The sequence below is a fragment of the Triturus cristatus genome, chromosome 11, assembly GCF_964204655.1.
Source record: "Triturus cristatus chromosome 11, aTriCri1.1, whole genome shotgun sequence".
In the NCBI taxonomy this organism is placed as follows: domain Eukaryota; kingdom Metazoa; phylum Chordata; class Amphibia; order Caudata; family Salamandridae; genus Triturus; species Triturus cristatus.
Window position 1 is genome coordinate 532,831,204 of NC_140594.1, and position 72,089 is coordinate 532,903,292.

A 72,089-nucleotide genomic window follows, 5' to 3' on the forward strand; every position below is an offset into this window, starting at 1 on the left:
TGTGGCCATCCTCTACCAGGGCGAAAGCAGAACCCCGTTTATTGTCCACATCACTTCCCCTTCCAAGGGGAGTGAAAAATTCTGCTGCTCAAAAGCAGCATCTCCTGTGGCGGGACCTCACCATCATACATACCCCCAAGGCCAGGCGGAGCACACACACCACATGTGTGTTTGCTGGAGCTGGCCCATTGCCATTCTATATATGTCAATGGTCCGCGATAATCACTGGCCGAATGCCCGCCTTCCCACTGTGACCCTGGAGCGGACTAAGAAGACTGAACGCGTAGAGTACTGGAGGAAAGAGGGGTCAGGCGGAACCCCACTAGGCAGTCTTAATACTTGCCATCCTAACCATTTGGCAGAGGGCTCCTAGAAAAACACTGAGCCCCTCGCACTTTTCATATATTCTTTTTTCTTACAAATTATGTTATACAAAAATGACTAGGCCCACCCTATCTTGTACATCCTAGAGAGAAACAGCTACTGTAAGTTATGCCAAATGCAACTGCTGTCGCTAAGAATCAAGCTATCCTGGCTGAAGAGGGGTGAAACTCCGAAACTGGTCCTAGGATGCTTGTTTCCAGTCCAGGGAGGACCTGGCTTGGCAGTTCGGGCTGGACTGTTCCCATGAGGCACAGGGTCAAGACTGATTTGCATATGGCTGGGTTCAAACTGGAATGGCATGGTGAGCAAAAAAACGATGGATTTAGGCCCAGATCTCTGTACTGGGGTGAATGTATGACATTGTTCTGCATTCTGTCCATCAATTGTTGTTTTTGCATTTGTCACCCCGAGTGGGACGGGTATGCTCAGACGTGAGTCCCGTGCTCTCCATGCCACTGGAATCAAGCTATCCTGGCTGAAGAGGGGTGAAACTCCGAAACTGGTCCTAGGATGCTTGTTTCCAGTCCAGGGAGGACCTGGCTTGGCAGTTCGGGCTGGACTGTTCCCATGAGGCACAGGGTCAAGACTGATTTGCATATGGCTGGGTTCAAACTGGAATGGCATGGTGAGCAAAAAAACGATGGATTTAGGCCCAGATCTCTGTACTGGGGTGAATGTATGACATTGTTCTGCATTCTGTCCATCAATTGTTGTTTTTGCATTTGTCGCTAAGACTGGGCACAGCAGCTGGCAGCCACAGACATGACATGCACTTGCTATCACTAGGAGTTACATGAGGAACACACGACAGGCTGCCAGTTACCACAGCTGTTCAAACACGGCAACTTTCCCTATTCTGTTGGAGGTTCCCTCTATTAAACCAACGTTTGGTATTTCGACACCGTCTCTCTCTCTCTCTTTGCCCGTCCAAAGGAGGGTCACGCCAATGTAAGTTAATAGCGGCACAGCAACTTTCTGTTGCAAATCTTCCTGTTGGGCGTTCCCAAATGTCGAGCCGCAAGGATATCTTGAGCGACCTGCCACGACTACTTTCTGTAAGAGAAACAGCAGTCACACGAAGTAAAGCTGCTATCATTCAAATTACGGGACAAGCAAAGATGCTACTGGGAGCGACACAGTGAGATACGGCAGCTGCGAGCGGCGTATGGGCCAGCCCTTATCAGGGAGTTGCATAACCCTCGCACTGCGCCTACCCGGTGTGACCTCTACCCCTGCTCCCCCCCCCGGCGATCCCCAAAAAACTTAGCCAACAAGAATGGTACAGTTGTGGTCGTTGTTGGCCGCAGTTTTATTCTGGTTACATACATCTGGCATGACATCGGTCATATTGGGTTATTTGCGAACTGCCATCTCTTTGGACACAAAGCCGTGCCCCCATTCGTAGTTCGTTGTCCCTCCAGTTCGTAAAGGACCCGACCCACCAACCAGGTCTGTTGTTGTTCGTTAGTATTTCTCCTCTGGTCCAATTACCACTGGGACCACCATTTGGTTGGTCACCCAAGCTTTTCTGCGTGTAGGGAGGGGTAGCTTCCTCTCCCCCCGGAGTTAGGCCCCAACTCGCTACCTTTTGTGCCCTGCCGATAGGCCGGGTCTGGGCCGCGAGCGCCGTCTCCGTTTGCTACCCCTCTTCCGTTGGCCAGGCCACATCACCCTGCCGTGCGGCATCCCAAGGTGAGCGGCCCTCCTCCTACACACCGCCCTGTCGGTGTGTCTCGTTAGCCAACCCTCGTACCGTTATTCCGCTACGCTCGTGTTGCTGTCCAGCACTGCGACATTGCTGTATCATAGGTGTGGGTGGGTGGGATTTGCAGAAAAAACGTTGGTGCGCCGCTCTCCCTGCTCCCCGAAGTTAGGAGCTCCTCGGGAGAGCGGCCCCTTATATCTCCCATCTCCTTTTTCCCGCCGAACAGGCCTGCCCCCCCATTGGGGGGTTTGCCTCATGTCTTGCCCCCCCATTGGCTGCGGGGGGGGGTGGTAGCCGCGAGGCCAGCGCGTGGGCAGGAGGGGCTACTACCCGCCGCCTTTGGTCGCCAAGGGCGCCCAAAACCGGTTCCTTCCTGTCACCCTTCGGCGCGGCGCGGGTTATGGCGCCGGCCCCTGAGCCTCTCCCCCCCTCCGGGGAGGAACGGCGGGCCTCTGCAATAACCCTCGCACTGCGCCTACCCGGTGTGACCTCTACCCCTGCTCCCCCCGCTGCCCCCCCGGCGATCCCCAAAAAACTTAGCCAACAAGAATGGTACAGTTGTGGTCATTGTTGGCCGCAGTTTTATTCTGGTTACATACATCTGGCATGACATCGGTCATATTGGGTTATTTGCGAACTGCCATCTCTTTGGACACAAAGCCGTGCCCCCATTCGTAGTTCGTTGTCCCTCCAGTTCGTAAAGGACCCGACCCACCAACCAGGTCTGTTGTTGTTCGTTAGTATTTCTCCTCTGGTCCAATTACCACTGGGACCACCATTTGGTTGGTCACCCAAGCTTTTCTGCGTGTAGGGAGGGGTAGCTTCCTCTCCCCCCGGAGTTAGGCCCCAACTCGCTACCTTTTGTGCCCTGCCGATAGGCCGGGTCTGGGCCGCGAGCGCCGTCTCCGTTTGCTACCCCTCTTCCGTTGGCCAGGCCACATCACCCTGCCGTGCGGCATCCCAAGGTGAGCGGCCCTCCTCCTACACACCGCCCTGTCGGTGTGTCTCGTTAGCCAACCCTCGTACCGTTATTCCGCCACGCCGCAGGGAGGCTCCCGTCTTCTTGCGGCTCCCCCCCCCCCCACGCTTGTTTTTTTTATTTTTTTTTTTATCTGCAACCTGCCAAGGCCATCGCGCCCCAAAGGTTGCCCCAGAAAATCTTCATCCCTTCCTCTGATAGATGCACCCCATCTTTGCCATACAGCTCCTGGCGCCCCAAGTGGATCAAGCCGTGTCTGACTGATTCCATGCTGTTGGCACAGCAAAATGTGTGCATAGCAATGTTCAGTTTCCTCCTGCTGTTCTCTACTGCTTTATGGGACTCTGCGTCCCTCCAGTGACCCCTGCTTACTATTTCTGACCAGATGATGGTCGTTCCCCCGAACGCCGCCGCTGCCCTTACGAGGTCGCCCTGCATCGTGTGGCTTAAAACTCTCCTGCCCATGCATGTCAAGTCATTTCCCCCGAGATGGATGATCAGTATGTCCGGGTGCCACGCTGCGTCCGCCAGGAGATGCTCGAGCGTCGTTGTCAGCTTGCTCCAGCTCATCCCTGGTTGTCCCAGCCACCGGATACACGTGTCTCTGGGCCTTTCTGCCAGCCTGTGGCCCGTCTGCCGCCACCAAGTACCCATCCTGGCGACGAACGAGTGGCCCACAACCCACACTAGCCGGGGGCGTTTTCGTTTTCCTGTTGAACAATGGGGGGCATATCAGATCATCATACAGACCCCTTTCTCATTTTTCTTTTTTGTGTTTTTTTTTTTTTGTGTTTTTTTTTTTTTTTTGCTTGGCCTTCCTGTTGCGTGCCACCCTGCCGTGCGGCATCCCAAGGTGGCATGCCGCGCGCCACTGACCCTGCCGTGCGGCATCCCAAGGTGAGTGGCGCGACCCCATCTGCAGCTCAAAGCAGCTGCGGCCTGATATATGTTTTGTAGGCCCTGGACCGCCATCGGCCCATTTCCTGGATTCTTGCCTCCGGCATGCCGTGTTGTGATGCCGCCGTTGCCGCGCCGATCCTGAATGAGTGGGGAGCGAATGCTCGCGAGGGCAGCCCTGCCTTATCCAGGGCTTGGCGCATTAATGTAGTAAATTGAAACCTGCTCAGGTTACTACCGTCCTGATGCTTGAACAATGCTCCCCCGCCAGTGGGGCGCGCCACCATATATTTCTGCAGGCAGCATACTGCGCATGATCTGTTGTTCTGGATGCACCTCAGCTGCACTACCGCGCCCTTTCCCTCTTGGTCGGTTTTTGACCTTCGCAGCTTTATTTGCACTGAGGCTAGCCCGGGCGTGACGTCCTCCGCTTGGATGCAGCGCCCAGCCGGCCCCTGCCTCCTGGGGGCCACTAGCTCGCCAATGCGAAAGGCACCAAAGAACGCCACCGAGAATGCTGCTTGGAAAAGGAGTAGCTCAAAGTCATTCTTCGTGCACCCCGCTAATGCCTCCAACAAACTGCCCAATTTTTCAAAATCTATGGGCCTCCTGCCGTCCACCCTTTTTCCTTCGAGGGCAGGCTATCTTGCTGGCCTACAGGTCCCAAGGGTCTGAGCTCCCAGCCAGGGTTCAGGGTCGTTTCACCCGGGTCCTCTCTAGTTCTTGGGCCTCGTTTAAGGGGGTTTCTACGTAAGATATTTGCAGAGCTGCGACCTGGGCCTCCCCACACATGTTCATGGAGCACTACCAGGTGGTTTTGGGTGGTTCTTCTTCTGGGGATTTTGCGCAGGTGGTTCTCGGTGCTGGGTCCTCTGTCCCTTGATGATGGCCTTCTGTGTTGGGCCTGTGTGGTTTGTCCTGTGTATTTTTATACTCTCGGTTAAATCCTGTTTTGCTGTCATGTACACCTTGTTGTTGATTACTTGTTCACTATGAAGCCTCTTGGCTTAGGTATGTGCTCACTTTGTTTAGCATGTGGTGAAGAAGACTTACGAGGAGGTAATGCCCCAGTTACTTACCAGTAATCTTCATTACTCTGAGTATTGTCTTCCTCTCCACATGAGTTTCCATCCCTACCTGGGGTGCGATCGGCTTCATATTTGGGCTTGGTAGTTCTTCAGGCTGGGGGTTGGGCCGACCCTCCTCTTAAAGAGGTCAGGGGTGATATTGGGCGGCCATGTAGGGAAAGGATGGGAAGCATGGGAGGCTAACTCTTGCTTTGGAGGGTTTTGGTGTGGCCTGAAGCTCACTTCGTTTAGCATGTGGCAAGGAAGACAATACTCGGAGTAAGGAAGATTACTGATAAGTAACTGGGGCAACTCTTTCTGTGGGCCGTTCTTAGGCTAAGGTATTTTAAAAGCTGCTCCCCAGTGGCAGTACGGCTCTGGAAAATTACTGCCAAGGGCCTCTGCTGACAAAGCCTCTCAATCAAGGATGCCTGGCTTGGCCACTATGAATGGGAGTGTGGCCATCCACTACCAGGGCGAAAGCAGAACCCCGTTTATTGTCCACATCACTTCCCCTTCCAAGGGGAGTGAAAAATTCTGCTGCTCAAAAGCAGCATCTCCTGTGGCGGGACCTCACCATCATACATACCCCCAAGGCCAGGCGGAGCACACACACCACATGTGTGTTTGCTGGAGCTGGCCCATTGCCATTCTATATATGTCAATGGTCCGCGATAATCACTGGCCGAATGCCCGCCTTCCCACTGTGACCCTGGAGCGGACTAAGAAGACTGAACGCGTAGAGTACTGGAGGAAAGAGGGGTCAGGCGGAACCCCACTAGGCAGTCTTAATATTTGCCATCCTAACCATTTGGCAGAGGGCTCCTAGAAAAACACTGAGCTCCTCGCACTTTTCATATATTCTTTTTTCTTACAAATTATGTTATACAAAAATGACTAGGCCCACCCTATCTTGTACATCCTAGAGAGAAACAGCTACTGTAAGTTATGCCAAATGCAACTGCTGTCGCTAAGACTGGGCACAGCAGCTGGCAGCCACATACGTGACATGCACTTGCTATCACTAGGAGTTACATGAGGAACACACGACAGGCTGCCAGTTACCACAGCTGTTCAAACACGGCAACTTTCCCTATTCTGTTGGAGGTTCCCTCTATTAAACCAACGTTTGGTATTTCGACACCGTCTCTCTCTCTCTCTTTGCCCGTCCAAAGGAGGGTCACGCCAATGTAAGTTAATAGCGGCACAGCAACTTTCTGTTGCAAATCTTCCTGTTGGGCGTTCCCAAATGTCGAGCCGCAAGGATATCTTGAGCGACCTGCCACGACTACTTTCTGTAAGAGAAACAGCAGTCACACGAAGTAAAGCTGCTATCATTCAAATTACGGGACAAGCAAAGATGCTACTGGGAGCGACACAGTGAGATACGGCAGCTGCGAGCGGCGTATGGGCCAGCCCTTATCAGGGAGTTGCATAAGGTACGGCTGCAGCTGAAGGCGTCCCCAAACCTTCGAGAGGGCGTACCTTTCCAAATTCTGGGGCTTCCATGACACCCTATGGGCGTGTCTTTGACGTCACGTACAAAGTTATAAGAGGCCTGCCTGCTGCAACTCCTCCCAGTCAGATCGTAGGATCGTCTGAGCAGGTTTCGTCTCTGTGCCTTCATCAACATCACTATGGCAACTTTGAAGACCATGGGAGCCCTGCGGAGCATCCTGAGGGTCGCGAGCGCTCAGACGTGCCGGCTTCACGTCAGCGCTGTCAGGTATTTAAGATCTAGTCCTAGAGCAGGCAGGAGCGCGAGCTCTTCCGGGGATCCGCGAGGGCAAGATCATGCTGCCGGGAGAGCGGAGGGTAAAGGCACGTTGATCACGAGGGAACGATGGGTGACCGTGACACTAGGCAAAGGGTGCTGCTGGTTGTTTCGAGGATCTGGACACCAAGTCAGTTGTGCACGGTGCACTTTATATGGACGAGAAGAGACTTGCATTGGATATATGGGAGTGTGTGGCATGCATAATTGCAGACACCAAGAGCAATGCTGCGCTGTCGCCTGAGACCCGTTATTAAACACCCTGGCTGTGGGGTTGCCTTAATGGTAATGCCCCGCTGGCTGTGGACCATAATGTTAATACCCCGCTAAATCCCGGTTCTTGTAGTGTCCATTCTCGCACACCCCTCTTCTCTCTGTTGAGAGGCCCCCTGCCGGTCGCCGAGAGAAGTGCGGCTGATGAAATCGCTCTGCCTGCTTGCGTTGGGTCTCGCCCCGCCCCCCTTGCCGTCAGCTGTGAGCCTGTCAATACTGCTCCCGGCTTGAGTGCAGAGCAAAGCTCCCAGCCAGCATCGCCCTGCTTAAGCAGGTACTTGCCAACTATCGCAGGTCTCGAGAAGGAATACACGACGAACAAGCGATAAATCGATTCATCTTTCAAGTTATATACCATTTTCAGAGCGTTGAATAATAGCGCTAGGTTTGTCAGCGCGTTAAAGTAATGAATGATACATCCCTTCGACACTGCGTCTTAAATGTGCCCTACTGCTAAGCCTGGCTTTCAGATAAGATTCAGTGGAGGCAAAATCTAGCACAATGATTATTCCCCGCAGAGTCAGATTTTGCAACAGATAATATAGCTTTTTTAATTTATAGTTTTTTAAATGTATAGTTTCTGCGGTGTCATTCCGTTTAAGATTTGTATGATTTGGACATCTGCCCCACGTTTATGTTCCCCTGGTGACTGCTGTTTCATTTCCCTGCCTGACCACTTCCACATTGTGGACAAGTGGGTTAAGTGAGCAGCAAATCCAGCTTTAGGAAAAGAAGTCGCACTGGAAACCTACTGCAGCATCCGATCTGTGAGGAAACCAGCATCAGCTGCAGATTTGTTACATAAGCTCAGACTTCTAATGCTATAATTATTTAAATTAATCTAATGCCCCCAAGTTTTCCAAAGAGCTCAATGCAAGTACCAGGGTTGCCCATGCCAAGGATCCCCAAGTTCGATGCCAACTCATACCTCATTCGCCACTATGAACTTCCTGTTACTTTATCCAAATCTTGCAGGTCCTGTTTTTTACCCCGCTTTCCCATTTGTCTGTTTTTTTTCTCTTTATTTTTCCTCCTTCTCTGCCTTTCTCTTTGTCGGTCAAAAATAATTCCATATTTCCAAATTAAGTCCTGGAAGAATTGTGTAAATGTGGCCTGCTGTGACGCGTGTGACCCTCGGCTTGTTGTTATTTTCTTTGACTGAACTGAGCATGCTGTGACTTGTAGTTCCTCATAAGCCTCTCGCAGGTATGTGCGTACGTGTAAAGGCATGCTGGGTGGAAGCCACACTCGAGACATAGGGCCGACTGGCTAGTGCTTCCATGGGTGATGTATGGGATTCATTGTTAGTAAGCATGGCCACTTGTGGACTCTTAAGAAACACACTAAACAGCTGTTGCCCTCCATATCCAAGCAGATGCTCTATAGAAGCTATGCCTAGAGTGAACCTGCTAATGTAGATGAACTCAACCGCTCACACAAACCCCATGAACCACTAAAAGTCGGAGCACGCCCATACACTATCTTAACATATACAGGGGCGGTCGCCACCAGTCTAAAGTGATGAGGCGGCCAGGGGTGGGTTAGAGGAATGCAAGTAAATAAAACAAAAAAAGATTTACCTGTACTAACACTGCCTTGCCGCTCCACTCCAGTTCTCCTCCGACCTCCCCTCAGTCTATGGACCTCAGCACAGGCTCCCCACCCAATCATGGCGGTGTTCTCATGCTAGCATAAGAGAAGTGCCTGGATTGGCCTGAGCGGACTAGCCTGACACTTGCTCAGGCGCTGGGAGACTGTGGCTATTCTCCAACCTGGCTGTGCAACACAGCTGGGTTGGAGAAATAAAAGTGCGCATGTCTGTTTGGCCGGCCTAAGACGGCTGGCCAAACTGACATGCACACTTTGGAGCGCCCAGTCAGTCACTGCTCCAACCCTCTGCTGTCAATTGGCAGCAGGGGACCTGCCCCCTTTTTTCCTTGCTTAGACAGGTTGGCTGCTACGGAGCTCCAAAGTGAAAAATAAAAACTCAATGAAATCATTTCATTGCCATTTTATTTTTCACGTTTAGCGCGGCACAGCGGGTTGGTGCCATGCCCCCCCCCCCCTAATGAAGAAACCGCCGCTGAGTATATATTTTCACTGGCTGCAAACACAAAATCACAGCTCAACTCACCAGTGTCTCCACTAGATGGGTCTTTAGCTGACAACCAGGTAACATATTCTTCACAGCATGTGCGCAGTCACAAGTGCTATACTAAGCACGTCTTTGTGCAAATCCAAACGGCAGGGTGAGCTTGAAAGTGTAGATACTATTTCCAAACCCATGCCAGCTTACTCATGAAGCACACTACAGACAAGCTGCATGTGCCAGCAGAGCCTGACGAGTTGAATTTTCTTCTGAGGCTGGGCACAGTAGTTGTTTTCTCATTACTTCAGAGCTAAGTGATGGCACAATGAGTTATGCATGTAAATAAGACTGAGGTTATAGGCTTACCACCCGCTATCGTGCATAAGTAATTTAATTTTTGAACACCTTTGTGTGTCTTGCTGACTCGCTACAGAGATGACCTATGAGTTCCTAAAAGTGTGCATTTAATTGAGTTCCTAAAAGTGTGCATTTAATTTTAATTAGCGACTGACCAGTTTTTCTGCTTGCCAACTGTCAGCAGGCATGTCCACTTGTCCTTGTTAAATGACTCTGCTCATTGCTTGCTGTACAGTATGTAATTTTAATTGGTGCTGGTTTTGGCATTTACGGAAACAGTATATATTGCAGCAAACTTTTCCTAATTATCCATACAAACCTATTTTTCCTGCTAATTTTGTGCTCATCCATATTTCTGTTATGTGAAAGAGAAGCTGATAAATGTGCACATATGGACATTAACAGGATCCCTTGATATGAACTGGTTCCAGATTTCACACTTCTCACTTACAGCCAGCTAGATCGCCCGGGTCTAGTCCATATGGTGCAGACTCATCTGCTAGTTACTGTATTGGAACAGTCACGCGGGAGAGTAAGATTTGGTGGCATGTAGGTTACTGAAGGTGCACTTTTCCCGTCAAAGGAATAGTTGTAGAATGTCCTACCCATGGTTCCCCACTGCAACATCTTGATTCGTGCCCTATAGAACATCTTGTTCAGTGCCTGTGACTTACTAGGGACAGCACTCCCCTGATCTGCAGATGGTTCTGGCCACCCAAGGGCTCATCTGCCATCTGTTAAGAATTGCCTGATATCCACTTGCTTAAATCTCTAAAGCTCGTTCGCCTTTCCTATTGCATCCTATGCAGTGGGCTTTTCCTTGCTAAGGCATGCCGTATGAGCGCATTCTAACCTCTGCTAAGCACCTGATTGTATAAACATAACCTCTCATTCGTCACCCTGTCACGGACTGAAGTTTTTAGAACATTCTGGCTGAGGCAGACACCATCTGACCAGTCAGGTGCACCAGGTACACTGGCAGGGGGTTATTGCCGCCACAGACTAGCCCGATCACCCTCTAGCAGTAATTGTAGTCCAGTTTAGTCGTGAATAGCCTAATGGACTGTCAGGAGTATGTATTCAATTTAGAATCTCCTCATAGCCCACATGCCAGGGCCCTAGTCCTTGCAGACACTGCTCTCCAGGAGAAACCGACACTGCTTTATTGCAGTCAGTTATGTTTTTTTAAGTTTGAATTTTCTCATGTGTCATCAGTAACACATTGTTGGTTATTCTTAATCAAATCTCCCTGCGAGATTAGCAAATTGTGTAAAAGTTAATCGGATTCAATTTTTGTACTTTACGTTTGACATATTTTTTTTTACTAAAGAAGGCCCCCCCGAGTCATTTCTGCTATACCATATTCCAAGATCAGCCATTCAACCAATTTTGGGACAGATCAATTCCAATTTGAGAAATGACTATTGTTTTAGATGCCAGTCTGTTTCAGATCCTCCTGGTATTTCCTTGCGATTGTAAAATTCTGGAGGATGTACATATAGTTCACAATATGTACATTTCCCACACAACACGAATTTACCTTGTAATTTCAAGATACATTTTTCTTGGAAACCTTGTAATGTTTTCCTCCAGCGGGTGAAGGTGCTAGGGTGGTAGGAATTGAGCTGGTATCGGCGTTGTCTTTTAATGCACCCTTCTATGTAGTAGGAGCAAAAACTTGTCGTTTAGAAATAATTTCAGCCAATTCCCACAATTTGAGATTTTGAAGATTGAAAAATAGAAGAAAAGAGTGATGCTAAAGAATTGTATTTATAGACGTTTGACCTCATCCTTTTGTTGTTGTGTGTTGATGAAGTTTTTTTTTTTTCCTGAAGTGTACCACTGAACTCAAATCATTTTAGACATCAAAGTATTTGGTGCCTGCCTTTTTTTATCCCCCTCAAATTTGATACGTTATTAGAACATTGGAATGTTGGGAGCTCCATTGAAAACAATGGCGTTCTCTGGGCTTCTAATGGCTGGTAGAAGCCCGGAGCTCCAGCATTCCAATATGTGACTTTGTTCACAGCTGTTGCTGTGAATAAAGGCCTCTCTGAGTCCAAGGGGACTTAAACCCCTCCGGGCTCCAAGAGGCGTATGTTTTTACTTATTAGCACATTCTGCCCTCTGTAGCGGGCTCTACTGGCCATTAAAGACGCGCTCCCTTGTTAAAGGCCTTTGGCTCAGGCCCTTAACGCTGGAGCAGGCCTTTAATAGGCGGTAGAGCCCGCCACAGCTATATTAGAACATTGTACTATTGAGAGCTCCATTGAAGACAATGGAGTCGCCTACTGGCTTATAATGGCTGGCATAAGCACAGAGCTCCAACATTCCCATGTTTGCCTTTCTGTTTATCCCTTTTAAATTTAGTTCATTCTACCCTTACTGTATGGAATGTTCTAATGGCCTTCTAGCCCTTCTGCCTCGGACTAAACATGTTGTTAAAGGCCGTTAGCCTTGTTAAACTCTGGTTCAGGGCCTATAACAACCGGTTATAGTCCTCAGCAGTGCACTATATTAGAATGATTGGAATGTTGCTAGCTCCATTGAAGACAATTAAGTGGCTCGGGCTTTTGATGGCTGCTGTAAGCCTTCTGCTCCAAAGTTTTTTTCTGTTTCTCTATTTTTAATTTAGAACATTCTTTCTGTAGTGGGAGATGTTCAAATAGCCTTACAGCCTGAGGTCCTAATTACCGGTTTTGGTGTCATTTATTGCACCTGGTACATGATACCACTGGGTACGCTATTTATCAGGTGTGATAAATAACACCTATTATGCATTTGTGAAAATAAGTATATTTTGTTTAATGCACCAAAATCCCCATGGCTACTGTAAATACGGTTTTGTTTTCCCTGTTAAATTTCAGTAGGTTTGACCTACCAAAATTCAGCAACAGTTGAGATATTTAACGCATTCGATAATTACAGGATGCATTAAATACCTTCAAACTCGTATTTCTGAGCCATGTGTAAACAGGAGGTTACACATGGGTCGGAATATAACGAGCAACTCTTAATCAGACCCGAAGTCTACTGACAAAGAAGTTTTTTCCCTGAAAACTCCAAGCACTTTAGACAGCAAAGTATTTTGCGGCCACCATTTTTTTTTTTTTACCCCCAAAGAAAAACGATAGGCAGCTCTGCCAAGTATCACGCTTCAATATGTTCTAGAAGTGGTTGTGGTAGTATTTTTTACAAAACACATGTAATGTAAAAAGCATTTACCGATTGGAGCCTCAATATGATTTAAAAGACAGGAATTTAATTCCATGAAATATGCATGCATTAAATGCAATATAACGTCAAAGCTTTAATGGTTGGCAACACAGTTGCTCCAATCAACGGTAGTGCATTCAATATTTACAGTGTTCTCATTGTGAAGAAGAGGAAGGGTAGGGTCAATGGTAGTGAATCAGTGGGTGAGGGACAGGGTAAAGGTATAGTGACATATATACATTTGTTGTTACATAGAACAGGACCTTTCCGCCCTAACATAGGTCAATTGTTCCCATGTCTAAACATAGCTCTAAAGTACATATTGTTTCAGTTATTCAGTGCTTTGAGCTTGCGGACAGGTGGTAGATTGTCTACGTTTCGACCCCTAGTATATGAAGGTGATTTGTTCCTCACGTTGGGGTCTTCATCAGGACCAGCCTGGGAAGAGCACCTAGGGATAATCGAAATGAGTGGGGTCAGTGTAGTGACGGTGTGTGAATAAGGGGTGAATGCTAATAGAGGTGAAGAGACTGTCACCTACTTGTAGGGGGAAGGACGGTCAACGTTCGTTCCCTTGTGGGCTCTCAAGTAGCTCCTAAAATCTAAAAAGATACAGAGTGTCACTGTGGGACAGTGGTGTTGGAACATCACACTGTATCTGTGTTATTGAGATTAAGGGAGTGGAAAACTCACTCAGAAGCAATGGTAGCTGATGGGGTAATGATTCTCCCACAGCAAAGGCTAAGTCAATATCAGGATCTGTTGGGAAAAGGAGAAAAAGAGAAGGGGGTCCGTAGGTGGGAACACTCACCAATCAACATAGACATAATCAGGCGGAACAGCGTAACTAGGCTGAGCTGTCCCTACTAAGACACAGATATAACATGGGCAGTGGTTGGTGCAATGGCACTGAGGTCATGTTATTTATAAAGATAAACACAAAATGGGCGCTTGATCGCTGCTAAGTGTACAGGAAGGTATTAACTCTAATCCTTGTTATGAAAAACAGGAGACATAAGAATACCGCGGTAACGTTGGCGGGTCGGGGATTGGAAAAATGATATGCTCATTCAGACAGTGAAAAGTGAAATCAGTAAACTTGTATATAGCAAGGATCGCGTTGAAAACGGGCCGACGGGGACAGTGAATAGGCAAAAATGTACACTTTAAAAGGCCGTTCGGGCTGGAATGCTGGTTGCGATCTAATTGCTTGTGTGCTGCGGCTTACCTCCTTCGGCTGGCTGTTCGGCTCTCGAATGAGCCTGAGGGGCAAGACAGGGGAGCTCCCCTTGTAGAACATTTCTGTTATCAAATGCACACCCCCGAATCAATCAGATGGATTGTACTGGATAAGGTCTCTCTCGGACAATGAGGTGGAGACATATACTCGATCCTTAACATCAGAGAATGTAAGTGGATGCACCTACTGGACACAGTTACCAATGGACTTAATGAGCAAGATGGCACAAATGCCCAGCTGGCGAGACTACAAACAGAGTAATTCTAGTAATTTGGTCACCGACATCACTGCACCAGTGACAAGCTCAACACACATTCTTGAGTATCCATATCTGAATAAGGGTTTACTGTACAAAATATGTGATTAAATATCTTTTTGCTAACACCTGTGCGTAGGAATAAATTTGCCAAGTACCCCACCAACAGGGGTGTTTTTCTGTTTAGGGTTATAATGTATGTTGTAATGCCTTGATTACAAGGAATTAAGCGTTTTTGGCGTTATGTACAAATTTACAGTTTTAAATCATGTATCACATGACGTGTCTTTGGTCGTTTGAACCAACATGCAGTTACAGTTCAAAATCACTAATCACTAAACACATAAATGACATTTGGGCAAGGCTAAAATTCTGCATTATTTAACGTTTCGATTTAGTATGTTTGTATATTGCTATATTGTAAGCTCTATTCTTGCAAAAAGAAGCTAGGCAAAGTTCACGCAAGCTCCACACAAAGGGTTAATTGGGCCAAAGCGAGATGTACTGTATGCAGGGCCCCGCCCCTCCCTTTCTCCCATAGGCCGCCCTCACGACGAGCTCCCAGGGAATCATCCAGCAGCTGCACCACGTGATGCACGCGCGCCGGTCACCTGACTACATTTAGCGTAAGCCTCGGCCCCTCAGGCTCATTCGAGAGCCGAACAGCCAGCCGAAGGAGGTAAGCCGCAGCACACAAGCGATTAGATCGCAACCAGCATTCCAGCCCGCATGGCCTTTTAAAGCGTACATTTTTGCCTATTCACTGTCCCCGTCGGCCCGTTTTTAACGCGATCCTTGTTACATACAAGTTTACTGATTTCACTTTTCACTGTCTGAATGAGCATATCATATTTTTTTCAATCCCCGACCTGCCAACGTTACCGTGGTATTCTTATGTCTCGTGTTTTTCATAACAAGGATTTGAGTTAATACCTTCCTGTACACGTAGCAGCGATCCAGCGCCCATTTTGTGTTTCTTTATAAATAACATGACCTCAACAGTGCCATTGCACCAACCACTGCCCATGTTATATCTGTGTCTGAGTAGGGACAGCTCAGTCTAGTTACGCTGTTCCACCTGATTATGTCTATATTGATTGGTGAGTGTTCCCACCTATGGACCGCTTCTCTTTTTCTCCTTTTCCCAACAGATCCTGATATTGACTTAGCCTTTGCTGTGGGAGAATCATTACCCCATCAGCTATCATTGCTTCTGAGTCAGTTTTCACCTCCCTTAATCTCAATAACGCCGCGAGTGTGATGTCCCAACACCACTGTCCCACAGTGACACATACCACAGAGACACTCTGTATCTTTTTAGATTTTAGGAGCTACTTGAGAGCCCACAAGGGAACTAACTTTGACCGTCCTTCCCCCTACAAGTAGGTGACAGTCTCTTCACCTCTATTAGAATTCATCCCTTATTCACACACCGTCACTACACTGACCCCACTCATCTCTTTTTTAAGTGCGTAGGCTAGCGTGAGATAATCAGCGCCTGCCAGTCGGTGTAATTCTGCCCCAGTTACTGAGGCTTTCGGCAGGCAGCCGGGCCGGAAATCTTAAGTGTGTGCCTCAGATGTCTGTCAGGTTGTCCTGGCCAAATTCAGTGCTGTGTATGTGCTGTCTGCAGCCTTTAAGTTGCATCATGGACGATCAGGAGTTCGCACTGAGTGTATTGCTGCCCTTTCACCTCAAGGTAAACTCATGTCCATCATATTAATTTCGGATTTTATTTCTACTAGCAGGAGGTGAAATTATTATTTTTTTTTAAATCTGTTTATTTAACATAAAGAACTTTGGTCATGTTACACAATCTCGTTCAGTTATTTCACAAGGTATACGTGCATCAATTTACACTAGCGTCAGTACGTACTGTTCAAAGTGTAAGGCAGAGTTATATTACATACATTGTAGGTCACACTGTACAGTGGTCTTCTGGGGAAGAAACAACTGGTGGTTCACATATCCCCACCCGGTATGCATTCCACTTTGTCCAAATCGATAACCATTTTTTGGGGCACCCCCGTGCAACATATACAGTTTTCTCACGGACCATGCACCAGTCCATATCTTCCTTCCATTTCTTTAAGGTGGGAGGTGCAACGGGGAGGTGAAATTTTAAAACGGAAATAGTAGTTTGCGAGTTCCGACCTAAAATTACCTTTTAACAAAAAAAGTGCAAAATATCGATATGTGAAATATCTACCACAGATCTATCCTGTCACTGGAAACGGCCACAAAACCGCCGTAGTTTGCCAGCCAGCCCCCTTTTTCTCATTCCCCCGCCCCATGCATGCTGTCAGGGGTTACAAGAATCCAAGGCTTTCCACCACACTCTTTACTTCCCTCCCCACGCCATGGATGTTCTGCGAGCTCTGGGTTCTGCTAAATCAGAATGACAGCACTCTTATAATTCCTATAACTCTGCTCTCCCCTTCTTAGACTCTGGTCTTTCTTTTGTCTGCTTAGTTTCTCGTTGGGTGTAATTTCTTATACTCATGTTTCCCCTTATTCATTGCATGATTTTGCTCACAAGAAAATGTCACTCAGTCATTCAAATGTCACTCATAATTACACTGAAAATATGAATGTCGCACATTGCAATTTAAAACCATGGCAGCTATGCATAGGTTATTAGAACATTGGAATGTTGAGAGCTCCAGACAGTGGAGTGGCTCTGGGCTTATGATGGCTGGTATAAGCCTTCTGCTTCAAGATGGCCATGTTTGTCTTTATGTTCCTACATTTTGAATTTAGAATACTTTCCCCTTAGTGGGTGGAATGTTAAAATATCAGCCGTGTATAAGACAACCCTGGAATTTTAATATAGCCTAACAGCCTGCTACCTCGGGCTATACCGGCTGTTAAATACCATCACCCTCGTTAAAGGCCCTAGTCTGCCGCTCACCCCCATAACTGTGGTCCAGAGTCTTTAACAGCCAGTATACCCCTTGCAGCGGGCTGCAATGTATATCAAACTTCCGGGGTTGCACGGGGTTGCACGGCAGGCATTTTGACCAACCTTGCCATTAACACGCCTAATGCTGTGGTTGCCGTGATATACCTGGCACTCGAATGCAGGGCACATCACCCTGACCTCTCATGGAATTCAATGTCCTCACACCCCGTTTTTGTAAATGAATTGTTGGTATCAGTAATATATCTGTCTTTGAACTGCAAATCACCCTGCTTTCTTGGAATTGTGATGGAACATCATGGTGGGATCTGGTACTTATTTTTGGGTTTTCATTAGTCTTTTTAAATGCTGATAAAGTTGCTGGCTTTGGGCCTGAGTGGTGCATGTCATTCCTCTCACCCTTTTGAGAGTAGGAACGAGTGGCACAGCGGGTTACCGCAAGATCAGACAACAAAACTCTGCCAACAACCGACTGAAGAAGGAGGCTGGGTCTTAGGTTCTCCCACTGGGTTGAGGTTGTTTGCTTTGGGTGGCCCTTGATAAGCAGAAGTACGGGAATCGAGTGTGTCCTTCAGTTTCATTTTTTGTTGGCCATGGTCGAGTCTGCTCTGAAACACAACCTCATGGAATTTCCCCATTCTCACAGTGACTACAGTCAGAGCTAGGGTGGTGACACGGAGGAAGTGACTATATTCTGATTTAATTTGAGGAGGCCATATATGTAGGGTGACCAGAATTTTAAAGCCAAAAACGGGGACATTTCATAAATAGAAGAAGGACTACAATTTTACTTTAAGGGATGAGAGTGCTCCTCAGCAGAGAATTACAGAACAGGCAGTAATAACATACATAAATTCAAATTTTTAAACCCAGTAGCTTGCCTGTTAATTAAATTGCTTTCTTGAAACAACTGCTAACTATCCCTGCTTTGTAAAACATAAACACCTTCCACCGTTTTCAGTCGACCCTCTCTAAAAACCGGGACATGAGCTAAATTTCTTGAAATCTGCTGGGACAGCAGGTGAAAAACTGGGACCGTCCTGGCAAAACGGGGACGCCTGGTCACCCTACATATATGCTGGGCTGTTTGTTTCTCTTTAGTTTCTTTTTACAAGCAGTACTCATTTTTTTTTATAACTTTTTATTTGCAAACATAAACTTGTTGGTCATTGCACACAGGGATTCACAGTTTTTAGTTTTGCATCCACATATTCTTATACAAATATACCACTTCTGATGTCATAGTACATAAGATGGTAGCAATACTTAAAACACTAAGGCGTTAATGGTTGGTCCAGGGAAGGGATCAAGGGAGGTTCACACAGGCTGCCATGGTACTCATTCCATTTCGACCAGATTGCCACCCATTTCCCCGTACTCATTTTTAGCATTGATACCGTGTTCTACTTTATCAATGGGTATTCTTGAGGGTACGATGACGAGCTATTTGCAAACTTCCCTGTTAATGTGCTTAGAGCTTAAGACGCTTAAGGGCAGTTGTCTCTGGCAGACCGATTCCTGAATCTCTCATGGTGAGCAGCTAGTCTTCGAGGCGCATAGACATGAAGAGCAGACTAATACCACAGTTCCTTCATTGGCATTAAGAGGGTGACGCACAGAGCAAGTCATCACTTATTGCTGTCGGTGTACTGAAGCAGTTTGGGTTGCTTTTGTAAAATATAAAATGATACTCATTTCTTTAAGTAAGGGTTTTAGTATAAACATGCTTTGCAGAGTTAAGAACTGCATTCTGTAGAAGCGAGGGTTTTTGAAGCTGTTGTCTGCATACCTCAGCTAAAAAGGGACTTAGAGAGTACTTTAAATGTGCAGGTTTTGTTTACCTTTAAGGAGGGTGCAGTTTAAATAAAAGGCAGCGTACAGCTCAGCATTATGCTTCGGTGCTCTCGTTAATTAAATGCACTGTCATGCTTACATGAATAAACTGGGCGGGAGTAACTAGGATTGACACAAGGCCTCCCAGTGGATGAAATCCATAATTAATTGGGGTGTCCAGACTGAGCTGGGGAAACTAATTCACAATAGTGACATGCCGAAGATACATGGAGTTTTCAACCCATTGTTTTTTGTGCTGTAGACCCAGGTAACACTAGTGTGTTTGGACACTAGACTTACTGACAATGCAAGAGGAATGCCGTTCAAGTTTTGAGTATTTGCCACATTCGGTGTGCTCCTATTTTGGCCTAGAAAGCAATGCCATATTAAGTCACTGCACGGTGATGTCACCTACGGTGCTGCTGAGTTGGTATTAAACAGCAGAACAAGAATAGAAGAGGTGACATCACGCAGTGAGATTCATCTCACTGCATGAACGCGTGGGCATGTAACAGTAGGCCTTCTGTAGAGGGGTGGACGTATGAACTTTCATTCAGACATGAAAAAGACAACAGCAGGGAACGTGCATGTTTGTTTTGGATGTTTGCATGGCCTGGTGAGAAAGGTGGGCCATTGGCTGCCAGGCCTGTGGCTAAGGCCAGCTGGTGGACCACTATTTGATAGACTAGGGAGCCCAAACTGCCTGGGCTGTCTCTCTCGTGTGCTCAACCTGAAAGGCTGTTGCAGCCTTATGACCTTGGAAGCCTGTGTCTGATTTAACAAGCAAAGGCACTTGCCATCAGTGAACACCACGTGGACCCTATTTCCACCCCCTTCAACATCATCGGAGTTGATGAGCCCACACCGGTCTCCTGGAGAGACCATGCCCTCATCGGGCCCGCTTCACAGAACTAACTTAAGATAAAATCCTAAACTTACTATCATTTTGGTATTCACAGAAGGCACATACTCATTTCGGTATTCACAGAAATTAGGAGTCCTAACTTTAGGACTCCTAAATGCCTTCTGTGAATACCGAAAGTCTCAAAATTAGGATTTTTCTCAGTTTAGTAGTAGTATAGTTAGGACTACTAACTTTAGGAATCCTAAATGCCTTCTGTGAATACCAAAAGTCTTAAAATTAGTATTTTTCTCAATTTATTAGTAGTAAATTTGGACTCCTAACTTTAAGACTCCTAAATGCCTTCTGTGAATACCGAAAGCCTTAACATTAGGATTTTTCTCAGTTTAGTAGTAGTAAAGTTAGGAGTCCTAACTTTAGGACTCCTAAATGCCTTCTGTGAATACCGAAAGCCTTAAAATTAGGATTTTTCTCAGTTTAGTAGTAGTAAAGTTAGGAGTCCTAACTTTAGGACTCCTAAACTGAGAAAAATCCTAATTTTAAGACTTTCGGTATTCACAGAAGGCATTTAGGAGTCCTAAAGTTAGGACTCCTAACTTCTGTGAATACCGAAGTGAGTAAGTGTCTTCTGTGAATACCAAAATGAGTAAGTGCCTTCTGTGAATACGAAAATGGTAGTAAGTTTAAGATTTTGTCTTAAGTTAGTTCTGTGAATCGGGCCCATCATGTTTAACATCCCTGTCTCAGTCCAGCTCGCATGCATCACCACCAGACTAGCCCGCTGCGACAAGAACAGCAACACTGATTAGCACTGGAACTCTGCTCTCAACACCCACTGACTCGAACGCAGCAACTGCTCCCCCTTTAAAAAAAGACAGCAGTCCAGTATTTCAACAATTGAATCACCTCCGTTAACTCCCTGGCCCCCCGCAAACACATCAATGCAGCAAGATCTAACCCCAGGCAGGCTAATTGGTATATGGAGGAACTCAGTCTGATGAAACGCCACTGTAAACCACTGTAGCGCATATGGAGAATGAGCCAGGGCTACGCATAGCAGAACATGTTTCAATCTGTCCTGAAACACTACCACCAAATGATCCAGACAGCCATATTGCTGCTCTGGCGGACCAGTACATCTTGTGTATCCGCTCTACCAGTGCACCTCTCTTAATCTGCAGGTACACTGCACACACAGGTCTATCAATAAACCTCAACCTATTACACAGGTCTACCAGTGCTATTCAGTCTTCAACACACAGCTCTGCTCTTGTTTGAGTAAGAGTCATGGAAACCTGTGTGTGCAGGAACCACCGGAAACTGAGAGTCAGCAGTAGAGTTAGGAACTCCGTTTGAGCAGCAGCCTTGAGGACTTGAAGTGAGCATGGGCCTTGCAGGGGACCAGATACCGGGTAAGGAGCCCAATGGACTTAGGGGTGAGCTGGAGCTCTGAAGTTCTGCTTGTGTGTGGGAGCTTCAGGCTTCGGCGTGATCAGAGCACCAGTGGAGCGGAGTGTTAACAGCAGGCTCAGAACCACACGGTGAACATAATTCTTAAAGACCTGGGGATGAGCAGGAGCTCTCAGTCGGGATAAGCAAGATGTACAAGGCCTAAGGTTGAATAGGGTTACCAGGTGACCTGAGGATGAGAAGGGATTTCAAAGGCACCTGAGAGAACAGTAACCTCTGGGGCTCACACAGCAAATAGGAGATTTAGGGCCATATGTATGAACACATTTTCCCATAGACACAGAATAGGGTAAAACCCATTGATACATCTGTCCCTCAGTGATTGGAGGCAGAGCATGGGCTAATGGACCTAAGGTTGAAAAAGATTTATAGACTTTAATCTACGTGTTAGGAAACCTGTCCATCAGCTGCAGTGAAAGTCTTTCCTATCTTGACTATAGTTACTGGCCCTACAAGCTTTAAAATACTTTTATTCTCTCAGATATTTGTCAACATTATCTGAATGGTGCTGACCAATTGTGTTTGGTGAAAGGATGCAATATGCAAATGTGACCAACTTAGTGGTTATCCAGGCCTAATTGGTGTCCCAGTCTAACCCTGGAGAATTATAGCTTGAAATCACATGCCACATGTTGGCCTCTCATTGGGCGTCAAAGACCAATAGAGGTGTAAAACAGGTGTCCTTTAGTTTGAGTGACAACGTGACATTTGAAACGTCCTCTAAATTTAGGCCTTCCCTGCTTGTCTTAGCTGTTTTGACTTCTTAGAATAAACTGAAACTGAAGTGTATTTAAGAGCAAATTTAGTCCGTGGTGTGGGTGTTTAGATACAGTAGTCTCCTCCTGGTTGTGAACTGTAACTTTAAAATGAACATAATTCTGATAGAATTAGCATGCCCATTTTTTTGCCCGTGGACATTAGGGATTTAGAGCACTTTTGGCACACTGCTGGAATTTTTTTTTTAGTAACTTGAAGAATGCACAAACACTATTTTGATTACACTATTCTGAGCAATTTGTCTAGTTCTAGCCATTGGTGTTCGCTGTTACAAAGCACCTTGGTTGTTGACTTTGTTTATATCAAAGTTTTACAGGGCAGTTGTCTTGATGTGGCTATGTTTCTTCCAAGCCATCGCTCAAGCAATCTGCTTTTGGATGTAATTGGTGGGGCACGCGTTTACACGCTGAACCTTGGTTGGACGATGCACAAAGGGCTCTCTTCCCGGTTGGTAAAATAGCTTCACACCACATTTTGTTTCTATACTTGTGTGGGAAGTTACTGTTGCAGATGTTTCACCCACTGTTGACACTTTGACCTTCTGCCTATACTCAGCAGCTTGTTTCAGGAAGGCCTTCACTTTTTTTTATATTTGTCTTTTGTTCCTACATTTGTTTCTTTGTTCCTACATTTTTGTTTAATTGGGCTACTTAAGTTGTCAATTTTCTAGACACTAGCAGGCGTTGTACTAAAGGAACACCATTGTGAGAGGCTTCTACTTATTGTATTCTCCACATCATGAAGATTTAGAGTTTCGCAAAGTATTTTCACGTGTCAAAAGCGCATAGTTGATTTTATGACATTATTCTGTAATGTGTACTTGTGTTAAAGTTGAGTGGGGTAAATCTGGACTGTACAATAACGAAGTGCGCTTTTTTGTTTTATTTTAGTCTTGCGTTGTTTCTAGGCTATTATTACTTTTAATTGCATTCATCCGTTCACTATTTCTTTTTGATGCGTTTGTTAATGGCTTCAGGGCATAGTCATGTTCTGACATTTGGTGGTTTTCATTTATTATTAACATATTTGCTTTCAAATAATTTTTGCCATTTTCGGCCTTTTTTTCTTTGTATTAATGCTTTATTGACATAACGGCGATATCACTTGTTAATCTGTATTTATGTTTTTACAGGAATGAGGCAGTTATCATTTCTGGACGAAAACTGGCCCGGCAGATCAGACTTGAAGCACGACATGACGTAGAGCAATGGGTTGGCGCTGGCAATAAGCGGCCTCACCTGAGCGTTCTACTGGTTGGAGACAATCCTGCAAGTCACTCCTACGTACTCAACAAGACCAAAGCAGCTGCTGATGTTGGTATGTGCATAGAAGGCTGCAACTGCAGATCAGCCAAACAGCCAGTAAACTGTAGTTTTCGAACATCCAGGATATAATGGCTAGATCATTAATCACTGTTTAAACAAATATTTTGGTATTAGTTTGAATCTCACTTGTCAAGGTGACTCCTCATGAACTTATTTGCATCTAGTCTTTATGCTGCTACATTCTTATTGATTCACCCTAAAACCCACAAAGATACCTACCTTGATTTATTTTTCTGACAATTTTTGTCTGCATGAAATCAGCAAACATTAGACTTTTCTATCATTGCCATCTGTTATCATGCAACTTCACGTATGTTATGCAAACCCTTCCTTTATGTTAAACATGAAAACAAGTGAGTCACTGGAGCCAAATACCGACTAGAAGCTATGTTTCTTTATCATATTTGTTTCAGTTCGATTTCCACTACATCAGTTAAGCTGTTCAAGTTGCATATTTTCTCGACAATACTAAATTGACATGGCAAGATCAGCTGATCAAATTCACAATTTGCAGCTATGTTTTTTCGCTCTCCACTAAATACCATATGTGGTTTTCAAAAGTTTGGTATAACTGCAGATCAGACCACCTTGTGAGTTATACCAAAAGTGCCCCTGGAGGCTTTCTAGAATGTATTATGAAGTAAAATTCCATTGCATGGGGATCAGGATAAACCCAAGTTTGCATTCTGTATGCTAGTGTGAGTGATTTAGAACAGTTGCAAATTTCATTTTATGTGTAAAGCGATTGTTGCATTCTCAATCATGGTTCCTTAGGGTTCATATGAACTGAATTTCTTATTGTGACACATCTTCAAACTTGTCTTCTAACATAATGTTAATGTGCTACTTTGGAAGCAAGTGTTCCATAAAAGACAGATCTCTTGACTGGGGGGTGAGTGTTTGAAAAGTTTCAGCACTTCATCCCTCATCTTGTTGTGTTTGCTATGTTTGCCCTAAGTGGTAGGCTATGTCTAGATGTGGGCCCTCTGCAACTGGATTCAAGCTAACCTGGCTGATATGATTTTTAAGCTTGTAAAGCGCGCGAATGCCCGAAGGCGTCTTGGCGCTACGGTTAGATACACTGCAGGGATGCAATACTAGCTTAACAGGGGTACAACCATGTTTTGACTGCCCTTCTGAAAGCCAGAAGCGGCGGGCTACTTTCTATATTGATAGGTAGAAGGTTCCACAGCTTGGCTGTCCTCAGCAGGAAGCTTCTTCCTCCCCACCTAACCTGTTTGAACTTGGGTACTTGAACGCGTTTTGCGTTAGTGGATCTCAGACTCTAGCTGGGACATACCATTTGAAGTGAGTTCTAAGTGCCTTATATGCCAGACACAGGGTCTTTAATTTTATCCCTTTGTCCACTGGCAGCCAGTGCAGGTCCTTCAGTCTATGGGAGATTGATTCGGATCTAGGAATGTTTAGCACTAGTCTTGCTGCTGCGTTCTGGAGATGTTGCAGTTTAGTTAAATATTGGGTTTGAATCCCTGTATATAAAGCGTTGCCATGGTCCAATCTAGACAGGGCGAGCGCCGTGACCACTGTTGTCCATGAGTCAAGGGGGATAAACGGGCATATTCTTCTAATCATTTTTAGTATGTACCAAATGGAAGAAGACAGATTATTGGTCTGGGCCTTAAAGGTCAGTTTGTCATCGAATATAAATCTGAGATTTTTGACTTTACATACTGGAATTGGGCAATTGCCCAGACTGTCAGGCCACCATTTGGGGGATGATGATGAGGGGTGATATCCCAAAACCGATCACAGGATGCTTGGTCCTGGTCAAGGGAGGACATTGCATGTGGCTGGATTCAACCCAGATCTCTTGACGGGGGGGGGGGGGGGGGGGTGGGGGTGCGAGTGTTCGAAAAGTTTCAGCACTCCATCCATCTTGTTGTGTTTGTCATAAGACTGGCAGCTTGTATTGTGTGTATTATCGGGATTAGTTCTTGCCCCCCACCCAAGTGGTACTCCTATGTCAATGCAAATTTAAAAAAAATTTTTTTAACAATACTTGCAGAATTTTTTTAATTTATTTAATTTTCCTAAAATATTCCAGTTAGAAAAGTAAATAAGCCTCCTGGAATATTTAGCTGGAAGATGAACTTATCCCTAAATATTCAAAGACTGGCGTTCGAATAGGAGATTGGCCTTCTCAATGTCCATAAAACGCTTTGTCCTGAAAAAATAAATGAAGGCAAGAAACTTAATTTTGACCGATTTGCAAAGAAATATTCCATAGGACCTTGAAGAATAAAGTGCTATGCAAGGTGTCTTGTAGACCCTCTTCCTGTACCCCGTTCCTGTTGCAGGACACAACTTTACAATATGAACCAGAGGCTTCACCGACTGCTGTCCTCCAACATTGGACCTCACTGGGGCCCGACCTTACTATTGAAGATTCATAAAGCATAATTCGACAGCCGTCTAGCACTTCCTCGAAACTGGCTACACTAGAGGCTTTGATGTTCAGTTTTTCTCATTTTATCATGTCACTTTAGAGAATTATTTTGATGTAAATGGTTTCTCAGTGTGGTGATTGAAGCCTCTCGTTGACTCTGAACAACCTCTGAGTGCACACTTCTCACAACATGGCACTCCTGCTGGTGGGGTATTCGTTCCGTTCCCAGTCAGCCTTTAGATGCCCTTAAGGATTTACTGTAGGAGGCAACTTCATTCCAAGCAAGCACAAATAAGGCCTTCCTTAATGAGTTACGCACATTGAGTTTTTGAGGGAGACGGTCAATCTGTCTTAGTCGGACTAGAACAGATGTTTTCATTCAAAGTATCCATTCCTTCTAGGACTTCACTAGTAGATGGAACAAAAATTAGTATAATAAGTACTTCTGCTTCAAGATTCACATCCTTTTCACTACCTAGTCTGAAGCTGTAAGTGATATTTGAAACATTGCTCCCTGTAAAACAGATGGCGCATTCATTTTATTTGTAATAGATATTAAGACTTTTAAAGTGGCTATCAGGTTTTTTTCCTATTTTCAGAGGGCTTGCCACAGTCTTGCAGTGTGTAATTCTGCAGTCTGTTAATGTGTCAGTGGTCCCCATAAAGGAGGTTTGAATTGAGACCTAATTCCACCTTTATTCAATGCATCCTCCATCAGTCGGGTTTTCTCCCTTCGTCAGTCTAGTTGAATAACCGTTAGTAACGCTTTAGGACCATGATTCTCAATTATGTCAATGCTAGTGCTACGAAATGGCTGTAAGAAGATGTGTAGGACAATGAAAAAGAATTTTTTACTAATTAAAAATGCAATATTTTTACTTGTGAATGTTCTTTAATATAGTAATGATAACTTTGCTGTCTTGTGTTTACTACGTTGCCTTTTCTATGGATTGTCTGGGCACTGGGCTTTTAAGAAACTTTGTTCTATATAGTACAGGAATGCACATTTGTGGTAATGATAAACCTTAAGCGTGCATTATTTTTTACCACGTAGGAATCAGCAGTGAAACCATCTTAAAACCTGCCTCCATCACAGAAGAGGAACTGTTGGATTTAATAAACGAGTTGAACAACGACAGCAAAGTAGATGGTCTACTGGTGCAACTCCCACTTCCAGGTAAGATTGTTTATAAGATCTTTGTGTTCTGTCGAAAAAATGTCATTGTGAAGCATTCATCATCTAAATCCTCATTTTATTTTAATCTTTCCATCTAGGTAGGCATACAGTCCCTTGTTAATGTTTTCTGACATTTCCAGTATGATCGTTTTTTTTTAACAATCCCATGTCTTTCCAAATTTGGTTTTGTGAGAATTTTACATTTTGTGTAAACTGTATTTGCTAGTTCATCACTCCAAGTATGGGGTCGTTTATGAATCAATAGTGTAAATAACTAGGATTATCCCTGTGCTTAGAACACCACCTCTCTTCTTCAGCCACTGTATTGATCAATGTGGTAGAGTACAGATTGTCAGCTTGGATTTTTGTACTCCTGTTACATAGGTTGAGCGGCTGTAACCTATCCTGCTTTAAAGGAAGTTGGAGGCAAAAAATAACCTTTTGCCACTTGTTGCTTGTATGAGGCAGAACCTCACTAGGGAGGGTATCTTGGTGCTTCGAGACATGGTAGGCATTAATGTGTGATATCGATGGCACTTGGCTAGTATGTAAATAGTGAGTGTCCATGCTTTTCAGAATTTTGGAGCTGCCATCTTACTATGAGGAAGAATCCCAGAGGCAGCGGCCTAGACACCAATCTAAGCGACGTCCAACTGTCATCTTTAATTTAGCACAGAAGGTCAGATGATCCAGAAAGCTTTGTCGACCAGGCATAATGATTTGCATTGCTTGTCTTCAGGCAAGGAAATGTAGTAGTTAAGCAGTTCGAGCATGCATGGTTTTGTGTTCAGATTACATAAGCAATGGAAAGTCACTGTATGTGCTTCACATACTTGATGTGTTGAGCTAGCAGTATTAGGTGATGGCGGTATTTACATAATCTAATTGAGGCGAGTGGAGATGACCGCATACATGAAACAGTGTGGGAAAGACAGGAACTGAAGTTGAGTCAGCAGTCAGGTTGTGATGCAAGAGATCAAGCAAAAAAGTGCTCCAGTTTTTGCCTATAACCGCTGAGGTGTAGAGGACCATGGTTGTTGGCCATCATGGTGCTCAAGTCGAGAATTGGTAGATAGTATTTCATAGTTAATTGAATTCAGTTACAGGGGATTGAGGCGAAGGGGTAAAAAAGCAGATGGTATACTGAGCTGTTGACCTGTCCATCTGTGCAATGATCGACATGACATTCAGAATCTTTGCATTATTGTGCCGCCCAGCCTCCGGGATGTGGGCTACATGGCTGTGTATAGTGCTGAGACGAGGGGTGGGCTCTGAGGTATCATGTGTACTTAGGTTGACGTCACGGAGTTCTCATTCTTAATTCTGCAATAAAAACACGTTTAAAAAAAAAAATAGTTAATTGAATTCAGTATGAGAAATGGTTGCTTGGCATACAAATGAACAGCAGTAAGACTGTGTGTACTTCACTGTTGACTGCATCATGATGTCATCTTAAACACTTGTCTAAGCACGTGAACATGTAGCTTTATGTAGAGAAAGTGACCTTCCTAGCAGTTGAATGTATTGTAATGGAGGGGGCCTCCATCACACTTGTTTGACTTAACTCTGAAGATAAAAGAGCATATTTCTCTTGAAATGGAAGCAAAGTGATCGGTTCTAGAGTTTTCACCTAGATACCATCCTCCATCTTTGAATAGTTGTGATTGGTAGATGGTTTCAAATGCAGCAGAAGGTTGGTATGCAGAGTTTACCACCAAACAATCAGGGATTTGTAGAGCACACTACTCACCCGTGAGGGTCTCAAGGTGCTGGGGGAGTGGGGTTTTGGCCAGCTCCGGGCATCCAAAGAGCCAGGTTTTGAGGCTTGTTCTGAATGCTTGTAGTGGTGGGGCTTCGTCTGATGCTGAGGGGGCTGCGATGTAGGAGAAGGATCTGCCTGCCCTTCTGGCTCTGTGGATGCAGGGGAGTTCGGCCAGGACTAGGTCAGTGGAGCGGAGGTTTCTCTTAGGGGCGTATTAACTGCTAAAAGTTGGTTTGTAAAGGACAATGCGGTTTGCTGTGTGCTCTATTAGCTGGTTATGAAGGGAAGTTGTGAAATTTTGTGGAAGTTGAAGGATCTGAACCATCTGTGGTGTTATGAGGAGTCATCATAGCCAAAAGTAAACGTAAGGATGGTTAAAGGCGAAAAGCCGAAGCTCGTTAAACCCAACATTCTTTTCTCACCTACAGTTCCTGAAAAGTGGTGCATATTCAAAGTCTCTGAAATACCTATATTGCTTCAATAACCTTACCTTTTTGAGCAGTAGAAATAGAGGTTTTCATAGTGTTTAATGACCAGAAAATCTAAATTCACTATTATAGTCCTTCATCTGCATTTACTTTAGTGGCTACTGCAGATACAATTGGAATATGGGTGTGCTGTCAAGTCGGTTGGACCAAATATCACCTTTGGAACATTGCTACTATTTTATTGGTTAAGCCCCAGTCGAGTTTAGGGTTTGGGAATCTTTTTCTATTTCTTCTTTATGAGGAAGTTGTTGCTGAATGATCGAACAGCTAATCGGCGAGCACAGTAGTCCTACAAGAGATTGCCTCCGTGATCGCTCAGAAGTTCTGCTCTTCTGGAAAAATGGATGGGGGATCGTATTTCCTTTTTCTTACTAGTTTTTTTTCTCATGGAGGTGTAAGTGCCGCCACACATCGCTCAATCTATTGCTAATTTTAAAGCCGCAAACATTGTGGAGGACTGTGGGACTTCCTCTGTCCCTGTCCATCAGAGCCAGCTTGGCTAAAGGAGCTGTATAGCCGCAACACCAGGCTGAAGAAGAGGCAGTCTTGAGTAGCCAAAGGAAGAACCCTATTCCGGCCACCTATTTGTGCACCTGAGGATTGTGGCAAAGACCCCTCCGCTTCCAGGAAGCGGTTGATTCTAGGGCAAGACAAGAAGTTGGAGAATGAATAGTAAAGTGAGCATAGAAAATGGTGTTGCTTAGTAAAATCAAGGCCAAAACAGAAAGTAGATAAAAGTCCTAAAAAGCCGCTAAATTATGTTATCCACATAAACCGCAAACCATTCAGGGAATGAAGAACATGTTAATAAAAACAAGCTAGTTGGTAATGACAGCAGACAATAAGAGGGAGTGCAAGTCAGTTGGGAGGGCTATTATCCGCAGCAAGAAAAGAATGGATCGTTGCCTGGTGCTGTTATTCTTTAGCCAAACAAGTTGCCTAGCAAGGTCTATTTTTGCATGCTGCTTTTGAAGCGTGGAATTGAAAGGTAAAGGCTTTTTATTAAGGAGCTCCTTAAATTGAAAGGTATAAACACAATAGGTGTCTCCTATTTTGACACTTCTGTGGGCTATACTGACTGGATGAGAGTAGTAGATGGAACTATGGTTAAATTCCTATATGGAATGAGAGAATGGAAATGGCCACTTCAATAACTGAACAGGTCATGGTACCTTATGAATGCAGTTTCACTCTGCCATTTACTGGAGTATAAAATTTAATTCTACAAACTAATGAGAAATTGAGAACAGGGTGGTCTTGGAATATTGGATGATTTGGGGCAGTTGGGGAAGCCTTTGGCCCTTCAGGCTGTTGTATTGTCCACCTTTCGTTGGATCCTGGTTATTTTTGAATTGGTCGAGTTGTATTCTGTTGGTTCATACAGTGATTGCCGTCCCCCTTCCTCCTATCTTACCCCACCATGATTTGTTTGCTACTTCCAACAGTTTTGCATGGAAATACATTGCAAGTCACACATGATGTATCCCTTCTCTTTTAGACCATATTGATGAAAGAAAGATCTGCAATGCAGTGACACCCTCTAAAGATGTTGATGGCTTCCATGTAGTAAACGTGGGTCGGATGTGCTTGGACCAATATTCTATGCTACCAGCAACACCTTGGGGTGTATGGGAAATAATCAAAAGAACAGGTACGGGATATTACAAATTTCGCTGTGCAATAGATTTAAGTAAACAAGAGTTAGTTGAGAAAAAAACAAGTTCTGTAATTTATTGCCTCGGTGTTATGAACCATACCAGCTACCGTTCTATTCAGTTATAAATCTTTTAAGTTGCCTCATCACAGCGTTTTATGGTAAAAAATGAATGCATATGGTTTGTCATGCTGTGCCATTACTTGGTGCTCGTTCTCATAATGCTTCTGCAAACTGCTGAACTACCAGGGGTAATACAGCATTTTTGTTTGACCATTCTAACTCTTCAGACTTCCAGTTACCTCCCAGTTTGACCTCCATTTTCCAAAGCCTGACCACAAGAGCTCCTTTTGCCAATGTGCTACCATACACGTCCCTTAATAGGCAGAGGTGTTTTTTTCCTAGATATTCCCCCTCCCGTCTCTAACTTGCCTGCTGTTTAAACTTTACCCACCTGCTCCTATTTGTGAACATCTGATTTTTTTTTTGGTCCTATAGGTATTTATTTTTCCACACTTAAGTCTTCATAAAACATTTTATAGAATAATTTTTTTGCACAGACATTTTCCAGTTATTTGCTTTGGATTCTGTGTAAGTACTATTAGAGTAATGGTCTCATTTCAGCTGCTGACCCCTTCAGCTAACGTCTTAATGCATTCTTTTCCACGTTTTAGGAATACCCACCATGGGGAAAAATGTAGTTGTGGCCGGCAGATCCAAGAATGTTGGCATGCCCATTGCAATGTTGCTGCATACAGATGGCGGGCATGAGCGTCCAGGAGGTTTGTAATATATGTATTGTTGAGGAACAGTAGCTGCATCAATTTTTGACATGCCACTTAAAGTTTTTTTTTTTTGTAGGTGATGCAACGGTAACTATCTCCCACCGCTATACTCCCAAGGAACAGCTCACACAACACACGAAGAATGCGGACATTGTAGTAGCAGCTGCAGGTATAAAATAATTGCTTATGATCCTCTCAGTTAATTGTGCAGTAATGGTAAATTATGTAGATAATTAATGTTTGAATATTAAATTCCCATAAAGGATGTTTTCTAGAGTTTCTACTGTATCACAACTCTAAACAAAATCGGCTTTCCTATGGTATTGCTATTTCATTAGGCAGCAGTGCCAGTTTGTCACATGGGCAGTGAAGCTCACATTACCCCTAGCCTAAATGCTAACCTGAAATCTTTTCTTAGCTTCAAGGGACTGCTGACTCCCTGCACTTTCAGTTTTTCTCTACAGTAGCAGTTGCCAACTCAGCATGTCTCCACAGGCAGCCCTTCGCTCTTGACAGTTGCTGCTGGGCGCTGGGGTTGGCCCGCCTAACTGTTTAAGGAGAACACTTTTTGATTAATCTGGGGCTGCTTTGTGAAAGCTTTAGCCTGCTCACACTGCTCCTTAGCTGATTCACCAGCCTACTGTCCATGGCCCCTCTTACTTTGAGCTTGCTGGTACATTTCTGTCTTTCCAGTTACGCAGAGCAAAACTCGCTGCACGTTAACACAATAGGTTTTTATGGTGTCCGAATCATCCAAAAGACTTATGCCCTCATTTGAAGATTGGTAAATGTGGAACCAAATGCTCGGTTGAAAATTCTGTGGTTCCCTTATCTCATTTGGAGACAGGAAACGCAATCTGACTCTGAGGTCGGAAATCTTCACAAGAGTCCAACAGTGCCACAGTGCAGCCAGTTTTAGAAAGCTTGCTGCCACATTTGTGGCAGGCCTTCCAATCCTCTTTTCCTATGCACACTCTGTAGTATTCTTGCATGATCTTGTATTCCCTATGTTTCTCTGTCCTAACTGCTCAGCCTCTGTGTGTGTATTCTCTATGGAATGTTGGTGAGTGGACCTTAAGTAGAATACCTGGATGAGGAGTGACAGTTGGTGGTGGGACTGTTGATATCAGCTACAGGCTGGCCTACAGGACTTGTATACCTGGTAATGATGACCTACCTGTTAATAAGGACTCCCTGATACTACCTGTGAATAAACCTACTTGGATTACAATTTACCAGCGTGTCATCATTACTGCACACTCTCTATGTAAACCATGGTGTTTTCAAACTGTTAGGTTATTTAGGGCATTGAGTATCAACGGGAGAAATGTTTTTGTCTTAGGCCATGCACTTCAGACCCCTTCATTATACCTGAACCCACTTAGCTTGTGCTGATTGATGTAGCTTCTAGATTATGAAATCCTGGCATTGTTTCCTGAGCTTCTTGTGGACATAAGCTGCTTCTTTTTTATGCCGGTTGTGCCTATTGATATCTGAGAATTAATTTTGGCATGTTCTTGCCTTTGTGGAGATTCCTCAAAACTGTGAGATGGATACGGGGTCTGGGGCTGGTCATAGAAACCTCCTCTCACAAGGCTGACATTTCAAAGGCATCCTTTTAATTAAGCCATACACTTTACTTCTGTGACCATCTTCTAATTTGAGCTGTCCTGATCCTCGGTGTAGTGAGAAAATTAACTTAGAGTTTATTGCTATGACAAGTAGAGTTTGTTTATATTTCCAACACCACAGGTGTACACATTTCGTTAATATTTACTTGATGCCTTCATGTTAGAAAGTTGAATGCGATGTGGAACTTCTTTGAAAATAAGCCACTAATAAATGCTTCTATGTTGTACCAATAATTTTCTTTTATAGGTATCCCAAATCTCATCACAGCTGAAATGATTAAGGAAGGCGCTGTAGTCATTGATGTTGGAATTAATCGTGTGCAGGATCCGATCACTGGAAAACCAAAGTTGGTCGGGGATGTAGATTTTGAAGGTAAATTTTGCCATGGAGGTATTTTGAGCACTTTGGAAGGCTGTTTTTTTTGCTGCCCATATTTTGTCGGAAAAGCATTCAACAATTATGCTTGTGATGTCTCATAGTATACTATTCCCCTGATTTGTGCAATGCCCTGGCAATGCAGCCAGGGATCTTGAGCAACTAATCGCTATGATAATTTTTACAAGAGTGGAGCATATGTCTGACTACAGGCTCTGCACCTTATGTGCTTGTTTGCTCCCTGCATGCAAGATAAATTTGTCTACAACTGAGAAATAGATTGGTAGTAATTGGGTTATCGGCATGTTGGCCTGGATTAAGTTACCAGTGCCTGCAGTAAGTCTTCAGGGTGCCTGGCTGTTTTTTCTAGTTCCCCCTGCAACCAAATTCTTGGAAAGATTTTGAAACATTTTAATTCAAGAGGTGTCTGAGAAGTACTGCATGTGACTACCGCAATGAAATTGGTAAAATCGTGTTTGTATACCCGACGTTGTTTAGAACAAGCATGTTGCCACATCCAAAAGACTGGCCTGCATGCCATAGTAGATGACTGTGTCTGGGTCTCTAAAATACTTTAAATTCCAAGCCATCTTTGACACTTGAACTAAAGATTCAGATTACATTGCTTTGGATCCTTGAAAATGTAGAAACAATTGCTAACGCTAGTGCCCATGGGTAGCTGGATCACCTTCATTATGTAACTTTAAAAGATGGCAAGAGCTTTTGCCAGACACAATTACTTTTTAATCCGCTTAAAACCTTGCGGTCTGAAGGGAATAGATTCCCCATCAGGATATTCGTTTGTGCTGAGCACCTCTAATGAAATGGGAAGCAAATTCAACCGAGGGTCTTGCTGCTAATGCCAACATGGCTTCACTTGGTTACTCCTTATTCTGTTGACAAGCTCAGGATGACTTTTGGAATGCTCTGTTTAATCATCACGGTATGGTGTAATTGTATTTAGTAGCCAGGGTCCTACCTGTAGAGTTTTAAAAGGTGTGCACTAACATGTCCCTCTTCAAGGGTTAAACAACAATGGTGCAAATTATCAGGACCAAAGAAATACGAATGCCTATCAATTGCAGAGGCCAGTGTACATTCTAATAGTCTGGTTGCTCTAAAACCAGGTCTTCTGTCCATAATGACAGTTTAGGTGAGATGCTGAGTTGGGTCTCAAGACTATTAACGTCTGTAAATTGACTGAAAGAGTGGCCATAAGAGGGAGAAGATTGATTAGAAAGTTTGAGTTTTTTCAGGGGATTAAGAGGAGAGGCTTTTCAGCTAGTAGTCCAGGTAGAAGTAGATGTAAATCTGCCGCCGCTTTGGAGAAAGCTCAAGGGATAAAGCTGCATGCAACTGGTTATGGATCTGATGCCCACACGAAGAATTTCCTCTGAGGGTTCCATTGGAATTGCTATGTTTTGCGTGGTATACCCCCAGATTTTTACCTCTACTGTTTTTGCTAGCAGTAGAACTCTGTGGACTTTAACTCTGGTAACCAGTGTTCGTTCTCCTCTTTTCAACATGTTAAAATTGGTATATGACTAATTGACATTTCTTTTTTGATAATCAAATTTATTGATTTTATGCAAACACAAATTCTAATTGACATTTAACTTCCCTAGATGTCCTTAGTATATGGCACAAAGTGTACCCAGGGCCACTTTAAAGTTAAATTTCAATAGTGAACTGCAGCACCTACTGTGCCATCCACTACAGTGACAATGTAAAACATGGCCTCAGGTCTGAATGTAGTAGTGGGAACACTGCAATAAAAGGTGTGTAAATAAACTTATGACCGGTCAAAAGCCCCGCCCCCCTCCTTAACTAATAGGTCACCCCTAGGTAGGCGTTAGTCTTCAAAGCAGTAGTGCATGGCATTTAAAAGTCGGGCATGTAGAAATTAAATGTTAACATATCCACAGTTACTAGCCCCAAAAAGCTATTTTTCACTGTTTGGCCTAGCTGCCCCATTTAGAAAATCAGGGTAAAGATTAAGATACTAATGCAGTATCTTAGGAAATAGACCAGATAGAAAAGTAAAATACTTTTTTATAGGCTTTTAAATTCAATAGTGAAGTGAGACATTTAATAAATATTAAGGGAAATGACTTTTTAGAAAGTTACTTTTCCCTGCTCTGAGGTCCTGGAGCACTTTAGAAGCGTACTACAGTTGTTGATTGAGGCTGAAAGGTCAAGTCAGAAGTTAAAATCTTTGACCAGGATGAACCTGATTGGTGCATCAGATCTGCTGTCCATCGTGGCCAGCCTCAAATAGTGCCTAGGTCTCAATCTGCCACAACAATTAACTATAATTGGCAATTTGTGCTTATTGGTGCTAGTCCTACTTGAAACTCTAAAAGTTTGTATCTTCGGTTACCCTTATGGTCTTTTTGCCATGTTGGTGTTTTTGTTTATTAAATCTTTAGTTTTCTGATTTGGTTTTGGATTTTATTGCTTTGCATTTTGACTTTAATACTGTTTCAGTACTGCATACATACTTTACTGTTTCAGTACTGCATACATACTTTACACATTGCCATAACTTTAGTCTGTCTCCCCTATGCCATCTCTCCTCAATGGTTGAGCTCAATTTATTTTATTGACATTAAGGGTTCACCCTAACGAGGGTTTTAATCAATGGTCCCTCAAATCCTTTTTTTTTTTCTTCTTTTTTTTCCGCTCTGTCTGGCAGTGTAAAGTCCCTGTGCACTGTTGCCAAGTTTGTGTGCCAAGAAACCGAGCAATCATGCAACACTTACCTAGGATTCCAGTTTAGGCCATGCAAGCTTATGGTCATGTGTTTTAGTAGCATTTGTTACATTAATTATGTTTATAAACCTGCATTGTGTTACACCTTCTGTGATGCAGCTTTTCACTGGCTTTCATCCTGCTTGAGTGGTAGAGCTGGAGGAGCTAGGAAATTATAGGGAGGACTAAGCCAGTTCTGATCCTTCAGAAAATCCCAGATTAAATTATACAGCAACTGGTATACAAAAAACGACATGCTTTTTCTAATTAAAAATAGGTTATTTCTCATACACTTTCATTTCAATTGATTTGTAGTACAATAGATAGTAGCACTTCAAAATGAGGGTGACCGACTTGGACACCATAAGAAATGACCCCAAACTATGAAAATACACCGAGGATGCAGCATCATACTGTAACTCTAGAGCCATTTGTCAGACAAATATCCATCTAGAAACCTGAGAGACTGAAGTCCCACCAGGTTCCTGAGACCATACCTTCTTTTAAATGATCACGTTAAGGGTGGAATATGTGGGCCAAGACCAGCAGAAGCCGTCCCTATAGCATTAACCTTCTTCTCGTAAACGTGAATAATGTCCAGAGCACAGACTTCAAAGGAAACTTCACCGCTGCTGTAGTCGTGTAGCCACCTCCACTATCTCCAATACTAATGCAGCAACTTGGGACCTTCTGCAGCCTCAGTGCCATGGAAGAGGAATGCTAAAGTGCTGCTCTCCTCTTCCATGTGATGTGCTCCTCCACTCGAGCTTCCCTGCCGCTGCTCCCTGGGCTTTTACAAAGGGCCAATGACCACCTTTTTCGCACTGCTCATGTTTCAAAAGCAGCAGCTGCAAACTCTCTTGTGTCACACGTAAAGTGTGCGCCCTTCACAATCAAGACTGCGTGCTCGGGGAAGTCATGGTGCGTGGGTGCGCACACACTTTACAAGTAACGCTGGTTGTGATTATTCCTTGTGGTGGGTAGTCACCCACCCCAAATCAAATTTCTTACCGCTTCTAGCAAGGGGGTATGAAACTTTTGTTCTTGCATTTGAAAGAGCACAACCCAGCCCCACTGAGGTAGTTGAGAATATGATTCAAGATAGGTATATAGAATGACTTGCAAAGAAGAAAGCTCAATCCTTTGTTGGTCCATAATGGTGTGATATCCATTTGTCGTGTTCACGTGTTATTTCGCTAGATAAGGCTGTGTTCCATTCTGCCTAGGTAATTATAGCCCCAGCTTCAGTAGTTCTTGGAATCACTCCATGCTGCTGTCAATATTTTTCCATGTATTTATTTATATACTGCTCATTAATTGCTGTCCTTGTTTATGGGGACTCTAGAATGCGCGGCATAATCCAGGAATAACCCTTGTGTAATGCAGGAGTATATCAACAGTCCTGCTCTGAAGTGACACACAATCTGTGTTTGCGTAATTATAATATATGGCATAGTATCGGGGTATCTATTACATAATTACTGGTAAACGGTGATCTTGCATAACCTTTATACATTTTTGTGAGCGGAAAAGTTACCGGGTACTTTGCGCTATATTATATGGAAAAAAAGACCCTTTTCTAAATGTGACACTGGAAAATCTGTTAAATTCTCCGCCAACTGACCCTGTATTACGTGTTGCATTTTTTTTTTTTTTTTTCGTTTGAATCCTTTTTTTGGGGGCGGATTCTGTGGAGTCATAGCAAGAGTGATCACAGTGAAAGATACACATCCTCCTCTATAGGGTTCACTTCGCCCTGATAGTATAGTGACACCCCCACATTAGTCAGTTTTGAAAAACCCTTTGTGAAATTCACAGTAACAGAACTAAGACATGAAGAACCTACATAAAAGGAAGGCATCGGAGGAATAAAGAAAAGTAATGAGCTCTGTTCAGCCGGTAACCTCCCTAACCCACACCCCCTGTGAGACAGCACCATCACCACACTTCACACGAGCTCTGCTCCAGACTCCCCACTCCCCTGGGCCTTGGGATGCCACGCCCCACACCAGAGGCGGGGCTAAGCTGTTGTCCTTCACTAGTTGCTCAAAGGATGCAGCCTTCTTGGATTTTGGCAGCTTGGCCCCCTCATTGTTTATTTCTTACAAACTTGGAGGGGAAGGAGGGTGTATGAATCCTTCTGGAATAGTCTCTGGTTCAGAGAACAGTAACTGTTTCATCACTTGTTTCCCTTTCTTGGAGTGAATAATAATGCATTCATTCTCTCTGCTGCCATCTTTGTTACTGTTACGTCCAATCATAGCCAGTTGGGGTTATCATTTCCCATGACTATAAATCTTTTTAGAAGTCGAATCCACTTAGGATTGGGTCAGAACATAGGCACGTCTAACATGAAATTAGAATGGGTCGGTTTTCTCGCAATTATGATATTACTTCACGTATAAGGAGTTTGCTCTTAAAATGCACCTCGAGTAAGTTTCATGGTCTGTTCTGTTACTAGTGTTATTCAGCTGAGCATGCCACTTGGCTTCCCAAAGCTTTTCGATTGACCAATAACCTGTTAACGGTAAATGTTCCCAATAAACAAGTCAAGTGTGCAGAGTTCCCTGACCCTACAAGCTCGCTGATAGCCACCCACAAAGAAGTCGGCAAGAGGTGGAGCTCGCCTATTCCCCAGCAAGCTTCTGCTTTCTTGAAAGTGTTACATATTTATGGCTGAAGTGGTCTGCAGTGAAATAGGGCATCATTTTAACTCAAAGAACATTTATTTGGCTGAACAGCTTTGGATGTATTCATTGCAGAGGAGGATTAAACAGTTCAAGTCTTTGAAGCTTTGGCTTTAAGGTAACATTTTATTAAACAATGCTTTCTTGGTGCGAAGCCTGAAGTTGTGGATCTCGTACAATATTTTTGAGTAAAACTATCAATTGAGCTCTAAATAGTTCTGCTCCCTCTCGTGAGTGTGTGGTCTGTGATTGTATTGGAATGTGCTATTTTAAGAATGTTTTGGCTACTTGTGGAGAGTACAAGAAAATTTAACAAAGGTGCATTGGTAGGTTTGTGGTTTAAAGATACCAATGATGTTTCCAGGCGCCAGCCTTCTCCAAGCAAGTTCCATCTTTTTTTGTCTATTAAATAGTGAAAGTAAGCAGATATTTAGTGTAACTGTCTCTTCACAGCCCACTTCTGATTTCCAATTATTCTTTTATAGGTGTGAAGAAAAAAGCTGGTTATATCACTCCAGTTCCCGGCGGCGTTGGACCCATGACAGTGGCTATGCTAATGAAGAACACAGTTATTGCTGCTAAGAAAATGCTAAAACCAACAGAGTTGCATGCTGTGGCATTATAACAACTCTTGACTAAGACTGTGCGACATTCCAAATCAACCCCCAAAACAGGCCGATAGAAATGCAATATTTTTTTATTTATTGACATTTATTTAAGGAAGACTATGGAAATACTTTTATTCCACTGGTGCTTCGACGTCATGAAACATCCATTGGTTCTCTAATCACAGATGCAAAAGGGAAAGTGGCACTAAGCTGGTGTTGCCAGTTCAAAAGTTGAAAGCTTTGCGCTGTTTGTAAGGGCTAAAGGCTATTCATTCTGTGAAGCAGACAACTCTTAAGCGCTGTTTCAAGCTTTCCATTTGAAAATTGTGAATAAAGTACTACTTTGGTCACGCTTGGCTTTTTTTGTGTTAAATTAATGGTATACTAGACATTGGGATCAGAAACTAAGCTTTCTGGCGTCCACCAGATGGCGCGGAGATCTCGTAAACATTATTGCTTGCAATCTTTTATTTCTACATTTGTTGCCTGTGATAGGTGCATGTTTACCACCATAGTGCTTAGTGGAACCATCACTTAAATGGTCCTCAGAAGTTAGAAGCAAATGCTAAAGTTTTGCCCCAATGTGCACTGAAAAGAAGCTTGCATGATTGTGATCTATATGCATATGAAAAAATGTTTATAATGCAAACATCCATTATTGTGCTTAATTTCTCACAATGCTTAAGGGAATACCAAAAATTGGGTAATTTGAGAAGTGCAAACGTAACCAATCATTGCTGTACAAGGGCATCTAGACAACTTCCCCACTAAATGCTTTTTCATTTACAACCAGACCGTTTTCAAACAATATTGGGTACACATTGGTTAGCTTTGCTATCTTTGTTAAATATTCTGCTGAAAAGCACAGTGTCTTTGCAGTGTGCACAAGCTGCAGCCGTGTCCTCTTCTAGTTGTCTGTTATAGCTTCTAACATATACCTTCCACCAGCTAATAACCGAGTGTCCATTTTTTTTTAAGATAACATGAAGGCAATGGATTGTATTGAGAAAGCCTAATATCCTCCGAGAAATTTGCTAATTAGTGAATAGTTCAATGCTTGCTTCAGGGATGGTTTTGAAACGTGTGTGAAGAGGATTACAGGCGACAAGTCCACGCTATACCTGATGCAATCGTTAATCCAGCGTTGTGTAGCAAGGGAGTGTTGATTGAAGAAAGTTTTGGTCACCAGGAATGTGGACATTAAATGGTCGCTTCCCAGATTGTATGCCTGCTTGGCTCTTAGCTTTTGGCTCAAAGGGTTCTTTCATTGATTGACATCTCATTGTTTTCATTTTGTTTGGGGGAAATGTTGAACGTCTTGCCTTGAATAGGTTGTGGTCATTCTCCATTACATATTGAATCAAACTTGATTCATTTTAACTTACCAGCTCCAAAGAAAGTTGTAGATCATAAAATCATTGTTAGTGTAAATTTAAAATGAAAATAACTTTTGAGATACTGGATGCACCACAGAACGTATTAATATTGCATTAACCTAAACAGTGGGAACTATTGTTATAAAATTAGTTGTCTGTGGTTCTGTCTTGTATCTCAAAGTTTTACCCTTAATGGAGGAAAAGATCAGTTGTGGAACTCTTAGTTTGATGCCGCAGCTCTGCGAGGACTCCTCGTAGCTTTTTGATCCAGTAGTTGATGAACCCCCTCCACAAATGATAAACTTGAAAAATATAAGACTTTATAAGCATTGCTTTGAATAATATATGTAAGGGCGGCAATTCACGCCAGGGTCGATGGGGGATTCTGATAGTTGCGTCAGGAGCATCCTACATCCATCACACCTCAGGCAGTTAGATTCTAGAAGTCGCATGTAGCAGAAGGTGTAGCAGGAGAGACTGCTTTCATTGTTTTAAAAAAACACACCAGGACTACTGTGCCACTTTCTATCCTTGCAAATTGTTTGAGGCTTATGTCCTGTGGCTCCTCTCCTAGATTACTTGAACGTCTCTCTCTCTGTGCCATGTACGTCACCTCTCCTCCCAGGATGTCCAGTCTGGCATTCCATTTCAAGTGACGAGGGGTTATGGGTGAATTCCTGTGGCTATGTCTGTTTAAGCATGTTTGGGTCAGATAGGGCAGGGGTTCTGTCTCTTACTTTTTCTCACTCTTGCATCCTTACTTGACCCTCAAACCCCGCTTCCCGAAAGTGTTGGCAATCCAAATACATTCCTTCTCTTCAATTACCTTTTCACACTCCCAAAGGTTTTGGCTAGTCATTCTCTTGGCTGTACCTCTCAGTCCATTTAACACTTTTGATTGCACCATGCCCGTCCCTCTATCCTGTTCCTGAACTGACTTCTTAGAGCATATACTAAGACTGATTGTATAATCACTGCCCCTCTGCTGCTTTGGTGTGTAATCAATCTGCTGTTTACTGGTGGCTTAACCATGCCTGCAGAGTTTGTGCAAATGTCAGTCCTAAGTGGCCCTTTGTATGCCCTCTACTATCTAAACATTTGCAAAGTTGGCCGTCTGTCGCTCCTGGACAGACCCACAGATAGTAACTTGTGGATCCTCTGATCCCCATCTGGGGCAGCTGTTGCTTTATGATAGACAGGCCTAGTGATGTTTCCTCAACTGCATCAAGCAGGAATTCGGATTAGGTCCGTGTAACCGCTCTGATCCTTCTTGGTGTCTGCTGCCTTCGATACTGTGTCCCTCGCAGTACTGATGGACTGAGTGGGACAGGGATCAGAGTGAAAGTATTGTGCTGCACCTCTTCCTTTCAAGTGGCTTGCACCCAGACAGTTGCCATGTCATTTTATCAGTAAACCACTAAACCATTGGTTTACAGTGGTCCCTCAAGGATCCTATCTAAATCTTACTTGAGTCAATCCTTGTGGCCCCTTTAGCCAAGCTCGTCGGGTCTTTTAAAATTACCGGTGTGTTAAGAACTTTGTAATAAAGTTGGATGGGACTGATCTGGATCGTTACAACTTTTGTAGCGGTATCACTTCTGTGTCCGACTGGGTCAAAATTAATTAAACTGACCAAGCGGAGAATTGATACTTGGCGAACCCAACCCACTACATACCCCAGTTAGTTTGCCTTCTTGGTTGGTGACTGGTCAATGCCCCTGTTCCTAATAGACACAAATCTGGCAGTGTATATTGACATATGTTAAAAGCCAGGTGTCTATGGTGGCATCTTTCTGTAAACATTGTAACCCTTCTTCCTAAGCGCACTCACTCTAAGATCCTTCAGTCTGTGCACTTACTCTAAGATCCTGCTGTCTATTCTTGCCTAGCTAAGGGCAGTGCTCTGTACTTGGGGCTTCCTTCATATACAGTGCGTTATCTTCAATTGTTCTAAAATGCACCTGCTCGCCTGTTGCTAAACTTCCCCAAGAACCGCTATTTCTGGCTGCTTTGGCTGCTATTTCAGACGTGCAGTCTCTAAAGGTCTCGGTTTTAAAGCTTTACAGAAAGATGTTACTACTAACTCCAACTTTCACCATATGCACTCCCACACTACATTCTGCTACTGCTCCTAAGGATTAGTAAGCCAGACCTTTTATGCAGTGGAGAACATAATGAATTCACTGGACCTCTGTTCTGTGCAGTCAACAATGAACATAGTTTTCTTGAAAATTCTCAAGATTGGACTTTTCACTTTCTGATATGGGGCACTTTCTCTGTATTTTGGTCTAAGGTGCAGTAGTGCCAGGACACCTTAACAGGTAATCACACACATTGGAAATACAAAGAATCACACCCTCCAGTATTGTGCAGCTTTGGTTGCCACATTTTTCAGCCTGAAACATCAATTTGTGCCATTTTTTGCTGTAGGCAGAAAAGGTGCCTGTGGAAAAATGCTGCAGGACCCGTGCTGATACTGCCAGCGATTCTGCCTCCTTTGGGGTGGGGGCAGATGAGTCATGGGAGACACCGTAGACTGGGATGGGTAAGGTGGGGGAAGAGTAGTCGCAGGACAGCAGGGCGTGTGTGGGGGGCAGAGGAGGAGACATGAGGGGAGGTGAGGGATGACTGGAGAAAGAGGGCAGCTGTGGGAGAAGTTACAAAATGCAGTGGAGGGTGTGGGCCAGAGTTGAGGTCCAAGGGCCTGCAGATTCTGCTGGGGGCTAACTTCCCAGGAGTGGGCGCTATCCACAAGGCAGGCGTCAGGGAGGCAAAACTTCTGCTGCCTGTAGCTCACCCTTCTTTTATTGGCTCAGTGGCATCTCAAAGCCAATAAAGAGGGTTATCCTGTTTTAAACCTCTTATTTTTGCAGGCACTTTTGTAAAAAAAAAAATAAAAAAAAAAATGTATATGCTGGGGTTGGTCGTGTGCACCAAGGCATAGGCCTGTCTCACTGATTGCAGTCTTGTTGGACCAGGAGGGGCACCCGAAGTGCCACCCTCATAGTGGTTGAAGGCTATTGCCTTCACCAGGAGTTGAGCAGCACAAGCACATTGGTGGCAGCATACTGTGCAGTGATCAGTAGGAGTGAACAGGTCCTGTGTAACCTATGTCACTGAAGTGACACCTACAGGCTCACTCACTTTTAAAGTTCTGCTGCTGTGTGCTTAACTCAGCGTTGGCCTACATCGGTTTGGTGTGAAGTGCTGTGCATCACAGAAGTAGTGTATCTGTGCAGAGCATATGTGTGCCTGAAATACAATACAGGGATGCAGTACTGAGCAGTGTGTGCACAATGAATGCATGTGCTGGATGCATATGTGCCTATAAGTAGTACAGTACTAGAAGAATGTAGTGATGTGCAGTGTGTGCATGATAAATGCATGTGCTGGGTGTATGTGTACCTCTGAAAGGTACAATAGATGAAGGGTGCAGTGTGTGTATGACAAAAGCATACACTGGGTGTATTTGTGCCTGTGAGTAGTACAGTTCCTAAAAGATACAGTGCTGGGTAGTGCGTTCATGTTAAATGTATGTGCTGAATATGTGTGTCTACGAGTGATACAGTACATGTAGGATACAGTACTGTGCAGTGCAGGTATGCTTTATACATGCACTGGGTGTATGTGTGCATGTGGATGGCATACATGGAGGGCCCCGGTTTCCATTGGGCGAGACCCAGACCTATATGGTGAAGCATGAAGAGGAGGTGGAGAGCTCCTTCTAGACAGATTTGTGTATTGCTGCATTTCTGTAAGCCGAGTGGAGCACACACTGGGCAGGGGAGAGTGAGACTTTCCCAGTACACTTCAAAGGGGGCTCAGCGGTCACAAGGAAGAGGGCTGGGTACATCTCAGCAAAGAGAAGGGGCTGATAAAAGAATCATAAAGAGTAGGGCGTATATCCGCGGGGGTCATAAGGCGATCGAAGGACTGCAACCGGTTCCGCACCTCTACCAGGGAAGTGAGGACACTGTGGAGCACCTGCACACCATCACCCACCAAGGGACCCAAGATAGGATTGTGTAAACCAACACCCACTGGGAGACAAACACTTATTTTGCAGGAAGAGCTACATAAAGCCTCCGGTAGCGTCCGGTACGTGACTGCTAGTGAAAGACTGCACCCGCTGAATGCAGTCACCTGGGCTGCGTGCGGCCGACTTGCATGAACTTGGCTGCTGCGAGTGCTTGGGGTACACTCAGGAACTCTGACCTCTTCACACCTGCTGGTGTGGGTAAAACTGGTTTTGGGCCTGTCGGCCATAGGTGAACATGCTGCTAATTTAGCACAAAATCGCTAGAACACTAGTGACTTTGTTAGAGTCACAGTTGACTCTTGAGACTTGGACTATTAATGGGGCATACACTGGATGTTACCAATGTTAAATCAGGAATATCCAAAATTGCTAATATGAGTGAGTCAGACACAGAACCGCCACAAAAACATTAGTCTTTAGATCTCAGAGGAGGACTGTATAATTGTTGTGGATGTTGTATTTTTCCTTAGTGTGCATGGCGATAGAAATAAAATACTTATCTTTTTTCAGAAAAGTGGGTACTTGGCTGGGCAATGAGGTATTGCTGCTGCTGTGCACATTTTGAGTTGGGAGCCTGTGCTCAGTCTCCTTTATCCACCTCCCCCAGAGGGATCCTTGGACTGCTCGGACCATGCTATCCTGAAGTGCAGAAGGGGTGCTTAGCCCAGTTGCTCTTTATTCATAGTAGATCAGGCCCTGGGACATCAGGAGTAAAAGTCCTCAACCCCTACTGTTAGGCCCAGTTGCCTCTTTGTGCCCCGTGGCCTCTGAAAGGGGTTCCGACAGGGAGCCAGTAGAGCTCCTTAAGTGTGATGTGAGTGTGGCGTAGGAGTTTGTGAGTGAATTCGGCCTTAAAGTACTGAATGGTCTGCAGCCTTCTTGTGAGTTTTTTGTTGATCCCAGCTTAGAAGGTGTTCCCGTAGTCCAGCCTGTTTTTGACGAGGGCTTGCGTGACAGTTTTCCAGATGCTGATTGAGACAGATGGTCTGCATTCAGAGGGAAATTTCAGTCATGCAGGCATTGAACTTGATCTGGCAACTGGGAGTCTTGACAATGAGGGAGAAAATGAGTTGCGTTCTGTCAGCGTAGGAGAGGATGTTGATGTCATGAGAACGGATGATGCTGACTACAGGAATCATATATGCCTTGAAGAGGTTTGGGCTCAGGGAGGATCCTGGACCACTCCACGGATGTGATGGGAGGGTCAGAGGTGTATTGTGCCAGGCTGACCTACTGGGTCCTTACAGCCAGGAAGGAGCAGATTCATTGGCGTCCATGTCCTTGGATTCTGATATTGTTGGGGTGTAACAATAGCCCCTACAGTGCGGGGAGGCCCCCAAGCTCTAGCGGAGCCCCTCCGGCACTGTGCGCAGGTGGCAATGAGAGCTCCTGACTCTCTCTGGAGTTGGAGGCCCCCACCATGAACATTTCTTTGCACCACTGGATATCGTGTAGGCGTTCGATGAAGATGGGATGGGAGATCATGCCAAACGTTGAAGAGAGGCCTAGTAGGTTGAGGGCCTCTGTGTCGCCTTCATCCAGAGTCATGCTGATGTCATCTGTGGCAGTGATGAGGACAGTTTCCATGCTGTGGTTGTGTCTGAAACCATACTTAGTGGTGTTGAGGAGTTGGTGATCATTGAGGTACTCTGTGAGGTATCTGTTGAGGATTTTCTTTAAGACCTTGGCTGTGAATGGTAGCAGGGAGATTGGTCTAAAGTTGGCAAGTGTTGAAGGGTCCGGGGATGGTTTCCTCAGCAAATGGAGGACAGTTACATGTTTCCAAATATCTGTGAATGTCATTGAAGAGGGGCGGGTATTTGAATGGGTGCAAGCATCGTGCTGATGGGTTGCGGTCCCCTGGCGTATGCCTGATGGGGTAAGGGGTCTAATGGGGTCCCTGAGTGGATGGACTTAATGGTGGCAGCTGTTTCATTGGGGTGTCAGCAGGCCACGTTAAGACGGGGAGGCATTTCACAAGATCTGTTGGGTCCGGTTCCGGGTTGAAGTTGCTGTAAATGACGGTGATTTAGTTGCTAAATAATTGAGAGAGATTGTTGCTGAGGTCCTACAAATGAATTTTTGAGTTGGAGGAAGCTGCTGGTGAGAAAATCCTCCACAGTGGTGAAGATCTCTTTGCTTTTCTCGAGGCTGGCATCTATGCAGTCCGCCAGAGCATTTGGTAGTCTGGATCATTTGTTGGTAGCGTCACTGGGTGGGTTTGAACATGCTCCTATCTGCATTGATCTGGCTCATTCTCCGTTTGCACTCCAGTTGCTTGAAGTGGCATTTCATCACTCTGACCGGTCTGGAGTCTACAGCTTGTTGGTTTGCTTTTTTTGAGTGGGGCCAGGGAGTTGGTGCAGGAGGCCATCCAATTTTTGAAATTCTTGATGGCTTTGGGGAGGCTGTTGTTGTGATCACGTTGGTGGGTTCCGGTGCCAGCAGGCTTATCTGGCAGTGGTGCATAAGTTGTGGACTGGGATGGGGATGCTGAATTTGATGAGGGGGTGATTTCTCCAGGAGACTGGTATGGGTTCATCGGCTCGGATGCTGTCAAAGGTGGTGAAAATTAGGTCCAGGAAGTGTCTGGTGATGTGGGTAGGTCCCTTTACTCGTTGGATGAGGCCCAGGGTTCGATGGACTTCAATGGGTACTTTTGAGTTGGGGTTGGCATGATCTTCCCCCGTCTCCAGCCCTTGTAAATACAACATGTCCCCTGCCCTGAGCCCTATCATTAGACCCCAGTGTGACCCCTCCGATCTTAGTCCTTGTAAAAAAATACCCCTCCTGTGAGCCCTTAAAAGGACTCCCAGTGTTATTCCTTGTGTGGTGTGGGAAGGCAGCAGCGTGGAGATCTGCGGCTGGCGTTGAGGGCATGGAGGTTCTCAGCAGGGTAGCAGCGGAGTGGGTGGGGGGAGTGTCAGGGTTCCTGGGCTGGGGATGAACCAGGCTTAGACAGGCACAGATGAGCTTGCGTTTGGTGCACCAACGGATCGTCCACCATTAAGCAGGTGCTGGGAGGGAATGTCACTTCCTCTGCAGATGGATGATGGGAAATTCAATGGTCACTTCCTGTGTAGATGGATGATAGAAATGAAACCTCTTTCTAAAGGTGTTAATATTCCCTGACCTTTCAAGAATCATACAAACTTGCCAGACACTGTAGAACCCCTTGACATGAAAAACATTTTGATAATCTGCACTAAGTGCCTAGTCATGGTCTAAAGGATTTTATGATTTGTAAAACATTTTTTGAAAAGGGCTTGAAGGGAGGTTTTTATTTTTAGGTCTGGAAATAGACCGCTTAAGCTGTTGGATGATTTCATATCTTTGAGTACAGAGAGCTTTGGGTCAACCTCTGTCTTCCATGTGCTCTTCATAGAATGCCAATGCATGGATGACTGCCCTTCAAGGCCATGACAGTTTGTAGGTTATTTTTTCTTAGTGTGTGTGCTTTTCATGTATGCACTGACATATAAACCTACATGGCTTTTTTTTCTTCTTCAGAAAGTGCTTGACCTTTGGATACCTTAACTTGCTACTGAGAGGCTGTTATTTACTAATCACCTTGCAGATTCATTTGTTGTTCTTTGCTGACATAAGAACATGTTGTTGAATATACAGCTTTTTGCTCACAAACTGCATATGCACAGATAGTTTTTTAGGTCTCGCCTATGCAGCGTGCATGCGCTGTATAGGGGGGGACCTCTTGTAATCGATTCGCGTTTGTCCCCAAAAATGTGCACGCATGGCATTGCTTTCAAACCAACGTGTGCACGTTTGGCGATTCACTTGCGGGAGCGAGCTTTGGCACCATGTGTTAGCAATTATCGCTCCTGGCGCTGCTTGCTCCCGCAAGGGAAACTCTTTCACTTTTTCTGCCACTTGTCTTTTCTTTACTTTTAGCGCGAGGCGTGTGCGCTTGTTTAAATTCTATTTATTATGCTTTTGAAGGATGTTGTATGTCATAATTTAAGTTTTTAAAAGCATTAAATAATATGTACTGATTAACCCACCCGTCTGTTCGTTTTATTGAACGTGCGCTCTGTCATATTTTTCTTTTGCAAGAGAAAATGTAAAAAAAAAATCTATGTTTAACTACACAATAGACTGTTCTCAGATTTTGTTAATTTTTTAATAGAGGTGGGCGAGCCACAAAAAGCTCGAGCCAAATTTGAAGGTGTAGCTTGGCGCGAGGCCCTCCTGACAACTCGAGCCCAAAACGAGCCGAGCTTTCACGTGAGGCGATGTGGCTACAAATGCCAACCATGTAGGGTTCGACCCCTCCCCCCCTGCCTGCAGTGCATGTTGTAAATCACTGCAAAAGTTCCTGCGTCAGAAGAAAACATAAAGGTGTCTGTCCGTTGTGAAGCCCTCCGAGGTACGTGGCCAAAGCTCCCCCGAAATGAAACTGGCCAAAAGTAAAATGTAGATTCTGCTAGTCACCCACGCGCTCTTTCCGAGAATTAAGGACCACTCATTAACCTTTGAATTCAGGAAGACATACCCTGGGCACATCTACTCAACGGCAGAAAATTGTACAGCACAATATTGTGAACAGCAATTTGAGCGTCGCTGACTTGACAAGTAATGGGTGAGGTGCCGCAAGGATACATGCCTCAAACCCTGCCTGGTAATCCCCACCGGAGTGGCCTGTGCACATTGCCAGTCTCTTTTATGGTTGTTTTGCTGACTCTTATCCTCAAGACAGCGTTTAAAGGCGGCATAAATTGATGTTTTGAGGGCTCTCGATTATGTCGCAGAAAGGCGAAGTGTAATGCTGTGATATGCTGTTTTTTTATAGCTAATTCCTTAGCCTCTCGGCACTGATGGTGGCGGGGTGTGCAAACAGACGTCAGCAGTTGTCTTTTTCGTAAATCTTCACAAAACCACATAGATGAAACATCAGAGAGCCCTTAAGGTTCTCCCTGGACGTGGGGCTCTGTGGGGCGGAGCGATGAGGTCACATTTTGCGTCCTTCCTCCCACGTCGGTGTGCTCAGTGGGTCCTGGGTGTGGTTGGTAACTATGCGTCCCAGGCCTCCAGTGGCATCATTGCCCCAGTGTTTCTTCTGATTATGCGCCAATGCTGCTCCTGTCCCATTGTTGCTATCCTTATCCTTGCCTCAGCGTCACCAACCACATCCACTCTGCCTTCTCAAGGACCCGTATGCATGTGTTTTTGTCCTGGTGCAGGAGTCTTCCAGTCATTCGCCCGCATTACTCAGTCAGAACTATGTTTGTTCCCGGTCTCGAGAGCCAATGTACTACTTGTGGGGCAATCTCCCTACTGCTGCACACCAGATCTCCTGGGTTAGTGTGCTCCTGGTGGTGGAATCTCCCTTCCCCATGAGGTCTTGTGGGGGGAATCTCCCCAATACATGAGCCTTAACTGCGTGGCGGTGTACTCCATGTGACCTGGCACATGAGATCTCCTGAGCCAGTGTACTCCCTGTGGCGGGTCACCCTGCCAGTGTACCGTAGCACCGGTGCGGATATGAGCCTGCTGTCCTATTCCAGCGAGGGGATTGCCATGGCCTCTGCAGCAGGGGTCCCCCTGTGTCAGTTCTGATGGGTTGTCAAGGCAAGATTAGTGTATTCTGATTCTTGGAGGAAAAAATTCCAATTCAAAGCAAGTTGATTTAAACGTGAGCTAGTCCTTTATTTGCACTCATACATAGGGGTGGGTATGAGAAAAAACCAAGGGGTGGCACAGCCAACACGTGTTTCGCCCCCTACATGGCCTATAGGCCTGGGGCTTCTTCAGGGCTGTTCATTTTAAGGGTAGGTAAAAAACATTTGGGATATGCGAATGCATATGACATGTTAAGCACAAGAGTTAAAGAGAAAACAGGCCAGTGAGTCAAAATGTAAGAACGTTAATGGGAGAAGAAAACAGAAAGAACAATAAGATACACATTTAGGAGTAATGTTTAACAGCGGAGAATTAGTAGGGAAAAGGATAGTGCGTTTTATAGAAGAAAGCCAAAGGAAAAAAGAAGGGGGGTTTGTTTTAATTATTTGGAGAGGTCACGTGAGGGTTAGTGTGGACGGTACAGTAGGTATCAAGAATAAGTAAGTTAAAGGTACAGTGTGTGACATATTATAGGATACAATACAATATTGTGCATGTCCATATTAGAGAAAGAAGAATCACAGGACGTAATGGAGGTCATCAAGACCAAAGAAGTCAAAGGTTCCATATGCCACAGATCATTCGAGTGTATAAACAGAAACATTGTCATATATCGAGAAAAATACGTTATTTGTATCAATTTACAGGGTAAATGTAATGTGATCCACATACGCGTAACGGTATGAAATTTTCGACAAGTCATAGAGTATGGAACACGAGAGTGAATAAATAACAGTGCCAAAAAAGTATACATTGGTGAAGAACGGCAATGACGAAACGTATATATGACACATTGTGGGCCAACAAAACATTAAAGTTTGGTGTGTAAATAAGTAAAAGTTATATATTTACAGGTTTGTACCGGGTCATGGGCATCAGGGTGATGAGTTGATATTGCGTCGGTAGGGTTTGTCACGAGAGAGAGGATTTAAATTAGTCTTTATAATGGAACTGGTCGTAGCGCATGCAAGGCGAGTATGGTGATATCTCAATTATAGACGAGAAAAGTGAGAAGGCTTAAAGCCAAGTGGTCGTGATTCAGTGATCAGGTAAAATCAGGTGGCGTGGTTGTTGTGTAATAAAATGCTCGAGGTAAGTATCTTGGTTGGTTGTACGCGAGATCGTGAATAGGGTAATCAAGAAGGGAATTTACAGGCGTCTGAATCATTCGAAAGAGTTCATTAACGTGCACTAGGTATTTCATGCGTGAACTTATAAATCGGCCGTCAAAAAGTCGAGGTCGGCAGCACGGCAAATTGTGGTCCCAAACGGGATAGACGTATTTATATTTACGTGGCGCGGTATTGTGAGGGCATATGTAAAAGGTTTAGCGTGCTCTTGAATGATGAAGTTAAGTAGAAACTGATAATACAGTGGTGACAAGACTTGACGTGATTACAGCAAGACGTGATCAGAGAGGCGTTTTCACTGTGCGTGTTTAATTTTAAATTTAAAAGTATAACAGAATACGAGTATTGTGGTCGTGCAGATTTATATTTTACAGTGATGGTATTCGTGACGAGTGAGGTATTTAAGCGTTAGAGGCAAGGAAGGGCAGAGTAGAGCTTACCGGGTATTACTGAAAATGGACGTTTCCACGATGTGCTAGAAAGATATAGTCGGATTCTAAGGGGAGGGGATCAAAAAGGAGAAAAGAAATCCTTAGTTCAAAGAAGGAGGTAAAGCCGACGGGAGTAACTGCTTCGTTGCAATGCTTACCTCAAATCTTGGCTAATGCCCGGTACGAGTGTTCTGTTTCATTCAGTTCTGTTTGTGCGCTTAGCGGAGGCAGCGTAAATAGCGGGGCTCATGGAAGGACATCCGGGTCGGGACCCGGAAGTGGCCTGGTTCGTGCGGGAGCGCCATTTTGGATAGGGAAGGGGACGGGGGAGGTAGATTGGCCGTTTAGATGTCATGTTAGTAGTCAAGGACAAATAAAGTTTCTAGTAAGAAAAATTATAGGGATTTAGTTGAGTTGAAAGGGGCCAATGGATCATTGGCCATTCAAGAAGGTGCGTAGAAATATAAAGCGAAATTCTAGGGGATACCAAGGGTCGGACTGTGGAATGGTTCTGGATATATAGTGTAGATTTTGTACAAAATACTATTCAGACACATTTCCAGGGGAATGAGAGGAAATTCTAGGTTTTAAGATAGGGATGTTAATCATAATGGTTTCACACCCTAGGGAGAAAAAACAATCAGAAAAGGTGGACATTCAGTTAATACAATTAGTCATCTCCCAGCCATACATGCATTTCTGCATCTTTGTTGAGTCCTAGTTCAGTTGTTTTGAAGTTCATGATCAGCTCGCTTTCGCGTCTGCGAAGTCTCAGTTCTCGGTTTCCTCCTCTTTTGGTCTGGTGTACAATTTCCAGTCCATAGAAGATGAAATCCTTTTTGTGTTGATGTTTGTCTGCAAAATGTTCCGTCAGGGGGTGACCGGATGTGTGTTTGTGGATATTACGGTAATGTTCTTGTATCCGGATACGTAGGGGTCGGATTGTACTCCCGATGTATGGTAGGTTGCATGGACAAAGGATCACATAAATGCAAAATTTGCTATTGCAATCAATCCATTCTTTTATTGTGAATTCTTTTCCTTGTGTCATTGGTATCTTTTTGGTTTTGTCGCGGCTCAGTTTACAGACACTACAGTTCTTGCAGGTATGGTATCCTGGCGGTCTGTCTAGAAAGGTGGTAACTTGTTTGCGTTTATCCTCAAATTCTGATTTGCACAGTATGTCTTTTAGGTTCGGGGCACGTCTGAAGGTTATCTCCGGATAGGTTTTGATTTCATCAGCTAGATTTGGAGTGTGTTGTAGCAGGTGCCAGTGTCTTTTCAGGCTTTGCCTGATTTGGTGATGACCAATGCTGTAGTCTGTAATAAATCTTATTGCTGAGTCATTCTTATTTTTTCTTTTACCATCAGTTGTAAACATCTGTTTGCGATCTAACTTTGATACTGTTGTCATGGTGTTTTTAAGTGTGGACTTCTCATATCCTCTTTCGGATAGTCTTGATATGATCTCATTCCCTTTGGTTTCGAAGACTTCATCCTCGCTACAGTTTCTGCGGGTCCTCAGAAGTTCTCCTTTAGGGATATTTTTGATGTTGTGACGTGGGTGGAAGCTGTCAGCTCGCAGGATGGAATTAGCTGCAGTGTCCTTTCTGTAAAGTTTGCTTTGTAACGTATTGTCTTTGACATAAAGAGTAACGTCCAGGAAATTGACCTCCTTTTTGGAGAAAGTGTGAGTCGTTTTGATTCCCCAGGGGTTTTGGTCGAGTTTTTCCAGAAATCTTTTTAGAAGTGTTTCATCTCCTTGCCAGATGCATAAAATGTCATCGATGTATCGTCGCCAGAGTATTATGTGTGAGGTAAAATCGGCGAAGTTATGGTCCCACAGCCAGAATTTTTCCACGTGGCTCATGAAGATACATGCGTACGGCGGCGCGAATTTGGCTCCCATAGCTGTCCCGCGTCTCTGTCTGTATATCTTCCCATTGAAGCTGAAGACATTGTTTTCCAAGCAGAAGTTCAGCATTTCAAGAGTCATTTTGTTGCATTCCAGTAAGTTGGCTGATTGTGTCCATAATGAGAGTTGTGCTGCAGTTAGTCCATCGCGGTGTTCGATGGATGTGTACAGGCTGACAATGTCAATAGAGACTAGTATGAAATCTGGTTCCCACGTTATATCTTGGAGTTTGTTCAGAATGTCTTTTGTGTCTTGGATGAAAGACGGTATTTCTTTCATTAGTCCCTGTAGTTTTCTGTCCACGTACTCTCCTATTCGTGAGCAGGGCGAATTAATTCCTGCTATGATGGGTCTTCCTGGTGGAGGGTAGGTGCCTTTATGTATTTTGGGAAGGAGGTAGAGGGTTGGCATGGTGGGGTACGGTATGTACAGGAATGATTTTTCTGATTGGGATATAAGTCCCAAGGTATACCATTTGTCAAGTCTGGTTTTAATGGATTTGAGGATGTCTGCGGTTGGATCATTCGTGAGAAGTTCGTAACAGGTGTTATCCCCAAGTTGTCGATTTGCTTCTAGTATGTAGTCATCAATGTGTATTGTGACCGGGTTTCCTCCTTTGTCAGCCTCTTTCACAATCAGGTCTTTCCTGTCTTTTAGTTGTTTTATCGCTCTCCTCTCTTCTGGAGTGGTGTTATGTGGGAGGTATTTTAATTTTCGTTGGTGTTTAGTGTATTCTTTTTCCAGATCACGTGTAACTGCTAAGTGAAAGGCATCTATGTTGTTCCCTGCCGGTAGTTGTGGTAGGAAGGTAGATTTCTTGGTTAATTTGCTGTCTATGGAAATGTTGGTTTCAATTCCTAGTTCCAGCGCAGTTGTGGTCAGTGTATCTGAGTCATTTTCTTCCTCGCTCAGGTGAGTTAGTAAATCCACATTTTCTAGTTCTTGGATTGATAGTTCCGAAGTGGTAGCTATGAGTGGCGCTTCCTGTCTTATGTCCCTGTCTGCAAAGAAAACCTTGAGTTTTAGTTTGCGAATGAATTTGAAGAGATCTATTTGTGTTTTGGTCAAATACCATTGGGCAGTTGGGCAGAATGAGAGTCCTTTGTTGAGTATGCTGGTTTCGTTTTCGGACAGTTGGATGTGGGATAGATTTTTTATTAGGTTGCTGGACATTATGTTCTTCTTTCCATCTCCTTTTTTCTGGATCTCGTAGTTACGCCGATTGTTGGTGTCTGTTGGCGTCCAAATTGTTGGGAACCTCCCATGGTTGTAGTATTTGTGGTGTTTGAGGCTTTCATACCGAGTCGGTAACGTAGTACTTCCTCTAAAAAATTGACCTTGCATCTTGGATTTTCACTTTCCGATGCCGGTGCAGGTGAGTCGATGTCAGAGCTAGTAGTGGTTCCTGGGTATTGCTCAGAATTGTTCGTATTTGGAGTATCTTGTGGTTTCGTGTCGTACTTTTTGGCAAAAGTGTACACTCTTCCGAATTGGTAGTCAAGTTGGTCTCTCCTGAATTTACGATTCTTTCTTTTTATGATATCCTCTTCGTATTCGTCAATGATTTGATTAAGGATCTCGTAGTTCTTCTTTATGAGTTCTCCCCAGTTAGAATCCTCTATGTGTTTGCTTAATGAGTCAACTTCAGTTTTTGCTATATTGTATTCCTCTTCTGCATGATCTATGAGTTGTCTGATCATGTTATTAGAACATTCTTTAAGGTTCTCCTCCCATTTCTTCATGTATTGAGGGTTGGTGGAGTCTGAAGGGGGAAAGATTAGTATTCTTAACCCCCGTGGGATTCGGTCTGCTTCAAGGTATTTTTTTAAAGATTCTGCTTCCCACCATTTGCTGGTTTCTCTTTTTACTGCGCGTTCCAAGTTTTGAAATGTATTTCTTGCTGATGTAGGGTTTGGTTTGGACGTTGTGCTCCTATTGGTTAGAGGTTCAGTTGAGAAAGTTTCCTCAATCCTTGTTGAACGTTGTGCTCGTCGGTCTTGGCACGATGCCATGGGTTCTGTATTTGATGTATTTTACAAGTTTTCCGATGTCACCTGGTAGGTGGTGTTTGTTAGTATCTATTCACAGAATTTCAAGCTTATCGGTTTTCGAGGATATGGCCTTATGGTAAAGTTTTTCTTCGGAAGAGGGGAGAAAGGCCCCTATCCCTTACTCGCCAGGTAATAAGCGTTAGTCGAGAGGTACTGGTTCTTGCCCAATGACAGGGGGAAACCCCTATCCCCCTAGTTTTAGCAAAAGTTCTGATGGGTTGTCAAGGCAAGATTAGTGTATTCTGATTCTTGGAGGAAAAAATTCCAATTCAAAGCAAGTTGATTTAAACGTGAGCTAGTCCTTTATTTGCACTCATACATAGGGGTGGGTATGAGAAAAAACCAAGGGGTGGCACAGCCAACACGTGTTTCGCCCCCTACATGGCCTATAGGCCTGGGGCTTCTTCAGGGCTGTTCATTTTAAGGGTAGGTAAAAAACATTTGGGATATGCGAATGCATATGACATGTTAAGCACAAGAGTTAAAGAGAAAACAGGCCAGTGAGTCAAAATGTAAGAACGTTAATGGGAGAAGAAAACAGAAAGAACAATAAGATACACATTTAGGAGTAATGTTTAACAGCGGAGAATTAGTAGGGAAAAGGATAGTGCGTTTTATAGAAGAAAGCCAAAGGAAAAAAGAAGGGGGGTTTGTTTTAATTATTTGGAGAGGTCACGTGAGGGTTAGTGTGGACGGTACAGTAGGTATCAAGAATAAGTAAGTTAAAGGTACAGTGTGTGACATATTATAGGATACAATACAATATTGTGCATGTCCATATTAGAGAAAGAAGAATCACAGGACGTAATGGAGGTCATCAAGACCAAAGAAGTCAAAGGTTCCATATGCCACAGATCATTCGAGTGTATAAACAGAAACATTGTCATATATCGAGAAAAATACGTTATTTGTATCAATTTACAGGGTAAATGTAATGTGATCCACATACGCGTAACGGTATGAAATTTTCGACAAGTCATAGAGTATGGAACACGAGAGTGAATAAATAACAGTGCCAAAAAAGTATACATTGGTGAAGAACGGCAATGACGAAACGTATATATGACACATTGTGGGCCAACAAAACATTAAAGTTTGGTGTGTAAATAAGTAAAAGTTATATATTTACAGGTTTGTACCGGGTCATGGGCATCAGGGTGATGAGTTGATATTGCGTCGGTAGGGTTTGTCACGAGAGAGAGGATTTAAATTAGTCTTTATAATGGAACTGGTCGTAGCGCATGCAAGGCGAGTATGGTGATATCTCAATTATAGACGAGAAAAGTGAGAAGGCTTAAAGCCAAGTGGTCGTGATTCAGTGATCAGGTAAAATCAGGTGGCGTGGTTGTTGTGTAATAAAATGCTCGAGGTAAGTATCTTGGTTGGTTGTACGCGAGATCGTGAATAGGGTAATCAAGAAGGGAATTTACAGGCGTCTGAATCATTCGAAAGAGTTCATTAACGTGCACTAGGTATTTCATGCGTGAACTTATAAATCGGCCGTCAAAAAGTCGAGGTCGGCAGCACGGCAAATTGTGGTCCCAAACGGGATAGACGTATTTATATTTACGTGGCGCGGTATTGTGAGGGCATATGTAAAAGGTTTAGCGTGCTCTTGAATGATGAAGTTAAGTAGAAACTGATAATACAGTGGTGACAAGACTTGACGTGATTACAGCAAGACGTGATCAGAGAGGCGTTTTCACTGTGCGTGTTTAATTTTAAATTTAAAAGTATAACAGAATACGAGTATTGTGGTCGTGCAGATTTATATTTTACAGTGATGGTATTCGTGACGAGTGAGGTATTTAAGCGTTAGAGGCAAGGAAGGGCAGAGTAGAGCTTACCGGGTATTACTGAAAATGGACGTTTCCACGATGTGCTAGAAAGATATAGTCGGATTCTAAGGGGAGGGGATCAAAAAGGAGAAAAGAAATCCTTAGTTCAAAGAAGGAGGTAAAGCCGACGGGAGTAACTGCTTCGTTTCGTCATTGCCGTTCTTCACCAATGTATACTTTTTTGGCACTGTTATTTATTCACTCTCGTGTTCCATACTCTATGACTTGTCGAAAATTTCATACCGTTACGCGTATGTGGATCACATTACATTTACCCTGTAAATTGATACAAATAACGTATTTTTCTCGATATATGACAATGTTTCTGTTTATACACTCGAATGATCTGTGGCATATGGAACCTTTGACTTCTTTGGTCTTGATGACCTCCATTACGTCCTGTGATTCTTCTTTCTCTAATATGGACATGCACAATATTGTATTGTATCCTATAATATGTCACACACTGTACCTTTAACTTACTTATTCTTGATACCTACTGTACCGTCCACACTAACCCTCACGTGACCTCTCCAAATAATTAAAACAAACCCCCCTTCTTTTTTCCTTTGGCTTTCTTCTATAAAACGCACTATCCTTTTCCCTACTAATTCTCCGCTGTTAAACATTACTCCTAAATGTGTATCTTATTGTTCTTTCTGTTTTCTTCTCCCATTAACGTTCTTACATTTTGACTCACTGGCCTGTTTTCTCTTTAACTCTTGTGCTTAACATGTCATATGCATTCGCATATCCCAAATGTTTTTTACCTACCCTTAAAATGAACAGCCCTGAAGAAGCCCCAGGCCTATAGGCCATGTAGGGGGCGAAACACGTGTTGGCTGTGCCACCCCTTGGTTTTTTCTCATACCCACCCCTATGTATGAGTGCAAATAAAGGACTAGCTCACGTTTAAATCAACTTGCTTTGAATTGGAATTTTTTCCTCCAAGAATCAGAATACACTAATCTTGCCTTGACAACCCATCAGAACTTTTGCTAAAACTAGGGGGATAGGGGTTTCCCCCTGTCATTGGGCAAGAACCAGTACCTCTCGACTAACGCTTATTACCTGGCGAGTAAGGGATAGGGGCCTTTCTCCCCTCTTCCGAAGAAAAACTTTACCATAAGGCCATATCCTCGAAAACCGATAAGCTTGAAATTCTGTGAATAGATACTAACAAACACCACCTACCAGGTGACATCGGAAAACTTGTAAAATACATCAAATACAGAACCCATGGCATCGTGCCAAGACCGACGAGCACAACGTTCAACAAGGATTGAGGAAACTTTCTCAACTGAACCTCTAACCAATAGGAGCACAACGTCCAAACCAAACCCTACATCAGCAAGAAATACATTTCAAAACTTGGAACGCGCAGTAAAAAGAGAAACCAGCAAATGGTGGGAAGCAGAATCTTTAAAAAAATACCTTGAAGCAGACCGAATCCCACGGGGGTTAAGAATACTAATCTTTCCCCCTTCAGACTCCACCAACCCTCAATACATGAAGAAATGGGAGGAGAACCTTAAAGAATGTTCTAATAACATGATCAGACAACTCATAGATCATGCAGAAGAGGAATACAATATAGCAAAAACTGAAGTTGACTCATTAAGCAAACACATAGAGGATTCTAACTGGGGAGAACTCATAAAGAAGAACTACGAGATCCTTAATCAAATCATTGACGAATACGAAGAGGATATCATAAAAAGAAAGAATCGTAAATTCAGGAGAGACCAACTTGACTACCAATTCGGAAGAGTGTACACTTTTGCCAAAAAGTACGACACGAAACCACAAGATACTCCAAATACGAACAATTCTGAGCAATACCCAGGAACCACTACTAGCTCTGACATCGACTCACCTGCACCGGCATCGGAAAGTGAAAATCCAAGATGCAAGGTCAATTTTTTAGAGGAAGTACTACGTTACCGACTCGGTATGAAAGCCTCAAACACCACAAATACTACAACCATGGGAGGTTCCCAACAATTTGGACGCCAACAGACACCAACAATCGGCGTAACTACGAGATCCAGAAAAAAGGAGATGGAAAGAAGAACATAATGTCCAGCAACCTAATAAAAAATCTATCCCACATCCAACTGTCCGAAAACGAAACCAGCATACTCAACAAAGGACTCTCATTCTGCCCAACTGCCCAATGGTATTTGACCAAAACACAAATAGATCTCTTCAAATTCATTCGCAAACTAAAACTCAAGGTTTTCTTTGCAGACAGGGACATAAGACAGGAAGCGCCACTCATAGCTACCACTTCGGAACTATCAATCCAAGAACTAGAAAATGTGGATTTACTAACTCACCTGAGCGAGGAAGAAAATGACTCAGATACACTGACCACAACTGCGCTGGAACTAGGAATTGAAACCAACATTTCCATAGACAGCAAATTAACCAAGAAATCTACCTTCCTACCACAACTACCGGCAGGGAACAACATAGATGCCTTTCACTTAGCAGTTACACGTGATCTGGAAAAAGAATACACTAAACACCAACGAAAATTAAAATACCTCCCACATAACACCACTCCAGAAGAGAGGAGAGCGATAAAACAACTAAAAGACAGGAAAGACCTGATTGTGAAAGAGGCTGACAAAGGAGGAAACCCGGTCACAATACACATTGATGACTACATACTAGAAGCAAATCGACAACTTGGGGATAACACCTGTTACGAACTTCTCACGAATGATCCAACCGCAGACATCCTCAAATCCATTAAAACCAGACTTGACAAATGGTATACCTTGGGACTTATATCCCAATCAGAAAAATCATTCCTGTACATACCGTACCCCACCATGCCAACCCTCTACCTCCTTCCCAAAATACATAAAGGCACCTACCCTCCACCAGGAAGACCCATCATAGCAGGAATTAATTCGCCCTGCTCACGAATAGGAGAGTACGTGGACAGAAAACTACAGGGACTAATGAAAGAAATACCGTCTTTCATCCAAGACACAAAAGACATTCTGAACAAACTCCAAGATATAACGTGGGAACCAGATTTCATACTAGTCTCTATTGACATTGTCAGCCTGTACACATCCATCGAACACCGCGATGGACTAACTGCAGCACAACTCTCATTATGGACACAATCAGCCAACTTACTGGAATGCAACAAAATGACTCTTGAAATGCTGAACTTCTGCTTGGAAAACAATGTCTTCAGCTTCAATGGGAAGATATACAGACAGAGACGCGGGACAGCTATGGGAGCCAAATTCGCGCCGCCGTACGCATGTATCTTCATGAGCCACGTGGAAAAATTCTGGCTGTGGGACCATAACTTCGCCGATTTTACCTCACACATAATACTCTGGCGACGATACATCGATGACATTTTATGCATCTGGCAAGGAGATGAAACACTTCTAAAAAGATTTCTGGAAAAACTCGACCAAAACCCCTGGGGAATCAAAACGACTCACACTTTCTCCAAAAAGGAGGTCAATTTCCTGGACGTTACTCTTTATGTCAAAGACAATACGTTACAAAGCAAACTTTACAGAAAGGACACTGCAGCTAATTCCATCCTGCGAGCTGACAGCTTCCACCCACGTCACAACATCAAAAATATCCCTAAAGGAGAACTTCTGAGGACCCGCAGAAACTGTAGCGAGGATGAAGTCTTCGAAACCAAAGGGAATGAGATCATATCAAGACTATCCGAAAGAGGATATGAGAAGTCCACACTTAAAAACACCATGACAACAGTATCAAAGTTAGATCGCAAACAGATGTTTACAACTGATGGTAAAAGAAAAAATAAGAATGACTCAGCAATAAGATTTATTACAGACTACAGCATTGGTCATCACCAAATCAGGCAAAGCCTGAAAAGACACTGGCACCTGCTACAACACACTCCAAATCTAGCTGATGAAATCAAAACCTATCCGGAGATAACCTTCAGACGTGCCCCGAACCTAAAAGACATACTGTGCAAATCAGAATTTGAGGATAAACGCAAACAAGTTACCACCTTTCTAGACAGACCGCCAGGATACCATACCTGCAAGAACTGTAGTGTCTGTAAACTGAGCCGCGACAAAACCAAAAAGATACCAATGACACAAGGAAAAGAATTCACAATAAAAGAATGGATTGATTGCAATAGCAAATTTTGCATTTATGTGATCCTTTGTCCATGCAACCTACCATACATCGGGAGTACAATCCGACCCCTACGTATCCGGATACAAGAACATTACCGTAATATCCACAAACACACATCCGGTCACCCCCTGACGGAACATTTTGCAGACAAACATCAACACAAAAAGGATTTCATCTTCTATGGACTGGAAATTGTACACCAGACCAAAAGAGGAGGAAACCGAGAACTGAGACTTCGCAGACGCGAAAGCGAGCTGATCATGAACTTCAAAACAACTGAACTAGGACTCAACAAAGATGCAGAAATGCATGTATGGCTGGGAGATGACTAATTGTATTAACTGAATGTCCACCTTTTCTGATTGTTTTTTCTCCCTAGGGTGTGAAACCATTATGATTAACATCCCTATCTTAAAACCTAGAATTTCCTCTCATTCCCCTGGAAATGTGTCTGAATAGTATTTTGTACAAAATCTACACTATATATCCAGAACCATTCCACAGTCCGACCCTTGGTATCCCCTAGAATTTCGCTTTATATTTCTACGCACCTTCTTGAATGGCCAATGATCCATTGGCCCCTTTCAACTCAACTAAATCCCTATAATTTTTCTTACTAGAAACTTTATTTGTCCTTGACTACTAACATGACATCTAAACGGCCAATCTACCTCCCCCGTCCCCTTCCCTATCCAAAATGGCGCTCCCGCACGAACCAGGCCACTTCCGGGTCCCGACCCGGATGTCCTTCCATGAGCCCCGCTATTTACGCTGCCTCCGCTAAGCGCACAAACAGAACTGAATGAAACAGAACACTCGTACCGGGCATTAGCCAAGATTTGAGGTAAGCATTGCAACGAAGCAGTTACTCCCGTCGGCTTTACCTCCTTCTTTGAACTAAGGATTTCTTTTCTCCTTTTTGATCCCCTCCCCTTAGAATCCGACTATATCTTTCTAGCACATCGTGGAAACGTCCATTTTCAGTAATACCCGGTAAGCTCTACTCTGCCCTTCCTTGCCTCTAACGCTTAAATACCTCACTCGTCACGAATACCATCACTGTAAAATATAAATCTGCACGACCACAATACTCGTATTCTGTTATACTTTTAAATTTAAAATTAAACACGCACAGTGAAAACGCCTCTCTGATCACGTCTTGCTGTAATCACGTCAAGTCTTGTCACCACTGTATTATCAGTTTCTACTTAACTTCATCATTCAAGAGCACGCTAAACCTTTTACATATGCCCTCACAATACCGCGCCACGTAAATATAAATACGTCTATCCCGTTTGGGACCACAATTTGCCGTGCTGCCGACCTCGACTTTTTGACGGCCGATTTATAAGTTCACGCATGAAATACCTAGTGCACGTTAATGAACTCTTTCGAATGATTCAGACGCCTGTAAATTCCCTTCTTGATTACCCTATTCACGATCTCGCGTACAACCAACCAAGATACTTACCTCGAGCATTTTATTACACAACAACCACGCCACCTGATTTTACCTGATCACTGAATCACGACCACTTGGCTTTAAGCCTTCTCACTTTTCTCGTCTATAATTGAGATATCACCATACTCGCCTTGCATGCGCTACGACCAGTTCCATTATAAAGACTAATTTAAATCCTCTCTCTCGTGACAAACCCTACCGACGCAATATCAACTCATCACCCTGATGCCCATGACCCGGTACAAACCTGTAAATATATAACTTTTACTTATTTACACACCAAACTTTAATGTTTTGTTGGCCCACAATGTGTCATATATACGTTTCGTCATTGCCGTTCTTCACCAATGTATACTTTTTTGGCACTGTTATTTATTCACTCTCGTGTTCCATACTCTATGACTTGTCGAAAATTTCATACCGTTACGCGTATGTGGATCACATTACATTTACCCTGTAAATTGATACAAATAACGTATTTTTCTCGATATATGACAATGTTTCTGTTTATACACTCGAATGATCTGTGGCATATGGAACCTTTGACTTCTTTGGTCTTGATGACCTCCATTACGTCCTGTGATTCTTCTTTCTCTAATATGGACATGCACAATATTGTATTGTATCCTATAATATGTCACACACTGTACCTTTAACTTACTTATTCTTGATACCTACTGTACCGTCCACACTAACCCTCACGTGACCTCTCCAAATAATTAAAACAAACCCCCCTTCTTTTTTCCTTTGGCTTTCTTCTATAAAACGCACTATCCTTTTCCCTACTAATTCTCCGCTGTTAAACATTACTCCTAAATGTGTATCTTATTGTTCTTTCTGTTTTCTTCTCCCATTAACGTTCTTACATTTTGACTCACTGGCCTGTTTTCTCTTTAACTCTTGTGCTTAACATGTCATATGCATTCGCATATCCCAAATGTTTTTTACCTACCCTTAAAATGAACAGCCCTGAAGAAGCCCCAGGCCTATAGGCCATGTAGGGGGCGAAACACGTGTTGGCTGTGCCACCCCTTGGTTTTTTCTCATACCCACCCCTATGTATGAGTGCAAATAAAGGACTAGCTCACGTTTAAATCAACTTGCTTTGAATTGGAATTTTTTCCTCCAAGAATCAGAATACACTAATCTTGCCTTGACAACCCATCAGAACTTTTGCTAAAACTAGGGGGATAGGGGTTTCCCCCTGTCATTGGGCAAGAACCAGTACCTCTCGACTAACGCTTATTACCTGGCGAGTAAGGGATAGGGGCCTTTCTCCCCTCTTCCGAAGTCCCCCTGTGTCAGTGTAGTCTCTGTTGTAGGGCACTCTTTCCACCCGGCACACAAGGGATCGTGTGTCAGTGGGCTGCTGTGCCGGTGATGGTATGGCCCTCCTGTCCTGCTACTCCCGGCACTCCAGGTCGCCTATGCCAGTGTAATCACTGTACCAGGGATGGTCCCCAGACTCACAAATGGTGCCAACAATCTCAGCCTGTGATGCAGCCATAGCTATTCTTTAACCCCTACAGGGTAACGGACAGCATCTGAGATGAGATTTGTGGTAAGGGGTGAACACTACCAATTTGTTGCATGCCTTTTAGCTTTTCCTCTGCCCCCAGAGTGTTTGCAATGGTGATGGCATCAACCTATTGGCACCATCAGGTTATTCACCTGGGTCCATTACTGGACGACTGGCTTGTAAAGCACCGTACCCAGACATGACAGTGCAGCACTTCAAAATCTGTGATGGTGCTTTTGCAAAGATTATTCCACTCCATTAACCCACAGAAGTATTCTCTGCTTCCCTATGAACCCATCCAATCTATTGAAACGATGGTGGATAACCACCGTCTGTGAACCTTTCCCAGGCAAGAGAGGTTGTGGCACATACAACAGATAGCATGGCAGGGCAGCAGTTTGGCTAGGGTCTGAGCCATGACCCAACTAGGCTTTGCCAGAATGATGATCTGCCATTTGAAGCCATCCGGATCTAAAGAGGGGCTTGGCAGGAGCGTAACTTGGGTGGAGGGCGTGGGGAGTGACCCCCTCCCCCTCATTAATGCATTCAAGGCTTTGCATTTGCTATTTTTATGTTGGATTTTCTCCTCTGAGACACTAATCTACGAGAAAGCAGTGACCTTTCATGGACAACTGGAGCCACAGAGATTGAGATGCACATCTAGTGGCTGAATGTCAAAATGTGACACCATATTAACTGGAATAAATACCAGCTTCCCTACGTATCCAAATCGTGTGAGTCTAGGCAGCAATTTAATTTCACAGAGCTTCCTTTTCTTTATTATCACACATGAAAGCACTTTTACATAATAGAGTTCAGGATGTGCACTGTACAAGCACCTCTTGTGTTTTATTGAATAGACTATAATGTTGCTCCATCAATAGTAAGCATGTAGGCCACGTTTAGAGTTACACGACTACTGCCTTGCCTCTTAGTTCACTAATGGAATTGTTTGAGACAAGCCATTAATGTTTCTAAGTTCATGTTCAACAAACTCACTTTTAATAAATGTCTGTCTCTGCAGTGATATGCTGTATCTTGGCTCACCCCATTCATTGGTTGGCATGCCCGCCTACATTTGTGATTCGGGGGGAGGGGGCAGTTAGTACATGATGCAGTCAGTCCCTTAGTAAAATTATTTGTAAAATCTGAGGACTGGAAAAATGGGGCTCTGTCCACAAGAGCCGATTGAACAACTGGATCATCCAGGCTTCTTGCAGTAGTAACGAAGAAGAGTTGATGCTTTTAAAATACATTTAAAACAAGCGAGCCCAGGGCAGGGATTCCAGGTTGTTGTGTTGCATGTGACCAAAGGCATGAATTCCCAGGCAGAACTACAATGCTTTAGGTGTGATAGGCAGGGGCATCGCTTAGAGGGGTGTTTGGGGCTTGACATTGCCCAAATGCTTTATTGGCTTGATAGTTAGGTGTGTGGGCTCAGAGTCAGGTGTGCTATGTCTGCCAGTTTTTAGGTCTCGCATGAGCAGCGCGCATGCGCTGCACTGTGAGACGTTTTGTAAGGGGGCTTCAAAATCTGACCACACGCTCGTGCGTGTGGTTTGTTTTTTGTCAGAGGCTATTCGCCTTTGCGTGCGTCTTTCTAAGAAAGACAGCACGCAATTGGGCAAAGGCGGGTGCATGTCCCGCCTTTGCTCTGCCCACCGCCTATTGCTTGCGGTTACCCGCACAGGCACCATCTGTTTTGAATTATCATGCCCAGACGCGTGCGCGATAATTCAAAACAGATGTTTTGCTGTGGCGCGCGCCCAACTCACGTTTTTTTTTTTAAGTTTCTTCTCTCATTTCCGAGTCTTTCCCATCCTCTTTCCTGTCGCTTTCTTTCTCTAGTCCCAGGTTTTTCTTTCCTATAGTTGTCCACCCCATACATCCATCCCTGCTTCATTCCTCAATCTGTCACATCCTCACTCCGCTTCTTTTCCTGCCTCATTTTCCGTCCTTTCGTTGTAACTTTTTTTCGCACGGATTTCAAACCCACAAACCTGGCCACCTTTTTATCTCTGCAGCAGGTGCTGAACCCACTCAGGGTCAACTGTCACGTGTTTTGCTTGCAGCCGCCTTGAATACTTCATCGCCCCTACTGTACGCAGATTTCATGCCCACTTGCTGCACGCGGCACCGGCTCCGGTTTGCTCCCACCAGCTCCATTTTAGCCCGGAGTATTTAAATTACCGTTTTCAATAAAGGTCTATGCGGCGCCGTAAAGATTACGACTCGCGTGCAGCTGGGAAATTACACGGCGATGGAAGGTACATTAAAAGCCGGCAGGGAGACTGCTGTTAACAGGAACCAGTTAAACCTAACAGTAGCCTTCAAAGGCCTCGCTGGTTCATAACGCCGCCTCCTGGGTTATTAAAACCGCACAGGACTTGGGAGGGCAACAGAGAAATGTGGGGTGATGTAACGCAATGTTGGCTATTACACATTCTTGAGACTGGTTAACCCCCTGTGCTGTGGGGGCGCCACATTCCTCCAATCCCCTGACTTCGAGTGCCTGCTCTCTCTCTCTCATATTGGAGTTTTGAGAGGTATCTTTGGAGTATATATATATATATAAACTGCCAAATTTTGCACCCAATGTGAGAAGGCACTTGCCAGAGTGAAATGTTGAAACTGAGCTGTAATGAAAATTGTTTGCACTTGCACTTTAAAAATGTGCACTTTGATTAGATTTTTAATGCGATTGATCATAATGGATTAATGAGGAAAAAATGCAAGGAACAGAATTCCTGCAAATTATAAAAGTCTGTTGTTTAATCGTTTTAAATCTTATAAATGCACATCTTTATTTTGAATTCTGTAAATAAGGCATTCAAAAAACAGTAGGAGAAGGGAATAACCTGTGTAATGGTAAAGAAATGAACATGTTAAACAATGGCTGCCAAATTGCAAGCAGTAGTGCTCTGAATACAATGTGTTTAGTCCCCTGTTGATGTTGTTTACCACTTGCTGTGTATTTTATTGACAAAAAAATGGCGCTCCAGCATCGTGAACAAGGCAGCGTGAGTCTGCTGAAACGTGTAGATGCTAAACTTCGTCCTGAAATAAAACAGACCGAGTGTCAAAATTTACCTTGGAGTGCCGGATGATCATTTCAGTAAAGGAATTAACTTATAATGGATATTTAAGAGACGTGGCGAAACGTCTCTCGACCAGCACCGCCAACGTTCAGGAAGCACGCCAGTGTAAATCGCTACATTTCGGAGAACAAAGGAGGCAGGCGTGCCCCCCGTTTGTGCTGCAATCGGAAACTTCAGTGGAAAGCCGTACAGAGTGAAGGAGCCTCGAGCACACACCAGGAGCCGGAGATCGGAGGATTACGGAACCGCGGTGAGTAAACGCGGCTGAACTCTTCAATATGGGAAGAAGTAAAAGCGGCAACGGGAGTTGGGCTGGGGATAAGGAAACGCATATATATGCACCCTGAACTGTAAATCCAGACGGGAGGAAAGAATAGTGCCCCAGCAAGGGAAATAGACACCGGCAATAACTATGAGTGACAAAGAGTGTGCAGAGAGGGAACCAGAAGCCCTGAAAATCTTCGAGGAAACTGCTCGACCAGTGCAAAATGAAAGGTGAGTAATGGCCCCTAGGGGGAGCAGTGACCTGAGTAAACAACTACAGGAATATGAAAAAATGAAAAAGAGAGAGATCTCCCGTTGGTGGGAAGTGGCATCGCTACGACAATATCTACAGGTGGGATGCGTCCCCCATGGATTACGGATTATGATTACTCCCACATATGAAAACCTGCAGTCAGAAATGCTCAGTGAATCGGCAGATAACAGTGCAGCCAGTTCTAACAATATGATCTGTATTCTAGTCAAGTACGCGGAAAAGGAACGACTGGAGGTGGTCGTAAAAGACTTGAATGATATCTTGGAAAAAAATGACGATAAGGCCAAAGTAAGCAAATTCAAAGGCGAATTAAAAAATAGGCTGGAGAAATATGAAAAGTGCATCAAAGACAGGAAGGCCACGAAATTTTTAAGAGATGTATAGACTATGAATTTATACGTTTGCCAGAAAGTTTGATCTGGAAAGGCGGCAGAAGATTCATAGCGGCCAGATGGACCATCAAGCTGCCATACAGAGCGAAGTCAGCTCTGATACTGGCTCCGAACAAGAGGAGCAAGGCAGTAGAGGGACTAGAGATGTAAGATTGGCTGTAACTGAGGGATTCCGTTTTATGCTTCTGGAACAACAGACAGACCATCGCATGGGAAGAGGACGTGGGAGAGGAAAAAGTCAAGGAAGAGGAAACCAAGAAGAGAAGGTGAGGGATACAGGAGGAGCACAAGACAGGCAAATAAAAAGATCATTGCGCTCCAACACGAAGAAACAAAACAAGAAGTAGTGGCTAATACCACGATTATCAATTTGAGTACTGTGAAGTTAACAAAAGAGGAAGAATCTGTTTTAAAATTGGGATTGTCTTTTTGTGACGATAATGAATACAATTATCCTAACAATAGAATGGATCTATTCCGCTTCACTCGTAAACTCAAATTGTCTAAAATGCATCTAAATCAATATGGTGTTAACCGACTAGCACAGGAACAAGCACCAGAGTTCTCTAATAATCAAACTTTTTTGAATGTTAATGATGTACCTACTTTGACAGATTTAGTTTAATTGGTAAATGATGACAGCTTACCTGGGAGTGAGGAACAATCAATATCATTGATTACAGGGATGGACAGAGGAGATCACGCTCCATTTCGACCAACATCTACATTTTTACCTCAATCTATAAGGGATAACCTGGATATTTTTGGGGAGAATGTAACCAAGGATTTGAAACGATTATATTCTGCAGTAAATCAAAAGAAAAAGAAAATGTATCCAAAGAAAGCGCTTATCCACAAGACGGTGAATAAACTCCAAAAAGAAGATGGCGTATTGACCAAACCCTCAGATAAGGGAGGAAATATTGTGCTGTGGGGCAGGGAACTATATAAGAAGGAAGCTCTCAGCCAATTAAACAATCATAATTGCTACAGCCGGATCAGTATGAAGGAATATGAACAATTCTTCATGAGATTAGATGTCTGGAAGGAGGAAGGTCTGTTGAGCTGGGATGAGTTTAAATTTATTAAAAGGGAGAAACCAACAATTCCAGTATTCTACATGCTCCCAAAAGTGCATAAGAGTCTCACCAGTCCACCAGGGAGACCGATTATTTCGTCTTGTGGAAGTTTATTTGAAAACGCTTCACGGTATGTTGATTACTTTTTAAATCCGATTGTAAAATCTTTATCTTCATATATTAAGGACTCCACGGATTTTTTAAAGTATATTTTTGACATACAATGGGATGCAGACACTATGTTACTGCTAACACTTGATATTTCGACCTAATACCCAAGTATAAGACATGTAGATGGTCTGAGAGCAACCGAACATTTTTTGAATAGAAGACCAGCATGATTTCTGAAGCATAACAAAATGATTTTAGAACTAATGGAATGGTGCCTAACAAAAAATATTTTTCTCTTTGATGATGATCTTTTCCAACAGGAACAGGGGACTGCGATGGGCACCTGTTTCGCCCCCAGTTATGCCAATTTACATCTTGGCTGGTGGGAGGAACAGGTGCTCGGAGGCAGTCCCCTAGAACACTGGTCTGAACATATGGTATTATGGGTCCGGTTAATTGATGACGTCTTCGTGCTGTGGCAGGGCACGGAGACAGATATAGAACTGTTCATCAAGGACCTTAACCAGAATTCCCTGAACCTAGAATTTGTAGGTCACTATAGTAGGATTACTATAGACTTTTTAGATATTCGGGTAAAACCAGTAGGAGGGAAATTGGAAACTACAGTGTTCCGTAAAGCTACTGCGGGGAATACAGTCCTCCACGCGAAGAGTGCTCACCCAGCCACCTTAATCAGGAGTATTCCCTTTGGGGAATTCTATAGAGCAAGGAGAGCATGTAGCAATCAGGAGGAATATGATACAATAGAGAAAGATATGACATATAGATTTATTCAGAGAGGATATTCCCCTGATGTTGTAAAGGGGGCATCGACAAAGGCGAGAAATCTAGAAAGTGAAAAAATTCAGTTCGAACCATCTAGAACTAGACAAAGGGAGAAACTTAAAAAAGAGAAGAAAAATCAAGATAACTCTAGATTTATAACATTCAATGTGAAACATAAATAAATCAGGTCTATTCTAAAAAAACACTGGTATCTAATAAGAAATGATCCTGTGTTAGGTTCTAGAGCCCACAATGCACTGCTGATGATGTCACATATTGTATCATTCATGACATGGTCAGTGACATCACAGATGACATCATCAAGTGAATGTGGTTTAGTTTGAAATTTAAATATGTATTATATATATACCAATCTGTATTGAAGATTGAGTGGATATATAACTGTCTGGATGGAGGATTTAGTAGCTGTCTGACTGTCTTTTTAAGTGAGTAATTAAAAGTGTCTCACTTAATACATGGATTAGTAACTAAACTATGTGAATGTATGCAGCACTGTCTCTGTTGTTGTATAACATGCTGCATCAGTTGGTCACTAACTACATGAGTGTGTATATTAGTTATTGATTAGTTGGGTGAGTATTTGTATGGGACACTGAGTTTGGGTGTGGTTGGATGGGGTGTGTGTAACTCTATGCATAGATGTGTGAATGGTTGATTGACTAGGTGTAAAGGTTTAAGAGTGCATGTGGAAACAGTTGTTTGGGTGACTGAGTGTATTTATTTGTGTGTTGGTGAGCGAATATATGTTTTAG

The 72,089-nt window shown here is 43.9% G+C and overlaps 1 protein-coding gene across 1 annotated transcript; it reads left to right on the forward strand.

Annotated features, from left to right (window-relative positions):
• The first annotated feature begins 6,058 nt into the window (after positions 1-6,058).
• Positions 6,059-40,100, forward strand: MTHFD2 (methylenetetrahydrofolate dehydrogenase (NADP+ dependent) 2, methenyltetrahydrofolate cyclohydrolase). Its single transcript, XM_085633453.1, has 8 exons — positions 6,059-6,758; positions 23,232-23,416; positions 26,886-27,008; positions 30,757-30,909; positions 31,587-31,694; positions 31,774-31,866; positions 33,576-33,701; positions 39,628-40,100. The coding sequence occupies exons 1-8, from the start codon at positions 6,670-6,672 to the stop codon at positions 39,765-39,767; spliced, it is 1,017 nt and encodes a 338-aa protein (XP_085489579.1). The 5' UTR covers positions 6,059-6,669; the 3' UTR covers positions 39,768-40,100.
• Positions 40,101-72,089: the final 31,989 nt, after the last annotated feature.

Bases quoted from the DNA above. Each gene is read 5' to 3' on its own strand.
- MTHFD2 (XM_085633453.1), top strand. From the start codon at position 6,670: ATGGCAACTTTGAAGACCATGGGAGCCCTGCGGAGCATCCTGAGGGTC. The intron at 27,009-30,756 runs GTAAGATTGTTT...CTTCTCTTTTAG, and splicing joins GGTGCAACTCCCACTTCCAG to ACCATATTGATGAAAGAAAG. The intron at 30,910-31,586 runs GTACGGGATATT...TCCACGTTTTAG, and splicing joins GGAAATAATCAAAAGAACAG to GAATACCCACCATGGGGAAA.